We start from the raw sequence: 72,089 nt of genomic DNA on the forward strand, positions 1-72,089 counted from the left end.
CAGATAGTAGACCAATAACATATTATTCTCATGTAAACCACGATGAACTACTAGGTGGAAAGCTAAAGCAACAACTAAGTGTCGTGTGCAGAAGTTGCAAAAAAGGAAAAATGGCGTTTAAACCGGTAATGAGCCCATGCTAACTTAACACGGTGTAAAGATATCCAGGACCTAGATGACACCTCCTCATGATCCGGAAACGAACTGAATAAGATAATAGAAGTGCCATCTCATGAGAGCAGATTGCAGGTTTATATGTGGACGGTCCGCAAGGTAAAGCATTAAAAACTAGGAAAATTCAATGCTAAAGAAAAATAAAACAGCCAAGTACTTTATCGAGTCTTAAGCCAATAGGCAAGGTAAATAATAAAAGCTTGACAAATAAGTCAATGAATTGTCAATGAAATGCTAGCACTCAGCATATCAAACATGAAAAAGGTCTATGACATAACTGTGTATGCAAAATAAGCTGCAACAGCCTCCAATAGGAAGTCACCGTCTTCATCCGAAAACAGTTCAGCCATCCAATTTAAAAGCGGAAAAGAACATACGTGCTCTCCCAGCACCGGATCCTCTATCACCATCAGAGGACAGCTCGGTGGGTTTTCAAGAAAGCTGTGTTCCAAGAAAGACTGTGCTGCCGCCAGTAAATTCCAGGGATCAAGTAGTCCATGCATCAATGCCACAGCCATAATCCTTTCGCCAGGACAAATCAACTCGTGAGTAATGATAGGAGTCATCAGCTGATTAAAGTCGACGTCAGGAGAAACCGGTCCGCAGAGACACAAATCAATGGCCCAATCGAAATCACAGGTCAGGCAGTGAAATACAGGCTGGACACAGGTGAAGTAGGAGAACCGAAAAGATAATCCATATGCCGTGCTTAATATCGCCAACGGCATTGTGCCATAATATTCTAGCATGCGATTGCGGAACAGTGTCAGCAGCTGCAGGGTCGGAGGTTGCATAGGAGGGACATCCATATTTAAAAATGTAAAAAAGCACAAGAGCGTCCGCTGGTAATGCAAGTAAAAATGCAATCCACGAACCAGAGTGGAGAAAATGGAATGAAAGGGAGCAGGGATGACTCCAAAGATTTTCTCAAATGAAGTCACGAGACCACTGGTAACAACTTTAAAAAAGTGTGCCAGGGATTTTGTGGAGGATGCGTTAAAGATAGTCGGAAACATGTTGCTGAAATTGAAAGGCAAACCTGTGTACGGGTGTTCGCTATGTGAAGTACGAAAGTTTCACGGGCCGAACTCAAGGCCACCTCTCTCTGAGACAAAAGAGCTCTTATTCTTGTCATGCCGTTGAAACGTGTCCCAAGGTTGGTATTTGTGGCCAGATTGAAAACTCCCTATGTTCATGTGTGGGAGGAAATAGAACATTTCTGCAGCAAATAACCCGTTCACTTACTGTTACGATAAAAGGAATACTTTTTAATTAACTCAGAACAATCTTCATTATTGAGCATCAAATAACTACCATTTTCCAACAACTTGAACGTGGGGATGATAGCAGGAACTGGCGTGCCTTGCAACACGCAAGCCATATTTGGTCGGTGTTTGTTGCATGAATCGTGTAACTGTATGTGCCTACACATTAGTGAATGATCTGGCGTCTCAGTGCATTCCTCTCCATTCAGATAAACTTCTTGATCATCTTTGAAACATCTGTATGTGTATGGAAGCGACCAGACCTCATGATCAAAAGCACTACCTAAAGGTTCATAAAGACCTATTGGTATATATTTCATACAATTTGAAAACTTATATAAAGCAAAAGGCAGCGTTATTAAACCGTGGATAAGGCATGTTGCCAAAAAACCCGCAATCCTCTGCTGATGATGTCACTGAGCATGTCATGAATGATGTAATATGTGACATCATCAGTAGTGGATTATGGGTAATAGTATCTCTAGTTTACTCCCCTATAGCTGTCTTTCTTTTAACATAAGTGTGTGTTTCCTTCCCTTATACTTACTGTTTTTGGTTCGCTTCCAGTTCGCGTACCAGCGAGCGAACTAGGAAGCGAACTAAGAGAAATAGAGGTTGGCACAGTTCCAAATATTGTACCAATTTTTTAATAACGGGGAGGTAGTTCTGAAAAGAACTTTTTTTTTTATTTTTCTGAACATTTTTTTACTGTTTTTGAATTTTTCGGAACAGTTTTATATTTTTTTGGGTTTTTCTTGGAGGGGGCAATGAAAACGATTCATTGTAAAGGGCTCAACAGGAGCAACAAAACAAAAAAAAGAAGTATTTATTATTTTGGGCGTTTCGGACAAACTTGCATATGATAGTCAATAGCTCTGTTGATCAGAGTGATGCTTCTTTCTCCGTAGGAAATGAATCCATCGCAAAATACGCAGGTGTGTTTTACTTCACCAAATCTCATTTGTATATTTGGCACCATCTCCCTGCCCTCTGGTCCCGTTACTTCCGGTACAACAGATCTTCTGGCCATAATAGGGAGATTATCTAGGTCGTTCCGAAACTGTGCAGCACTGTAGTTGTTAGGATGCCACCTAGTCATATGGCGATGCATTGTGTAGTTTCCGAAACTGTATTTTTTGTCGGTCCCTCTGGACAGTCTATCTTGACATATAAGGCAAGTTACGTATCTTGCATTTACTTTTTTCTGACCTTTGGGAATTTTAAAAAATTGCCAAATGAAGTTTTCTTTCCGGTGAGACGTCTTGGGCTGCTCAGGCAAAAACTGCCTCTCTTCGTGCTCGTCCTCCTGTTCCTCTTCTTCTTCTTCTTGTTGAATTACAACTTGAGCAGGTGGTCCACTCTTCCTTGGATGTGGTGGAGGTGGTGGGGAAGCACCAGCTGAAGCTACTAAAGAAGCCATTGCTCAGTGATCACAAAGGGTCTTTCTCTCACAATGATGAAAGTCAGAGTGAGGAAAGAAGGAGGGATTTTCATCATTTGGGAAAAACAAGAGTTCTCAACCAATCAAAAGTGTTCATTTTAGATTATATGACCTAGTCTTACATCATTAGGAAACCAAAAGTGAAATGAACCAATGAAAAGTGTTATTACCAAGTCACATGACTTGCTGTGTTTACGTTAAGCGCTTTGCAGGGCCTCCCGGTTTGCTTCCAGAAACCTGCGCTTTGGCACTCGCTTCGCGTACCAGTTTGCTAACGTAGCACGTCATATGACGTATCAAGCGACAACGTGGAACGTCATGCGGACGGGAGGCGTCACGATGTTGTTTTCTAACGCGGCACTTGCGGTAAAGAAACGTTTACCGGCTCGCGGTCTATTTCGCGGCATCAAGGTCAGCTAACGGGAAGCTTCCCGATTCGCGAAGCGGGAACGAAGAAAAAAAAATATTTTAAAAAAAAATTATTCATAAACATATAAAATATATTTTTGGATTTAAAGAAGAATACATTTTACAGCTACAGATATTAGCTGTTAAAAAACCAATGAAATTCACAGAAAAAACCATAGGTTATAGACCATATATAGTTAGGAATTAGCATTTACAAAACCTTGAAAATTCACTGAAAAAACCATAGGTTATAGACCATATATAGTTAGGAAATAGCATTTAGAAAACCTTATTTTACTCACACAAAACCATTGAAATTCCATATATAGTTAGTTGCACTAACTATATATCGCGCACCTGCAATCCACTGCTGATGATGTCACATATTACATCATTCATGACATGGTCAGTGACATCACTGATGACATCACTGATGACATCTCAAATGACATCACTGATGACATCACTGATGACAACATCCAGTGACTGTATGCTTCTGTAAAGTTAAAATATGTCTTACATATTGAAGAATGAGTGGATGTATAAGTGTCTGGATGAAGGATTTAGTAGGTGCATGACTGACTGTATAAGTGAGTGATTAAATGTGTCTCACTGAGTGCATGGGTTAGTGACTAAACTGTTTTAAATTGTGCATCATTGTGTCTGTTGTTTTGTAATCTGATGCATGTGTTGATCATTAGCTATATGACTAACTATATGGGTTATTGATTAGTTGCCCAAGTATTTGTATGGGAGACTGAGTGTGTGTGTGGGTGTCTGGGAGGTGTATGACTCTGTGCATAGATGTGTGAGCAGTTGATTCACTAGATGTATGGGTTCAAAAGTGCATGTGGAAACATCTGTATGGGCGGTTGACTGTGTGCATGAGTGTATTGGTGAGTGAATGGATATCTCAGTGCTACATGTCAAAGTAAGTACATATGTAAAACACAGTACATGTGATAGTTGACATATATAAATAACTGTGCATAAGAGCCAGTGAATGTGTGAGTGGCTGTATGGATTATTGTGAACTTGTATCAGGGATTGTATAACAGAGTAAATATGTGTTATTATATGTTCCAATAAGTAAGGTGTGTATAACTATATAGTTGAGGAAATCGAGGTGTGATTGATTCTTTGCAAGACTGACTAGGTGTGTGAGTAACTCCATGGATGAGTGACAGTCTGTGAGTGTCTGTTTACACTGAGTGTATCTAAGGTTATATTAGAGTCTGAAGAGGTTCATTGTATCATCACATGAATGATGTCATCAGTGATGTGATCAGTAATGTCAAATGAGATGTCATCAGTGATGTCATCAGTGATGTCATTTGAGATGTCATCAGTGATGTCATCAGTGATGTCACTGACCATGTCATGAATGATGTAATATGTGACATCATCAGCAGTGGATTGCAGGTGCGCGATATATAGTTAGTGCAACTAACTATATATGGAATTTCAATGGTTTTGTGTGAGTAAAATAAGGTTTTCTAAATGCTATTTCCTAACTATATATGGTCTATAACCTATGGTTTTTTCAGTGAATATATATATACATATACACCCTTTGCTTTCTACACACTTTTATAATTGTATGGCATTTAAATTGGTGGTTCTTTAGTTGGGGATTCCTTACCCCATTGTAAATAATTTTGAAATAATCATGAAAGAGAAGGTGAATGGCACACAGTCACACGGTCAACACATATAACCCACTTGGGTATCATTAATTAAGTTGTACATTGGCATCGGTGTGGGCAATGCTGGTAGGAACGTTACGGGGAATTATCATAGATTTTGTAATTTTATACAATAATGGGTGATTCTTCCTGTTCGTTTCCCCAAAAACTATATGCATTTTTTAGGGTGTGTAAATTTGAGTTTATGAAATGTTGTGAAATCTCTGTTCCCCCGAGGATAATGCCTTGCCTTGTGTGTACAACTATACTAGATCGTGTAATCCACTTGAAGGCTGTTTACTATGTCTATCACCTTGTATTTTGAACCTTCCAATCATGCTTCAGTATATTCAGCACTTGCACTTTAAAAAACCTGTGTCCCTCCCCCAACGTCATGTGATCAAGGCCTCTGAGAAGGCCGAAACGTTATGCTGGTGGCGATTCTGAAAATATAATAAAAATATCTTTTCACCCTAGCCTGGGTCAACTTTCGTTTTTCACCCGACGACGCCTGAGGATTGCGGGTACGCTGGCTATTTGGAGACGAGTGTGTTTCATATATATATATATATATATATATATATATGTGTGTTTTACAAAGGCTCTGCATGGATAAGTGAATGAAATGAAATGAAAATTATATTTATATAGCGCACAATCTACCCTGAGGCCTCGCAGCGCTGTAAGCACTCAACAGCAGGTAAATTAATTCTTCATTTATAAGCATTTGAAGGTGACTTTACCCCGTGATTTTCCCTGCTGGCCAACGGGTTTCAAAGCTGTCTGCTCCTTCTTCTTGGGCGCAAAGGGAATTGCGGTGTCCTTAGGCTACTAGTTGCCCCATGATTCAGCTAACTTAAGTAGTTGCTGCTTCAGGTGTGCTTACTTAGTAGTTTTCAGTCACTTGCAATGTATGCTGGGCCACGTAGTTTAATGCTGCCAATTTTACACCCATGGTGGGTTCCGCAATGTCCTTACGTGTAAACAGGATCACAGTGATTAAGTGCACATCCTGTGATATTGAAAAGCACTCCAGTGTGCTCCGGAATAATGTTCACCTTCTACAAGTGTTGCTTTCTGCTGCGCCGTCTTCCCACGGAAAGTCCCTGCTGACGGCCCCTCACTCCCGCGGCTCCTTCCTCTTTACCAGTGGTGCTCCTCCTACGACGAAGCTGTCGTGAAATGTTTGTTTTACAAAGGCTCTGCATGGATAAGCACTCAACAGAAGGTAAGAATTAATTCTTCATTTATTAGCATTTGAAGCTGTGCAAGACAATGACATAATTAGGTTAACTAATGTTGTTTGTATTTACAAGGTATAGTCAAATATTCCATTGGCTGTTTTACCAAAGTATAGTTCTGGGGATGACTCCATCTATTTTGTTAGGAAATTTTAATGAGTAGCACAAAATACATCCTTTTGACTGCCCACAAAATGGGATTAATATATTGGTCCTCTTATTCGGAGATCTCTAGTCCACCTACGAGGCAGCAGTTTCTTGGAAACACTCCTTCATTAGAAATTAAGAGGGCAGTTCAAGAGAGACTGGCACTAGATGCAGAAAGCTACCTTATTAAATTCAGAAAAGAGAAATGGACCTTTGGGGAGACCTCCAGGTGCCTTGTTTTAGTAAATCAAAAATTTCTGTGACATAGGCTGATTGCCAGAGACTATCACTAATGAAGAAATTGGTAATATTTATTTTAACCAGTTTTTAGACTTATTTCCTACTCATGCAAAGAGGAGACCAACAACCTTTCGAGATAGACTTACAAGAAGCTATTTATTTGGAATGTGCCTTTCACAGGGCACAAGTCTGGAAAACAAAATCAAATGAAAGATTAGGAATAAAGAAAGGGAATAAAAGAGAAGTTGTTGGAAAAGGAGGAACGGCAATGATTAACTATCTAACAGGATCTCAGACCTTTGAGCTGAAAAACAAGATAATTCCACTTTGAGAAAACTTCTGCAGAGACAAGACAAAACAGAAGTCTTATCAGGTGGGACCTTATTTTAGTTTTTCTTTCAAAAAAGTTGTTATATAGACAGGCACCCAAAACTGGACGGACCTAATTGTTAATCCTTGAACGCTTTTAACGCTTTTAAACACCGGTGTTGTATTTAGCGCACACCTGGAGGAGGAGGTCTGCTCTGGAAGGGAAACAACTGAGAAGGCGATCTTCGATTTCTTTTTTGCCAGGAATATTTGCACATATCAAACAATATAGTGAAATAAATATTCTATTTGTTAACAAGTCAATCATGGTTATATCTCAAACTATTGAAATTCCATTTCAGCGAGTAGTCCTGTATATAGTAGGTCCTTTAATCCTCATCTTCTTGTTACTGTTTATTATGCAGCGTGCTTCCCTGAGGCGATACATTGGGAAAGATTGCTGCTATTTAGATTGCCAATGCTGTGATATGTTTTTCCAGAACAGGATTCCCTTTGGAAATACTGATCAGGGTGACTCATTCTGTGTCTAGCCTTCTGTATCAAATTGTAATTCGAAAACTAAGAACCTCAAAATACCATCAACAAAGGGACGAACTTGTAGAGGGATATGATGCCAAATTCATAAATACTGTAAAGAAAATTTCAGATGAAGGAGAAAATAATTAGGAGCATATTTTGCCTTTAACTTTATCTGTGCTGAGATGTAACGGACAATCTTCCATCGATTATTTCCCTTTTGAGTGGTTGTTCTGAAGGAATCACAGAACTCTTTTAAATATGAATTGAAGGAGTGAAAGGAACAACTTAAAAAAAGTTATTTTTCTTCTTGAACCCAGAACTACCAGGGTTACCCCAAGGGCTAGTTGGCTTGTCTAGTATTTTGAGCTAAAGGGACACAGCAAGCTCCAGGGATCTGTCCTGCATATGCACAGCTGCCCAGGCTCAACTTTACCTGCCTGTGCCCTGTTGCTTGCTCCTGCGGGAATGAGTCCTGATTCCCAAGAGGTGCCCCCAGGTTCTGGACCCTTGGCTGGCATCAGAGTACTCCTCCTGGCCCAACTGTGGGTTCCCTCATAACCGAGGCATCACAACGCAGCTTGACACAGCGTAATGAAGGACCTCGCATCTCAGTTCAGGTACAAACGGGTACACTCTTCAATAGCCTGAATTCTGTCCTGCATCGATACCTGACTATTTTTGTGAATTATTGTGGCATCTTTCTTGTGTTTTCACTGTATTACTGTTTAAGTGCTGCATAAATACTTTACACATTGCCTCTAAGTTAAGCCTGACTGCTTCTGTGGCAAGCTACCCAAGTGTTAAGCACAGGTTAATTTAGTAATTTTCTTTTTTTTATTGTGGTTCACTTTGACATGTATTGTGGCTGTTTCGGGGCGTGGCCTGAATGGCCAAAATGGTGGATGTACTTTGAAGAAGCCCAGATATAGACCCGTTATCCGTCACCATCCTGCTGTCTATCATCTTGCTGAACCGCCGGTCCCCTCTTGGTGCTTTGTGAGAAACAGGGGTATCAGTGCTGGGCCTGACTGGCAGCCCTGCCTGTCCGGTGGTGTACCCTGCAGCCACCCCACGCTGCCGTAGACCTGCAATAGTGCAGAGGCGGGACTGTACCAAGCGAGCAACACTCCTGAGTGTGGTTCCCAACCGCTGGAGAGAGCCTGTGCGGGACCCGGTGGAGTACTGGGCCCACTGAACTTGTAAGACCTGGCCTGTTGGTCACGCTCTGGGGGCCGGCTGAGCCTGATGGTAGCTGGCTGTGGGAGGCCTGGTGCGTCTGTGGAGCTGGTGATGTACAGAGCAATTGGACCTGAGCGATTGCCGAACAACAGTGCTCCAATGACTTCAGGCGTAGTTGAGCTGGCACCTCACCCCCCTCCATATGTCTGTGGAGTAGGGCCTAATTCAGTGACATCGGTGATTTGGGCCGGGGACGTGGCCTGCTGCCCCTTCAAAGACTCCGTAACCAAGAGGCTGATGAGAGAGGTAGGGTGTGTGGTTGGGGGTTGTCACCGTCAACTCCGCGGCGAGTCTGATGCAAGTCGGCCGCTGCTGTGCTGAGTCTGTGGCCCGCGTGAGGGCTGATCATTTCATCTTGCCAAAAAATATATAAAATAGTCATCCCTGGAGGCTGAGTCCGGTGCCCCAGTTCCCCCCCTGCGGCTGGGACATTGTTAAGCCCTCAGTATACGGACTAAGAAACTGCCTGACAATGTGATGGGGAGTGCGCTACCTGTCTGAAACTGCTTGTTGTAAGATGGTGGTGACAGATCACATGGAGACCCCAGTGTCCCCCATGCATAGGAGCCTTCGATCTTGAAGCACGATACGAGGCAGAAAGAGGAACCTCCTGGATACGTCTTATGTATACCGGGGAGTACGCTGAGTCCGCCTGCTGTTGCACTGAATAGTATCAGTGTTTCCGTATTTGTAGGGGACTGGGAGTTGATTCAGCCCCAATTGTTACTGTCATCTATGTGCCTGTAAGCAGCTTCCTTCCAGCGAGGTGTGTGGAGTCATCGCTATACACATGGCTGCTGTTAGAGGCATTATGGGGAAAGATAATATGGCCAAGTCCACCCAGTCTAACAAAATTGACAATTACACTTGGATCGTCACACCAGCGGAGACCATGGGAGAAACATGTACTGCAGCAACTGAGCCACTACCAGCATCAGTACAGCCAAAAGATCCCACCCTGTCTGATCTCATGGCAGCCATCTAGGGCACTCGCACAAAACTGGTCACTAACATAGACTCTGTGGCCATTGATGTTAACCTGTTGCATGCAGATCACCGCGGAGTGGCAGACCTTGTGACATCAACGGAGTGCATTGTGTCACACCTGCAGACAGAGGTCGCGTCCCTATGCGAAAGTGTATCCTCTCTTCAAAAATTGACTATCCACCTGTAGGACCGTATCGAAGATGCGGAGGATCGCTCTAGGAGGAATAACCTCAGTTTTGTTTGTTGCAGGGATTCTGCACATTTACAGAACTATGCGCAGCAAACCAGGACCTCGTGGATAGTGGTGTACCAACCTCAGTGCCCAAAATCCCCCAAACCGACTAGCTATAGTGTCTCATTCGTCCTCCGACCAATAGCGAAGCTACCAATGATTAGACAGCCCAGAACACAATACTCCTGACTCACTCTGGAATCGCGGGAGCAAGATGTACTCTTTTGTTCACTCGCTCACACTTGTCCACAATAAGAGTAATCGGAGTCACGTTATAGTTTAAAATGTTTATTTTAACTAATGTGCTCTATGGTACAGTACGCATGCCAGTACTAGCAGCAAAATGCATGAACACAATATCGTCGCCATTGTCACAATTCCTTAGAATACAAACGGGGATATCATTTTATAAAGACAGTGGAAAAGGGCTACAGTACCTAACCACCCTGCCAGTGTTAAGATATAGTTTATTATAAAAAAAGAAGACCTCTGGGCTTCGTCAGCAGACCCCATACCTCAAGGCCTAGATGAAAGGTTTACATCTCAGGACAAGAACAGCTCTTCTCTCTGGAAAGGTCTCTCCCCAAGTGTGTGAACAACATGCTTCGCTGCAATATTAAAGCACACGACTTTCAGTAGTGCAGCTGTGTGTCATGTTATGTTCAGGTGCGTGGGACTGACCAGAACAGAATAACAAGGGGCATTGTTTATCGACCTTGTACATAGTGTGCAACTAAACCCCAGAAAACAGCAGAGAACGCGAAAAGAAGACAGTTCTCATGTGAAAGTCACAAGCAGAGTTTTTCAAAAACAAAGTCATGTACTAACGTGTGCAAAAGTAGCCTCATGGCAGCAATGCTCATGCTAATGTAGCAATGTCGACAATGAACCCACCATCCATACTACACCCTCCCCCTAGTAAGTCCATAGTATGTAAACATAGGACGAAAACAGAGTTTGAAAGGCAAGCAGAGTTCACAAGTGCCTCTAACTGTAAAAACAAATGAAGAGAATAAAAGGGGGAAAAAACATTCACGGGAAAAAAATTGAAGCCCTATTACTGAAACATCATAACCTGCAAGATGCCTTTAGTGCATTAGCAAAATTAATCCGTCGGAGTGTATGAGCAAAAAAATGCAACACCCTCCAAAAGGACATCATTGTCGTTGGTAGAAAAAAGGGATGCCATCCAATTCAGCAAGCTGAATGATCAAGCGTGTTCCTCACAGTCTGGTGCCTCTATGAGCATCGCTGGATAACTTGAGTAATATTCTTTGTAACTTTTAAGTAGGAGATTCTTTGCAGCTTCACAGATATCCCATTGAGCCAAGACTCCCAAGTACAGCCTCACGCACCATAACAGCAATCTCAGAACAGTCCTGCTCATGGGCCATCAAGGGACCCATCAATTGGTTGAAATCCGGGTCTGAACATGATGTATTGGAGAGGCATAAATGCTACGCCGATGTAAACGGACATCGTAAGCATGAAAAGACTTGTTGCACGCAAGTGAAGTATGCAAAGTGGAAGGACAACCCATAGGTCATGCTGAGTGTTGCCAGTGGTAATGTACCGAAGCATCCAAGCCTTCAGTACATTACCACAATTGAGCAATTGCAGCTGTCCCCTGTGCAGTACTACAAGAGGAGCAGCCATTGTGCAGCAGGCACAGTAGAAGCAGGATTCCAGCAGCTAATGCCAGTAATAAAGGGAATCCTCCAAAGACTCTGGAAAAGATAGAATGAATGAATGCAGGTATTACTCCAAATATTGTCTGAAAAGAAGTCACAAGGCCAGAGCCAACAGGTTAAAAAAAATGTGCAAGGCCGTGTGTATCAGACGCATTAAAAATGCTGTGTATAACTCCCCAAAATGTTTTGGGAGGTTAGTGTTCAAAAGGGTCTGAATCTCGCTAGCTGTTCTAGCCACTTGCAAATTGAAGGTCTCTCGCGCTGAAGTGAGGGGGTCTTCTTGTTGGAATAAAAGCGCTTTTAGTCTGCTCAACTTATTGAAATCTGTTTTCAAAGTTTGTATGGAAGACTAAATTGAGCTATCAAGCTTCCCACGTGGGGGAGGAAAAAGCACATTTTTACAACAAATCACACGCTGTGAAACCGTTACAATGCACGGTATTCCAGCTAGCAAACCACAGCATTCTTGGTGATTTAAAATAAGATAACTACAGTTAGTAAGCAGAGTGAATGTGGGAGTTATTGCAGGAACTGGATTACCTTTTAAAACACAAGCAAGGTTCGGAGCCGACATGTTACAAGCCCAGTGCAACTTTGTTGTACAAACAAGGGAATGACCTACTGTAGAATCACAGCCCTCCCCATAAGGTATACCTCCTTCTCTTCTCGTAAACATCTGTAGGTGAAAGGCAAAGTCCGCATTTCATGAGAAGAGCTACCCAGGTGTTCAAAGTGACCTAGCGGGTAATGTTTCATACAAGAGCTGAACTGAAACAATGAGAAAGGTAAAGATATAACTCCATGAATTAGCCTAATAGCAGAGTCAGTCTCTGCCACAGAGAAAGGCAAAGGGTCTAATTTTTCTATATGTGGAAGAGTATAGGTTGCATCTTTCATGGACATAAACTGCTGTTTGTCGGTCAAATTAAATGGCAAAAACAAAGCAGACGCATTTAAATAATCCCATGGTACTTTTCCCTTTTTTAGAGTTTGTAAAGTCCATGTGAATTCCATCGCAGAACGCAATTAATTTTGACCATGATATAACAAATACATATCTTCTTGTACAATATCAATAATAGAAGAAACAATATTATCCAATGTGTAAATATGGGAAGACAGTGTGTTAATACTATTGTCAACAACAGCAAGAACCTTTTCTAAGTTTGCTTGGTCAATTTCCCGCAGATGTAACGCTGCTTCAATCTGTGAAAGTTTCCATATTTCATTGTAAGCTGCGTAAATGAATCTTTGTTCTAGGACCCCTGGGTCCCAATACAAAGTCTGCTAAATTGATGTCACTGGACAAAAGCGATAAGTGTTGTTTAACGGACGATAGTGTAGAGTGCTGCAACCTCTGTTGACATAATTTCCCAACCAAATAAGTTGTTACCGAAAGTGTATCTGAAAATCTTGGGTCTGGTCTATCTTGTGTATAACCCGAAGGAGTGCTAACAGAGTTGGCAGGCATTCGAATACGTCTGCCAAACTAACCAACCTGGAGGATCCGCTTCAGAGACATTAAACGTGTTATTTTGAGATAAAGGTTGTAAGACATCACTGGTATAATTCTTGTATGAGTGCCCATTATTATATTCAGCTAAAGAGGGAATGGCAGGGGCGTGCAACTTCTTTGCAGTTGCCAAACCAAAGCAAGTTGTTTAATACACTGTATCATTTAAAAACAAAGTTTGCGCTGGGATGAGGCAGGCACGATGCAAGGCTTCAGTGCCTCGCACCTGCCAGTTCTTGGAACCCCAGATTGATTTCAAATCGATGGTGGCCTTCCAATGATCATAACCCCTTACTGACCGATCATGTCTGAAAGAATTTGAATAGATTAATTTCGTATGGGTTAACATGACTGCTAGACCTGGCATCATTGGCGTGAGTCTCCCTTCCATTTTGACGGATTGCCTCCTCTGTTTTGATATGTTTTTGCTGGATTTATGCTTTGGGCACTGTGCCACTGCTAATCAGTGCCACAGTGCAAGTGCTCCCTATGTTAAATTAATGTACTAATTGGTTATTCCATGATTGGGTTATTTGATTTATCTGTCAGCCCCTAGTACAGTGCACCATGTGTGCCCAGGGCTTGTAAATCCAATGCTGCTGCTGGGCTTGCAGCACTGGTTGTGCCACCCACAGAAGCAGCTTATAAAGTGTGTCTCAGGCCTGCCATTGCAAGGCCTGTGTGAAGTCTAGCACTGCCATATCGACTTGGCCAAGTGCACCCACTTGCCAGTCCCTAAACCTTTCCTTTCCTTCATATTAGACACCCCTATGGTAGGCCCAAGGGCAGGGTGCATTGTAAGTATTAGGTAGGACATGCCTGATGTGTGTAGCATGTTCTAATAGTGAATTACAGCCATTTTCGTTTTTCACTATTGAAGGCTTATAGGCCAGAATGGGCAGTTCGATTATTACATGCTTATAATCCTAACTGACTCAGGGAACATGGTAGAAATTTGAATTTAGTATGCCTGAACTCAGAATAATAAAGTACATCTTTTAGTAAAGTTTATTTTAATATTCTGTTTGTAAATACCACTTTTAGAAAGTAGGTTTTTGCTTGCCCAACCATTTGAGCCTGCCTATGCTGGGTTGTGTATTCCTTGCCTGGGTTCGTGAGTGACAGGGCTGGGGAATCCCAGGAGACAAGCTGGGGCAGCCCAGTGGTGAATAGAGAGATCTGCATCTAGATGGGTGGGAGGAGTTGCACCTGGGACCTGAATAGGGCTGGGCCTTCCCTCTACAATGCTGGCTCCACCTCCTGTGGCTTGTCTGATGTCTCTGACGTGCACTGTTAAAGGAGAGGAGGAATCATGTCAACAAAGTGCTCCAGAACTGTATCTTCCCTCCCCTGTGCTGGCTCCACCTCCTGTGGGGCGGCTGATGTCTCTGCCCTGCACAGTGAAAGGATGAAGAGAGTCATGTAAACAAAGTGCTCAGGAAATGGTTTGGACTAGGCAGAGGCCTCTCTGCCTTCAGAGAACAAAGGATTTTGGGGTATAAATATTGGGACCCTGATCCCAAGAAATTAGATCACTTCTGGACAAGAAACCTTTCTGCCAAGGAGAAGAACCAAGGAAGCTGCAGGAGTTGTACTGCCCCTCTGCCAGTGTGCTGTTTGCTGGGTTGGCCTGCAGTTGTTGCCAAGGGAAAGGAGAAGGAACTTTGTAAGGACTTTCATCTACAGAATATTCTCCAAGGGCTTGAACTGTGCTTGCCTCCTGCTGAAGTCTCAGGGACAAAAGACTTCACCTCTAGCTCCCTCCTGAATTTCCTTGCTGGGAATTCAGACTCCAGTTACTTGCGTGCCGCTGGGAGCTGGAAGCGCGGCGCATCGAGAAGAAGCGTGTCGCCGCCACAGCTGAAATCATCGCAACGCCAGAGGAGCGTGCCTTCGTCGCATCTCCCTGGAAGCGTGTGTTCATCGAAGCTGCCTGCTGTCACATCACCGGAGAAGCGTGACAACATCGAGAGAGTCGCCATCACATCACCGGAGAAGCGTGTCGCAGGACCTGTCGCGGCTCCAAAGTACAGTCATCGCAAGGCTGCCAGGACATCATCGCAACGTCATCGCATCACCGCATCAAGGGCGTCATCTTCTCGCATCGCTACCGGATCATCGCATCAAGGCGCCATCTTGCGCACTGCAACGGGCATGCAGGCTGGAAATCTACACATCACCTTCACTCCGGTAAGGCTCACGACGAGTCCCCTACTCTGCGCAAGCATTGATTAAGGATGCAACCGTTCCCATGGATCACGGAACCGACTCATCTCCCCTTTTGCGAGCCTTTTGTTTACTTTGCGTAACGCATCCAGGTACTTTGTTGAGAACTTTACCGCATTTACCAACAACTTGAACTAAGAGACTTTAATCATCTTTTAAGTAATCTTAAGTGTAGTATTGTGGATTTTTGTCGTTTGTGGTCTTGTGTTTAAGTCTATATAAAGAATACTTATTTTTATAAAATCTGTGTTGTGTCCATCTGTAGTATTTTCACTCTATTATTGTGTATATTCACAAATGCTTAACACACTGCCTCTGAGATAAGCCTGTCTGCTTGTGCCAAGCTACTAAGGGGGTGAGCAGGGATTATTAAGGAGTGTAATCCCCTTATCCTGACTTAGAAGTAAGGGTCCCTATTTGGACAAAGGTGAATACCATTGCTAACTAGAGACCCCCAGATCTAACAATGTCTTTGGCACGTGAAGGAATAATTAATTTAAAATTATAGTACTCAGGTGTTGACCTATCAAAATCTGTGAAGTATGTAAATTTATTTCTGAGTGTTTTCGAACTCCCCTTTAACAGTGTAGGACAGGAGGAGTAGCTACGCTAGCAACCAAGATGGCCGCTTAGGCTCCCGGCTCCGCCGACCTCCGTCCCCCGCCGGATGATCCTGCTACTAATCTTGAATTTACACCCTGCCTCCGGGCGTGTGAACTGCTGTGCTGTACTTTGGAGCGATCCCGGGACATTTACCAGCTTGGTGGACGGAGTTATGTCGAGTTTCAGTTTGGGACCTACACCAGGTTGTGAGCCGGTGACTCGAGTACTGGCCCAGCCGGGTTCCAGTTGAACAACATCGGCCGTGGGTGATCGACAGGGTCCGGTCTTTGGATGTGGAGAACTTTCTAAGCCCGATTTTGACGGCAGCTGTTGATCTGGACTAAAATCGACGGAGGGTTGACGAGGCACGATTGTGGCTGTGGGCGGAGGTCCCTGACCCGGAGACCCGGTTTGCCGCCGCCGGTGTTCGCTGAGTCGGGGTCTTCGCTTACGGTAGCGGAGCGTGGATTGTGGCCTTGGTACGCCCTGAGTCTCCCCCCGTGACAGTCCATCCCAATTTTGCCGGTTCCCCCGGGTCGACTCGGAATGAAATGTGGTGAGACGGACTGAGTCTGAACCGTCTATGCGGACTGTACTGGCAGCTATCGGGGCACTACATTCCCATGTGGAGTCCATTGTCCACAAAATGATAGCGGTCCCATACGGATATGGGCATGAGGGACCGGACCCTGATCCATTGCAATATCCTGATCGGCCTATACCACCCACGGAGGTCCTTGTAACGGAAGTGGGCCCTGTGCCACGAGGGTTGTCGGAGCTTCATGTCAGTGTGATGGCCGACCACCGTGAACTCGGTGCTCTCTACGGATTGCCAAGCCCGCCATCATTGCTCACTGTGTGTGGATTAATTGGTGCTTCCTTTCCGGATACTCTTGGTGGGAACTGTCTACGGGACGAAACAGCGTTTTTCCCCTCTCCGACACCTTTACTACGATCGCAGAGACAACGACGTCGGGAGCTCATCGCGGTGAGGGGAATCGTCGATGTCGATGGAGTTCCCAGTGACTTTAAAACTTTGCCTCGCCTCGGAAGGAACCTTACTGAACTGTTTCTGCATTTTGACTATCCTGCGGTGGCGACAGTCCGTCCGGAAGGTGCTTGCACGACTGATCGGAAGGGTCAAGGATGAGACTGATTGTTGGGGCTTGGCACTGTGGGCTTGCTGAAGTGGGATTCGCTACCATTGTATTTACAGGTCGGGTGGTATTTACTGTTTCCCCGGTTTCGTTTTATATCGCTTCTTAATAGAGTTGTGTGTTTTATCCTTAGGGATTCTTGGTTCTGGCGAGGGGGAGAGGGGACCGGGGGCCCGTACTGAGGTGTCCTCCATTTTTTCTACTTTTAGTACCTAGTTAGATGGGGCGACAGGCACACTGCTAATTGGGGACAGGCGCAAGCCATATGCAGGGGTGCAGGGTGGGGGGAGGGGTGTTCGTCCTGTTAGTGTTTGTGGTTTTTATGTTTGAAATCCTTTAGAATCCTGATATAGGTGGTCTTATTGAGGTGCGAATTTGTGTTTTGGGTGGGTGGGTTCTGGTGGGGGTACTATTAGTATAAATTAGCCAACTGTTGTGTTATCCGTTATTGTATTCGGGATGCGGCTGTAGTCTTGTACCTTTTTACTGCTGCACCCCCCCCTCCCTTCTTCTCTGGACTGCTGTTCAATGTTTATCCTGTTTCCTGGGGAGGTGGGGTTGGTGGTTGGCATTTGTTTGATTATCCTGAATATTATACGGCCACATACCCGATGTAGCTTGTGAGCAGGCTTTATTGATAGTTCTCCATCCATTATGCCCTGTATGTATATTTCTCATCCTTTCATTCCGCGATGTAAGACACCTGTTATTGGTTTTTCTTTGTTTTTCTCAATAAAAATATGTTTTAAAAAAAAAAACAGTGTAGGACAATGTTCCCGCATCGTGTATTTAAAAACAGGCGGTAATGTATTTGTCTAATGCAGGAAAAACGTTGATAACAGAACAAATCGTCATAATTTGCAGAATTCAAATATAAATCTTCAGCATTAAAAGCAGCATAATACTTCAAATCTGAAAACAACGATTGTATTGCATGCACATCCCAGTCATCTGCACATATGTCCTGTATTACCACATCACCCATGGAGACACGAAATACGTATAGCATGTTGATAATTTTCGTCAGGCCATGGACCTGAAAATCAACTTTATCACAAACAATGCCATCTACAATAGGGAATGCTGAAATGTTAACAAGAGTCTGATCACGTTTCATGATGTGGGAAGATGAATGGGGGGCCAAAATACCATCAACCAAGTACATAGCAGAGCGTTCGGGTAAGTAGTGACCATTGACGAGTAATAAAAACACTGTCACAAATGCACTTGTCATGAAGAGGAAAATCAGGATGAGTATGAACCAGATGTATGTAAGTAAGTCTGTTTGAAACAACAGACAAAAATATCTCAATTTGGTAGGGTCAATCGAAAAGGTGGAGGACGAGACATAAAAAAAACTGCCATGGTGTATTGGACTTTCGGGCAATCCATGCAAAGACTCCCTTGCGGGATCAGTATATTCAACTTCCTCATGGGGGGATAGGCAAATGGTCAACAATAGGGTCCATCTGGACGACAGTGTTGTGAGTTGAAAGATGCGCCAACCCCAGGATTCCTAGAAATTGCGGTGAGTCACCCTATTCAGAATCAGCCAGACGTTGTAACTTGACATTGTCTACTGAGATCTATCTGTTTTCTTTGCAACCAGGAAGCGGTGGTAAAATGACGGTACGAGTACCCTTCAAGCCAAGGATTGGAACCAGTGCATGATAAGAGGGACCAAATTCTTTTTTGTTCTCCAACTTCTCTCAGACCAGATCACCAACCTTCAAAAGCCAGCCTGCCACCGGAATCAGCAGTGCAGGGTCGTGGGAGAGGGCAAATGTTCAGTTTCAAGACTGTCACAAGTCTCTTGTAGGCCCTGTAACATAGTAGAATGATTATCTACTTCAAAGGTTGCAGCAGCCGCCGCAACGCCTAGACCATCAAGGTCTGGCACACACATTTTGATGCCAAGAGCATTTCATATGGGGTCCGCTTACCCAGAGGTCTTCTAGGGAGATTATTAAGTGCACGTTGAACTCCATACAAGTGTGCCTGCCAGTTCCTGCCATTACCTAAGACTCTAGCTGTCAAAGATTGCTTTAAGCGACGGTTCATCAGCCCCACAATTGAATTGCCCTTCAGGCCTTTATGCAGACGAAAACCGCACCAGAACCCCCAAAGACTTCATTGCGTCCTTGTATGCCTTAGAGGCGAACTCTGGACCTTGGTCTGAATGAAAGGTGCCACAGGCAAAGATCCCTACAAAGACACACAAATCCCTGATGACAGTTTGAGCTTCAGCACTGCGTTGTGGCCAAACCCAAAGGAATCTAGTGCACGAATCAACTGCAACCAAAATGTATTTATATGCAGTATCTGAAGAAAATGGACCGCAGTGATCAAGATATATACAACCAAAGGGCTGATTTAGAAATGCATAGCTGTGTTTGTGGTAGTTGTGTTACCGTAGAAGGCTTGCTTTGCTGACAGATGTCACAAGAAAGTACATAATTACAGCCTGTTTATATAAAACAAACCACCAGTAACGTTGCTGCAAGATTTAAACTGTTGCAGACACTCCAGCATGGGCTGAAGCCATCCCTTAGTGTGCAGATTTGATCAAAGAAAATCAGCCGATCACCAACGTCTGGTATTCTTGCAAAAAGAACCTGTTCGGGAGTTAACTGATCAGAATACTTTGAAGGGAAACCCTGTGGGTAATTGGTGCCTTCCACAGTAGCTGCTATGGCTTCCAAAATCTCATTATCAATCTTAGTCATGGGCCTTGTAACAGCTGCTATAGAACACTTGGCTACTGCAGATTCGGCTCCTTCATTAGCCAAAGAATTACCAAGAGCATGTGCTACCACACGGTGATGGCCAAGTGTATGTATAACATGCGTGAGGGGCAGACGTCGTTTAAGATTTGTCACTCGAACCCAAAGCATTTTATGCTTAATTGTCCTACCTTTAGAGTCTCGATAATCATTTTGAGACCAAAAGAATAAGTGGTCATTAAAAGACTGGACACGGTAATAAGAATCACACACAATGAGAGTATGCACAATCGGATCAGCAAACTTGAGAGCAAGAACCAGAGTGTGCAGCTCAGCCAACTGGGCGGAACAGTCTCCTAACGACTGTGTATGCACTGTATTAGACTTGAATTATCCATTCACTATTGTACCCACCACAAGAGCACAAGCCGCTGGATAATCATGTTTATAACCTGTGGCCGGTTGCGCCGAACCATCAGTGTAAATAATACATTTGTTCTCCTCTAAGGAAGCAAAGACAGAGGAGGGGGATGAACGTGTTCATACTGCAAGAACTCCTGTGTCTGAAGGGAGGGGTCAAATATAAAATTGATATCAGGAGATGTCAAAGAAGTAGCCCTTTGTATCCAACGGGGATGTAATGCTTTAGATTTTGGCACACTTGCCTTAGTTACTGCTTCTAAAGCAGTGAAAGGCGTATCCACCAAAATGTGTTTCCCCTGCGATAGTGTGCGTTCCTTCAGGACCGCCATCTGCACAGCCGTTAAAACGTTTTCAAAAGTGGAAATCCGCGTTTCGGCTGAAGTGTACAAATGCGATTTGTATGCAATAGGCACTGTGTAACCTTCATTGTGCTTCAAGTAAGTGAAACACACTGCGTCTGGGACGATTCGTATCACCAGGTTTGTGTGGTTATCACGTGTCAACAAGTTCTTAGATTCAAGAAGATCAGACTGCAAAGATTGCAGTATAGCTGAATGTTCCGGAAGCCAGCTGGCTTTTGAAAATGTAGGTTGTATCAAAGCATACAGGAGCTTGATACCCTGGGCATAATCGGGAATGTTAGACTGCCCGAAATGTAAAAATCCCAGCAAAGACTGAAGTTTCTTCAGAGTAGACAGAGACTGCAAACGTGCGCATTTCTCCAGAAAGTGGGGTGCCAAGCCCCTACCTTCATTATTGAGATCATAGCCCCAGAAGAGCACTGCATAGCAAGCGTGGTGTGATTTAGCAAAATTGAATTTGTAACCGTACTCCGCAAACATAAGTATGATGCGGTCGACACAGCATAGATGTGGCCATTGTTTGTCGTAAGTCAGATAAATATTGTGAACGTACGAGTATGCATCTGGGTTAATGCTGTCTAACAATGAGACAACTCATGCGGCGGAAACCCCAGGGCTATTCTTATACCCCATAGGTAAACTGTGACTTTTTTTCTGTTTTTCACCGGCCTTAAATGCTGTCCATTGACTGCATTCAGGGGACAGGTTATGACTGTAGAAGCCATTGGAAATTCCAAGTGTCATTTTATATTTCCTATGAACAAGACTGTCTACAAGTGTAGAACTATGGGTATTTGTACCGCAAAATTCCGACAATGAGAGTGCATATGACGGTATTCTAACACTAAGCAATAAGACCCATTGGGTTTAGATACAGTAAAAAGTGGATTATTCATCAGTGGCACACACATCTCAATCACACCGTGATACTCCAACTCAGTTGGAACATCAGAAACTGGACCTTTAGCTTCCCGCTGGATGGGATATTGGGGTTGAGGCTGTGGCATAGACCGCAATGGAATTTTATGTGGCAGAGAGTCTTTATCCCAGCCCACTTGATTGCGGTACACTGCAGGTGCAAGGGCCAAAGCCTACTCAGATGCAAAAGCCTCTGAATGCTCCATGGGGACATAACGCGAAAAACTCAGAAGTATCACGCCCAGAACAAAAGTTGGGGGCCAATCCGCCTCCGCCAACAAAATGTCAAATGTGTAAAAAAAATCCCTGTGATCTCACACTCAATGTCACCTTCAATTTGAAAAACTATGTTATACAGTCTATCAGGGGTGCAACTCGGGTGTCTGCTGTCTCTACAGTAATAAAAGTTTCAGTTGCTGTCGCCTCTAGACAAGGAAGCAGTGCCTCCGGCACTATGGTAACTTCCGCTGCGCTGTTGAGCAGAGTCACCGCCCAAGTCCAATCCAGCAGTTGGATTCTTACAGTCTGAGGCATATCTCGTTGTCAAAGTGGCAACCTTCTTCTTTGAAAATGGTGGACGAAACCGAGGCAGCTCCTCTGATTTGACCTTGACGTCAAACTGCCGAGGCTGATCCCGTCCCTGTGCGGTGATGGTTCTTTGCCACAACCTTGCCGGTCTCCAGCACCAAGTTGTGAACCCGATGTGTCCTGTAAAGAACGAGGAGAGCGTTGTTCTGGGACTTGAAATATATCAGATGACTTAAGTTTTGCACGGACGCGCATATCATAAGTACGTTGAGAATTATCAGGGGCCCGAGAACCAGCACGCAACCCCTGTTTCTGTTGTTGCTGCCCCGGTTTCTTATTTTTTCAGTTCTTGTTAGGAAAGACTGGGCGCCCGTCTTTATCAGACAGAGCTTTTTGTTGCGTTTGAGATTGAGTTTGTGTTTGAGTAAAATGCTTAACTCCCAAACTATTGCGGCCAATGGTCTTATAAGCTTTTGCTATAATCTTTGGTAATTTGCGTGGCTTGTCCACATCAGGGACAGCCTCCAAGTGGTTTGCCACTTTTAAAGCTCACTACATCGCCCTTGACATTGGCAATGACCATAGCAGCAACCACATCGAACACCCCCACCAATCTCATCCTCAGCTCTACAGCTTCTTTGGCTCCGTGTTCATCCTGACCACATTTAATCACGGAGGGTAGTACGGTCATGGAGAGAGTGGTGAAGCACTTCGAATACACTGCTGCAAACACCTTGCCCCAGGTCTTACAATCAGATAACTCAGGAAGTCTGTAGACAAACTAATAGTCAATATCCTGTGTTTCTCCACAGGAGAGGTATTTGGAAAAACAGCCTCTAGTTGTCCAAATTTTTCAGCAAGCCAATAAGGTAATTCATCCTAATTCTGGGGTTGCTTGCCCATTACTGAATTAACCATGACAGGACTGATAGTCACAACACCAGATCTGGCAGGATGCGCAGCAGCACCAGGTGGTGCCACCTGGACGCTGCGCATCACGTAAGGTATAACCACTCTATGCACGCGTATTAAAGATATATGAAGGACACAAAGGTCCCCAATTACGTGGGTGTGGGGTGAGCCCAGCCAAGACGGGCCAAGTGGCCCCATCGATAAAGGACGTAAATGGACCGGTGATACTGGGTGAGGAAGGGCGCCATTAAACCAAATCTGGTGTTGCCAAGTTCTAAGCGGACGTTCAAGAGCGTGAGGAAGAGCTGTGGCAGTGTTTTCATGAAACAAACCATCTGTTCCATCCACTGCCGGAAAGGTGACCCAAGAATACAACACCTCAAAGTGGAAAGCTGGATTCGCTTCCACCACGAATATAAGCTCCACACCCTCATCAGGCACTCCACGTGGACTCAGATAAGCCTTGAGCGCGGCGCGGCTATGAGGCGGAACATCAACTGCCATCACAGATAAACAAAGATTAATAACTCAGAGCGCGGCAGCGCAATAACGGGTTAAGAATACAGAGAAAAACTGTTTAAAACTTCAAGCTTGAAAGAACCCATAAAGACATCCGTATAGGAGGTTACACCGTCACAGCTGTCTCTGGAAACAGAAGTGAGGGTATTGTGGTCCAGCACAAGCACTACTCAAGCGTCTCGCAGATAAGAACCAGACCAAACGTTGGTGATGCTATGTTGCAGGGATTCTGCCCATATACAGAACTATGCGCAGGAAACCAGGACCTCGGTGGATAGTGGTGTACCAACCTATCACCTCTGTGCCCAAAATCCCCAAAACGGACTAACTATAGTGTCCCATTCAATCTCCGACTAACAGCAAAGCTACCAATGATTAAACAACTCCGAACACAACGCTCCCGACTCTCTCAGGAATCGCGGGAGCAAGACATGCTCTTTCGTCACTCACTCACTCTTGTCCACAATAAGAGTAATCAGAGTCATGTTATGGTTTAAAATGTTTATTTTAGCTAACATGCTCTATGGTACAGTATACGTGACAGTACTAGCAGCAAAATGCATAAACACAGTATCGTCAGCATTGTTACAACTCCACAGATTACAAACGGGATATCATTTTATAAAGACAGTGGAAAAGGGCTACAGTGCCTAACCACCCTCCCTGTGTTAAGATATAGTTTATTATAAAAAAAAGAAGACCGCTTGGCTTTATCAGCAGACCCCACAAATCAAGGCCTAGATAAAAGGTTTGCATCCCAGGACAAGCACAGATCTTCTCTCTGGAAAGGTCTCTCTCCAAGTGTGTGAACAACATGCTTCGCTGCAATATTAAAACACACGCATTTCAGTAGTGCAGCTGTGTGTCATGTTATGTCTTGCTGCGAGGGACTGAACAGAACAGAATAACAAGGGGCATTGTTTATCAACCTTGTACATCGTGTGCAGACTAAACCCCAGAGAACAGCGGAGAACGCGAAAAGCAGACAGTTCTCACGTGGAAGTCACAAGCAGAGTTTTGCTAAAACAAAGCCATGTAGTCACATGTGCAAAAGCAGCCGTATGGCAGCGAAGCTCATGCTAACTAAGTAATGTCGATAATGAACCCACCATCCATACTACACGTGGGGTTTCTGGAAAAGCCGAGTTTTAGTCAGTGGAGCTGTTCCTCGAAGAATGGATCAATGAGTTCATGTACCCACAGTTTCTAAGTTCTTCATGGTGGAATGAGCACACCGCGCACTGGCAACGTTTCTTCCTGGAGCCCTGCTGAGAGCCATCATTGCCCAGATGTTCAGTTATAGAAAAAGGGACGCGATACTGCAACGCATCCAAGCGAAGGGCTCACCAAACTACAAGGGTTATCCGATCTCTGTATTCCTAGACTATATCATGAAGGTGCAGGAAGAACGACAAACTTTTTGAGAGGTCAAATGGGGGCTCTGAGACCATAACCTGCGCTATATCCTGATATTTCCAGCAAAACTCGGAGTATTAAACCAGGAAAAGATGCATTTCTTCACCTCAGCTTCTGAGGCATCGGACTAGGTTGGCACGCTTCCAGGACCTGTCTCCCAATCCTCTGGGTCCCAGCCTCATGCACCCCCGCAACAAAGTGCAGATCCTCAAGACAGAGATGCCGGGCTGCAAAACCAGCATGACTCGGCTCACAAATGGACCTGGGACGCAATGAGGTCTGCCCGGACGGAACATTGCGTGACACAAATGCCTGGCCAATAACGTCAAACAACCATCGGTACAGACGATGCAGCCGGGAGTACCACTCCGTTAGCACTGATGATGGCTGTTCCTGAATCCCCTTCCCTACACTATATCAGTGTACATGGTCCGAAGACTCTGCTGGATGGTGCTATAGACAGGACCACCTACAGACTTCTTTATGATTGTGTTTGTTCTTACTGTCACTTGATTTAGTGGACATTGTGGATTTATTTTTGTTTCTATGGTATGGGGGAATGGAGGGGGTGCAGCGTTTGGCCCTCGGGTCCTTTAAGTCATACTCCAGGTATACTAGCTAATAAGTTTCAGGGCCTTAATATGCTTCTTTTCTTCCTTTTCAGGATAAAGTTGTATAGCAATGCACAGCCTATACAGGTAGAGTCCAGGGGTCATATGACTGCGGCGTGGTGGCGGAAGGGGGAGGTATCCCCTTTGGGCCCTCTGGTACCAGTCGCGGAGCACAGACTCCTAGTGTTGCATTCTTTTTTATTTGAATTTTTCACATTCATAACCTGTGGTTAGGGTGGGCCTTAGCGCGCCCACACCACCAAGGTTTACACTTCCCTTATGGTCCTGACGAAAGCCAGTTTAATTACAGCACATAGGCAGAAACATGTTGACCACATCCTAATGAACTCTGCTGAACAATTTATTTAGCTTTGATGTTCTACACTCTGTTTTCTATCCATGTCTGATTTGCTCCTAATAAAATTCATTTTTTGACACAATCAAGGCATTTTTAATTCCCTTTCACTACTCACTGAACACAAACTACCAGCTCCGCAGTAATTTTGGCATTGAAGCACACCAGGGCGGCATTCGGCCTCTCCTGGTGGGGCTTGATGATGTAGCATGTCACCAACTAGGTTGTTGAGGGCTTTATTAAGAACATAGTTGGATTCTACTGTTGTGCTCTACTTTCAAGAAAAAGGCACACTCTTTTGTTGGTATGATGATGTTTATCCTGGGCGACAGTGATATTCAATGTCGTATTCGGGGTCCCCACGGGGTGCTTTAATAGGGTGTCCCCAGGGATACCGTTTCAACACAAAAGGCATGTAGTGGATGCGAAGGGTTGGTTTATGATCCTATTCGGGGTATTGGACGGCCGTGAACTCTGCTGTATCTCGGTTTACGCCACTAACTAGGATAACCCAATGTTTTTTACTGAAGTGGTGAAAGCGGCAGCTTCTTACCTAGTTAGGGACGTACTGCTTGCGGGTGATTGTAACTGTGTACTGAACCCATCGTTAGACCGTGAACCCCCAAGAGTCCGCATCAAGCCCCATATGACATCACAACTACAAATAATAATGAAATACTTGGGGTTAAAGGACATACAGAGGGAGAGACTTCCAAACACTTGTGCTTTCTCCTGCTATACGCCGGCAGCGGGTACATTTAGTAGGCTGGATTACTTTTTTCTGACCCCAAACATTGCCAATCTGTCATGTGAAGTGACCTACCTGGTCAGGTACCTCTCAGATAACTCCCCACTCCTGCTATCTTTGTCAGGAGAACAACCACGCCCTGCAGTCCCATAGTGGCGCCTACAAACTGAAGTACTCGAAGATCCACCCTTTCTTAATACGATACAGACGTCACTGGGGCCTTACTTCCATGAAAACTGGAGATGCTCCATGACTAGAGCCCGTGACTGGGAATCAACGAAGGTGGTACTTCAGGTAGTGTCTATAAACACAACACAAGGGGTGCGGAAAAAACTGACTAGCTAGATCATGGCAAGGCTAAATTGTTGGAGATTGAAAAGCCGCTTCCAACATAGCCTTCCAGATTAAAGGAATAGCGTTGCTTGCTTGGTACCGTGCTAGGTGACTGGCACAGATTAGAGAAATACAAGTATACCGCCCACAAGCATAGATTACATGCGCGGGGAACAAGACTGGCCCCTGGTGGCAGGACTAGTTAGGCAGAAGGCTCCCCATGACCCCATTTTGTTAATGCGGGACCCAGGGGGTATACTACATACATCTCAGGGAGCCATAAATGAGCTAGCACAACAGCATCTCACCAACCTATTTGCAATGACAAGGGCAGCGCCAGATCCCAAATGGACGGACTTTTTAGCTGACCTGGAACTTCCCTGCTTGAGTCTTGAGGATAGGAACATGCTAGAGGCTGATTTGACTAGAGATTAAATCCTTGCAACCTTTAAACACCAAAAGCCATAAAAAACTTCAGGTTGAGACAGTCTGCCAGCAGAATTTTATGACAAATTTGCAGATCTAATTGTGGATGAACTGCTGAAGGTATAGAACTGGGCCATGCAAGTGGGGACCCTCCCGGACACTACGTGGGAGACAATGGTGGTGTTAGTACACAAGCCGGGTAAACTAGTCAATGAGGTAAAATCTTACGAACCTCTATCCATGCTCAATGCAATAATAACATGTTGAGCGGCCTACTAGCCTCCCAAATGCTCCCCACTTATCTGTGCTCATATAAGAGGACCAGTGTGAGTTTATACCTAAGAGTAACACAATGTTAAATGTCTGTAGATTATTTCATGTTCACCAGGCTCCTGAATTACTAGAGGGCCCATGTGCGCTTGCGTTTCTAGACATAGAACAAGCCTTTGATTCAGTAGTGTCGATGTACATATGGCAGGTTTCGGAAAAAATGGGGTTTGGATCTAAATCCATCACATGGGTAAAACTGCTGTACACCACACCGATCCCCAGAGTTAAGACTGGCAACTGTGTCTCCGAGGCTTTTCCATTATGCCAGGGCGCACGGCAGGATGCACTTATCGCCGCTGCTATCTGCGGTGGCAATGGAACCACTTGCAGTGTTATTGTGATGCAAGCTGATGGACTGAGGCATTAAGGTGGGGGGACCGTGCATGTTGTACCGCTGTATGCTGACAATGCATTTGTGTATCTACAAGAACTGGCTGTGGCACTATCCATACTGCAGAAAAACCAAAGGAAATGATGGACGGAGCGTTGACAATACAAGCACTCACCCCCAGTCAACTGATCTGGGTTTAATCCATCACCGTTCTTTAGCCCACTCTGCCACCCCAGTTCAGACATGGCCATATGCAAATCAGTCTGACCCTGTGCCTCATGGGAACAGTCCAGCTCGAACTGCCAAGCCATGCCTTCCCTGGACCGGAAACAAGCTACTGAAGACCGGTTTCTGGCATTTCAGCCGTCTTCAGCCTGGCTTGCTTGAATCCAGTGGGAAAGTGAGCAAGGGACTCACATCTGAGCATACCCTGCCAACTTATGGCGAACAAAGAAAAACCAAAGGAAAGGATGAACGGAGCGTTGACAATACAAGCACTCACCCCCAGTCAACTGATCTGGGTTTAATCCATCACCGTTCTTTAGCCCACTCTGCCACCCCAGTTCAGACATGGCCATATGCAAATCAGACTGACCCTGTGCCTCATGGGAACAGTCCAGCCCGAACTGCCAAGTTTGCAGTATGCCAATCCATACTGCAAACAGCACTGTATGAATTTACAGTGGTTTCTTGCCTGGCAGTGAACCCACAGAAATCGCAACGTATGCCACTTGGGACACTGGCGAAAGTAGACCTGCTATTGCTCCCCCAGCTACCACTTCTGTGGTGCCGGTGTTGTGTAGTATGTGCTATCCCCTCGGGATCGTGTATCCCCTTGCTTCGGCAGACTCCGGACGTCCTGCCTATTGGACACCTCGGATGAGCCCACAAGCAGTCCCGCCCACCTCAGGAGAGGCAGCCTCCTCTTTAGCAAGGCAGAAGCAGCAGCGCACCGAGCTGTCAGTAATGCATGCATCTATCTGATTTCTTTACTCTGCCGTGAACTCTGACTATTTAAACAGACACCCTCGAGATATTAACTACTTTTAAAATAAAGGACAAAAATAACAGGATATCTTGATTGCAAAACGAAACGAAAACATTACTTTAAGGAAAGGGTATGAAATCAATATGAGTTAAACATAATTAAAAGGGAGATGACAGTTTCACAGTAATGGAAAAAGCACGGAAATAATGCAAACATTATTAGGGAACAAGGAATAATTTCAGGATTGGAAAAGAACAGAGAAAATGCATAACAGGAAAATGGAGAAAAAAACATTTTGGCTTTTTAATAAAAAAACATACTCAAAGCCTTAAAGATAATACATGGAAAGAAGAGCCAGTGCATGAGCTGGACCTTGAAAATATTTGAATTGACATTTGTACGCTTTGACATTAATAGGTCACATGACAGCGCTGCACTGAGGGGTACTTCTTAAAAGTGATAGTTCCTTCAACATAGATTTAGAACCATTTCTCTCCACCCTTAAACTGGTGACCGTACCATTAGTAAAATAAAAGACAGGGTAGTTTTTATTTGAACCCTGTCTGTGTCCTAAATCACTATCAAGCAGCATTATGGTCTATTAAATCAATCACAGTAGGCTTTCGTGCAGCTGGTATTCTGAAAGTATTCTGAAAGTGTTATGCCTAAGATCACAAAATATAAACAGGGAAGCCGTGATTTATCCAGGCTTTCTGGTTTCACTTTGTGAAAATCAGTCACTAAATGGGTATATTTTGTCCCCTTATTACGTTAAGGCTTTGTTTTGATCACTTTGTACATTTTTCTGCAATTTTTATATAGCGCAAACTCAACCCCTAAGATACTGGAGCACTTTATATCAGCAATATTTACATTAAACATGCTCAAGTTTCTTTTGGCATGGGTAGGTGAAGTGATTTGCCTAGAATCCCATAACGATGAGTAGGTTACTCAGTTCCAATGCCGACAGCTCTGGCCGTAAATGTCAGGGTAGAGCAGAGACGAGTAGAAGGGTAGAGCATTTGGTGCCTGCTGCCTGTGTCCTGGGTCAAGCATAGCCGCCGAGGTTTCAGATTGCGTATGTGTGACACTTTCATAATAATTATGAGTGACATTCAACGATCATGAGTGACACTTTTTCATGAGCAAAATCAAGCAATGAAATTGAGGGAAACATATATAAATATCAGAAATGACACAGATGGGGGCGTGGCTTGGCCGGCTGGAAGATGGCCGCACTCTAAGTGGGTTTTGCCGGCTAAGCTCAAGATCCATTAAAATCCGGCAGACTACAGCCTTCTCAATAGTTGCAACTGGTGCACCCTGTTAGATCCTCACCTGCGGCATCGCTTGGAGCTGTTTTCCCCTCCTGAGATCGTTCACGGACTGGGAGCTGCTGCCCATCTGAGGCACTGAGCTTACGCCTCGCGGGCCTGCGGGGGCCCGACCACTTCGCTTCTGCCACCAGCAGGGCTGCCTGGGGCTCCGTGCAGCCAGAGGGTCGTTGGTGGTTTTTTGCTGCCATCTGGTGAGTGTTGCCGCCGCTGGGGGCTCTCTACGGCGGGGCTGGGGGTGCACGCGCCATATTCCACCCTCGTTCCTGCCTGGCACCACCCCTGCTCGTTCTCAGTGCCCGGGCCTGGTAATGCGAGCGTTGTGTACCCGCGCCTCCCCCTCGCGGGGCCCCGGGTTCTGTGTGCTCCTCGCTTCACTGCTGCGGTGCTGTGCGGTGATCTCTGATCCCGCTCTCACCTCTGCGGCCTCTCCCAACGGATTGTGATGCCGCCGCCTCACCACACACGACATCAGGGGCCTAGCCTCACAGAGGCCTTATTCTGTCTTCCTGTGCCCAACGTCTGTCCTGACGCTGCACGCTGGATCTGTGCGGGCCGGGTGCATCCTGTGGCTGGGCTCCGCCACGTCTGCTGCTGCTGATATTGAAGGCAGGGTGTGCCCGCTCCCTTAGGCCTCGGGTGATTGGTGCTGCTCCCGCCGTTGGCCCCGTGCCTAAGCAGCTGCTGGGGGCCTGCTATTTAGCTGGGTCTTGTATCGCCACAGTACCGCTGCAGAGTTGCTTTCTGCTGCCTCTTGAGACTTGTCCATCACACCCCTGCTGAGGTGCCACACTTGAACTCCTGGCATTGCGGTGGCCTCTTCCCTCTTGGGCCCATCTCGGCAGAGGCTTCATCTGTAGGGCCTGGGTGCAGTGTGGCGCACGTCTTGATCTCTGGACCCCCGCCGAGCTGGGTGACTGTGCTTCCTTCTTGGGGACCTGTGGATCCTTCAAATCTTCCATCTGCTCTCTGCCTGCCCATTTGTCTTTCTCCCAGGCTTTTGTTCGCTGGAGAGTCACGACGGTGGAGCCCTTCCCGGCCGGGCAGTCACCCTGAGGTCCACCCTGCAGGCCATTCTACTCTGTCCAGGTGCCCTCTGTTCCAGTCACTGTGGGTGCTCGGAGGTGGGTTAGCGGTTCCTCCTGGCACCAACTCTGCTCATCTTGGGTGCTCTGTTGTTCCCTCATCTCTTGGTGGCGCCTGCTGTGAGACTCCTCCACCATGGGGAAGGCCGACCCAAACAGCCCAAAATTGCGTTTGAAAATCGAAGGTCAACCCACCAGGATGGCGCTGGCTTGGACGGTGGTGACCCAGCAGCAACTATGGACTCCCCCCCTCCCGCGATGATGACCTAAAAGCTATCATGTTGGATGGCAAATCGATGGTCACAGGAATAGCGACTCAACGGGACCAGCTTTCTGCCCGGCTGGACTCTGTGAAGGCCCGTGTTGACTCCCACGACAATCGTCTCCTCCACGTCGAATCCAGGGTCTCGGACGCTGATGATGCTGCCACGCAGCATCATCAGAAGCTGCTACAGATGGACAAAATTCTTGCTCTTATCCGGGAGAAAAACGAGGACTTTGAGGGCGTGCTCCCGTCTGAGTAACCTCCGCATAACTGTCTTTCCAGAGTCCACCAGCATAGCCCGTATGGAGGACTTCGTGGTGCAACTGGTCAAGGAACTCTTCAGTGATGTGCTGTCCTCAGTTTTTATTGTTGAATGTGCACACCACTCCCTTGGTCCACGCCCCGGCCTGGACTACCTCCTTGCCCTATCATCGCTAAAATACGAAATTTCCGAGACCGTGATGCCATTCTCCGTGCGGCGCGGGACATGGGCAAAATAAATCATCAAGGCAATACACTCTCTTTCTTTCCAGACTATACTCTCACTGTTCAGGCTGCCAGATGTGAATTCCTTCCTACAAAGCAGATTTTGCAAAGACACGAGGTCTCCTACTCATTGGCATACCCAGCAAAGTTGAGAGTTGGGCAGGGCGCAAAAACGCTTATTTTCCTGGATGCCAGAGATGCCCTTGCCTTTGCAAGGAAACTCGACAAATCAACAAGCTCCTCTCCATCCAGCTCCCAGCCCGCTGGGGATGGTCGCCTTGGTGACAATGCCTGACTGGTTGTACTTTCTAGGTTTACTAATCACTGATTGTTGTCTTATGCTCTGGTAGCTTGGCCACCCTGCTAACTGCAGGGGTGTACGCCGTGCTCTGCCATGCCCTCGCGGGATAATTCCCTTTCTCCTTATGGTTTTCCCTCTTCCAAGTTGTGGGGTGGAAAGGGGTGGTATCTCAGCCTTATTGGGGGTTGGAGTGGGTGTGGGGGTGGTGGGTCTTCTGGGGTCTGATTTGGGGGCAGGAGTGGGTGTGGCGCTTGGGGTCCTCTTGATGCTGCTGTTTGGTCTGTTGGGGTGGGATTGCTAGGTGGCGGTTGAGACATTTGAAAAGCATCTGGGATTGTTTTTGGAGTTGCTATCATGAGAGGGATAGCTGGGTGGGGGGGTTTTGGTACGTTACCTTTCATTTAATTTTTATTGGTTGTGTGTGGTCGGATTGCTTCACTGTACTGTGTTTATTGTTCCCTTCTGCAGCAAGGTCATGCACGATATTCCCCCTTGTTGCAATGGTACTGCTCTTCCCTTTCCCCTCTCTTTTTATTTTTCTCTCTGGGTCTTGGTACATTGGGGGCTTCCTCCAACTCCTGGCCTGTCCAAACGACCTGCTTCCGATTTGCCTTGCCTCTTGCTGTGGGCGCCTGCCTTGCTCCCTTGCCGGTGGGTGGTCCTGCACGGCTGCACACTATTTAGTTCTGTACAACGTCTGTCCTATTTGCACTGCGCAACTTTTCATTCAGATATAGTATGACATGGCTGACACCATTTTTTGGACCTGGAACGTCCGCGGTCTGAACGATTACCGAAAATTCAGGCTCATTCACTCTCACTTGCAGCGACCCAGGGTAGACATATGTTTCCTACTGGAACGCACCTCTTACCTGTGTCTGTCTCCAGACTCCAGTCGCGTCACTAGGGAGAATCACATTCCTTGTTTTATTCCTATTACACAAGGGGGGTCTCCATTTTGGTACACAGGGGACTCCCCTGGCAAACTACTCAGGCAATTACGGACCCTGATGGTAGATACGTAATTCTACATGGCTCCTTGTTGACTCAACCCATGACGATCGCTGCTGTGTACAGCCCTAACTCAGACGATCCTGATTTCTTTACTCACATTTGGCATCTTATCTCTTCCTTTGGCCCAGCGGCTATACTCTGGTGGGGATTTTAATGTTATTCCTTCAGTGGAAATGGACCGTTCTGGTCCCCATTCATCCCATCCGAGTGCTACCACTTTACTTCAGTCCATACTTACTGACAACTCGCTTTATGATGCCTGGCGTCATATGTGGCCAGACGCCCACGAGGGAAGTTGTGTCTCGGGGGTTCGGGGCTGCTGGTCACGCATTGATTTTTGGCTCCCCTCCCCGGATGTCCTTACCTGGCTTAACTCTGCCACTCATATGGCGCGTACCTTCTCGGATCATGCACCAGTTCAAATCTGTCTTCGTCTCCCTCACTCTCCACAGCGAGCATTCACATGGCGACTCCCTCCGAATGAGCTCCGCGACACAGTCTTCTGCTAAGAGATTCAAACACCATCACAAATTATTTCAATCTAAATGTGAGTTCGGTAGACTGTCCTTCCATACTTTGGGAAGGCTTCAGAACAGTAATACGGGGCGAGTATATTTCTAAACAGGCCGGTGTCCTCCGTTCTATCCGTACCACTCTGGAAAAGTTTGAAACTGAAATTAGGATTCTGGATGCCGCTCAGGCTGCACACCCCAGGCCTGAGGCCCTCACACTTCTAAGACAAAAACACACTGAATTTACGGTTGTAGCAATCTGTTTATATGAAAGATATCTCTTCTTTATACTCACCCCTCGTCTCGTCTCCAAATTAATGGGCAGATATCGGATCCCATCTGCATTGAACGCTGCATCCGGCAGAAGTGTCTTCTATCACCTAATCTCTTCGCCATCGCGATGGAGCCTCTGGCGGCCAGACTCCGGCAGCATCACACTCAGAGGGACATAGGTTTCTCGCCCCGCTCCCCCCTTGTCTCTATGTATGCGGATGACATCAATCTGTATGTTCGTCACTCCCAAGACAATCTTAGCCCTCTTGTACGTGAGATAATACGCTTTGGTAGATTGTCTGGCATACAGGTGAATTGGAGCAAGGCCGTGCTGTTACACCCAATGCGTCGCACAGTAATTTCTTGAGCCGCGGCAGCCACTGCAATAGTTTCTTCGGCAATGCATCAGAAAACAAGTGCGTATTTGATACGCTTCATCGGTGTTGCATCGATATTCCAGCTCCCAGCAACAAACAGTCTCCAGAGGCCCTAAACAGCAGCATGCACCTCTTCACAGGTTGGAGTTCCCAGCAAGGAAATTCAGGGGAGCTGGGGGTGAAGTCTCTGTGTCCCTGAGAATTCAGAATAGGAGGCAAGCTCAGTTTCAAGTCCTTGGAGATCTTCCTCAGGATGACAAAACAAACAGCAACGTCCTTTTCTCCAGCAAACAGCACAGGGGCAGTATTCCTCCTCAGCTTATCCGGCTCTTCTCCTTGGCAAAGGTTCCTCTTGATATCCCAGAAGTGATCTAAAAGTCCGGGGTTTGGGCCCCTCTTTTTATACCCAAAAATCCTTTGTTATCTGAAGGCAGAGAGTGTCTGTATCGAGCCAAAACCAGTTCTCTGGGGCACTTTGCAAGTGCACAACAACCTCCATTGTCAGTGTGAGCCCTGGCTCCAGACACACCACAGGGTGGTGGAGCTGTCATTGTGGAAGGCAGGCACAGCCCTATTCAGGTGAAGGTGCTACTCCCCCCACCACTCCAAATGCAGACAGGCCTATTCAGCCCAGCCCTGACTCCTCAGACTTCTGGAGCAGCTGCCCCTCTCCAGCCCCTGTCATCCAAAATCCAGACATGCAATACACAAACCTAGTCGAGGCACTCTGGATGGTTAGGTAAGAAAATACCTACTTTCTAAAAGTGGTATTTTCAAACACAGAATGTAAAAATCACCCTCACTAAAAGATGCACTTTAATATTCTGAGTTCAGGCATACAAAGCTTTATTTTTCTATCTATTTATGTTTATAAGATGTTATAAACAAACTCCCAATTCTGTCCTATGGGAACGGATAGCCTTGCAATAGTGAAAAATGAAATTGGCAGTATTTCACTATCAGGACATGCCACACACTTCAGGGCAAGTCCTCCTACCTTTCAAATACAATGCACCCTGCCTACAGGGGTACCTTGGGCCTACCTTAGGGGTGACTAATATGTAGAAAAGGGAAGGGTTAGGGACTGGCAAGTGTTTGCACTTGCCAAGTCGACATGATAGTCCCTGACTGCACAAAGGCTCTGCAATGGCAAGCCAGAGTTACACTTTACAGGCTGCTTCTGTGGGAGGCACAATCACTGCTGCAGCCTAGTAGCAGCATTTGATTTACGAGCCCGGGGCACACAGAGTGCACTGTACTAGAGTCTGACTAGTAAATCAAATATGCCAATCATGGAATCACTAATTCATTAGAACAATTTACAGGGAGAGCATATGCACTTAAGCACTGATCAGCAGTGGCAAAGTGTCCAGAGTCATAACACCAACTAAAACAGGTCAGAAACAATACAGGAGGAAGGCAAAAAGTTCTGGGATTACCCTGCAAAAAGGGCCAAATCCAACACACACATTGCAAATAATCTATACAGAGGCTAAAACATGCAAAGAACATTAAAAACATACCACAGTGTTATACTTTACTTAAATTCAGCTCCATCAGAAATTATAGTATTTTGTTTGGAGCAAAGGTGGGGAATAATAAAAATCTGAGCATGTAGTGCAAATAATAAGCAACATTACATCTGTTAGAATGACATACTCTTTCTCTGTACTAAAATGAATTTCATAAAGGTACTGACCCGATAACATGTGTCATAATCATTCAGTTGCTGGAGGAAAAGCAGGGCAGCTTTGCTTTTAGAGAACTTATACATACGTAACAGGGGCAATACAAATGTTCTATTATAGGATAGGTAACAACCACAAAAAATACAAAATGCAGTAAAAACCAAGACGATTTCTCATCGCATGGGCAAACACATATATCAGAAGGAGAGTATTGCCCTTGCAGAAAACATAACAACCAAAGAATCATGCCAAGTCTAAATCTAGTCAACATTCATAAACATTCTGTACAAAAAGTAAATATGGCGCTGTTCTTCTTTTATCTGAATTACACAGTCATTTCTCACAGTTGGTTTTACCACTTCAACTGCCTCCCGGCAGAAGTTTCTGTGCTTTAGAAAACAATTCTGAATCCAAATGTCTTTTCTTTTTGCAACTGCATCTGGCTTTTCAAACATATGTGCACAGCCCAGGACCAAAAAAGTATTCCCGATGTACTTGAGCCACAGGATTTTCATTCCTTGTTCACTGGAAATGCAGTCTTGTATGATTGCCCGGTTAAGCACAGCTGCTCTGATCGACCATATTGAGCACAAAAGATTTGGGAGCGGCTTAGATTAATAAGATCTTGTACATAGTCTAACTCTAATTCCTGGTGGAAGCAGAAGTGTGGATTTGAAGGGGCCCCAACAGGCGACGGCAGAACCTGTTCTCCTCAACCTGGATCGCCCCAACTTCTTTGTAGCCTAGATTTCCATTCCATATGTCACAGTTGGGATACACTTCCTTTTGTATTCTTCCAGAATTGGAGCAACTGATTTTCTACCAATACATGTGGCAAGGGAAAAAGATAATGCAAAGAGCACAGGAAATAAAAAACTATCCTGCTTCTAAGGCAGGGGGACCATAAACAGTCCTCATCGAAATCCTGGCCAAGGTGTGGAAAGGAACTCAGCCTGCCCCATTTCATTCCTTCAATACTTAAGGCGCGGGTTTTAGTGTCTCTGGGACCGCACTTCATTGTGGCCGCTGCAAATTAAAAGGAAATCAATGTACCATGACCACCAGGACTTCAAATGCCTGGCGTCCTTCACCTACATTACACATTGGCAAATTTGTCATGACAAAATGTCAGACTGGAATTTTCGTTTTTCCCTAAAATGACTCTCAGACCAAAAATGGACAGCAGTTGGAAAACATTTGATCTATAGCTTTAAGGATAAGTCTTACAATGCTGAAATTTTAAAACACAGAAACGGGAGAACAGACAAATGTACAATGTTTTCAACTAGTCAAAGCACTGTAACTATTTTTTTTACTGAATTAATCTAACAGTGAATATATGCGCCATTAGTCAGGACCGATGCTTCTTACTTTATTTTCCTTTCAGACAACTACAAGAAAACGCACAGAAATTGGACTCGGTCACCTTGAATTTACCCACAAGATGAGATTTACCTCTATATGAGACTGTCAGATGTAATCCATAAGAAGGCACACTAGGGAAGTCTGCATCCCACATGTGGTTTCTTGGAGGCATTTGCACTGACATCTGAAAGCAATCCTCAGAAATGTTTTCCCCTTTTCTTCTTGAATGGAACTTGTTTACCTCTTTTACACACTCTGCGATGTAGTTATACTGTTCTTCCCTGTAAAGGATCTGTTACAGCTGTAACTGTTCTCTGTAGTTATCAACCAAAAGTATATGCAGGTCTAATCATCCTTGCTAAACAGTATGTCTTTTTCTCAAGATAACTGTAAAAAGCCAGCCGTAAAATGGGCCAACTGGAAAAACTTGTCCCATTTTAATTTATTTTCTCATGCATATTTTTAAAATTATCTTAATTCTCTTGTTGCTGTGTCATTGCTCACCTGTCTTGAGAAACTACGGGGAATATTCTCAAGACCGTGTGATAACCATCGCAAAAGTAACAAAGCAACACTCAACATCGCAGTCTGCGGAAAAATGAAGCTGTGTTAACTATGTATTACACAAAACGGCAATACCTTGCGATAGTCTCCAGATAACGCGTCAAATGACCATGTTAAAATGAACGCCATGCCACAAAAATGCGATGCATGAACGCAAAAAAAGTTGAGATGAGGCCAATGGCGATACAAAAAGCAACGAAAACCAGCGGCAGGCCTGCAAATCCCACGTGTCTGGTGGGAAAATGCACTATAAAAGCTATAAAAACAACACACCAGAATTAATCTAAAGTGCGTAGCAACATGGATGCACCCGGACCCAGTGCAGAGGCCAACCCCACAAGCCTCACAGACCACCAGCAAGGAACCCCGGGGTAGGCGAAGGCCAAGGAGCAGAGGAAGAGGAAGATGGGGTGCAGTCCGTAGCAAAATCAGGTCAGCGTCACGGAGGTGACAGTACCCTACCATCAACCAACCCACAATCGAACTAACATGAATGCAGTAGGAGTGTCGAAGAGGGCAAGAGGCGCTGGCATGATGTGAAAAGCCACACCAAGCAAAAACCCGCTGCCAACACGAATGCAGCAACGGCGACAGGAGGCGGGAGTCTTGCGCCACAGGAAGAGTTTGAGGAAATGGAGGCCACGGTCAGCAGTGTGGAGACGGTGCAAGGAGGTGGGATTCCGGACACAGCTCGAGAGGAACCGGCACAACATCAACATGGTGAGCAATGACCAGGGACTGGGGGGACAGGGTGAGATGGGCACAATGACACATATGCCCAATGATGTGTAGCACACTACACACCCACAATGACTCAGGATCATGTCCCTGATCCCCTTGGCACACTGCAGCACACAAACATAGCAATAGCAGCACATCTCATGACAATGCTGTACAAAGTGCAACACCAACACTGCAGAACAGGGGACACAACTGGGTCCGCTCATGCGCAGAAACAGGCCAAACACATCGAACAGAGCAGGAAACCATTAGATTCATATGTATGCATACAACCTCATATCCGTCGCGTAGTACAAAAGTCCACTGTCCCGCATCAAATTGGCAACACCGCCCAAACAGTCACAATGTACATTGTCATACAGTCTGCGTGTCAACAAGAACAATGCGCAAACATACATGTCAACTCAATGTCAACATGCATCTACCCTTCACATTGCAGAGGGACAAACAACACCTCCAGCAGACCAGACCAGACAACCCATCAGTGATGCTGGAGAGGACCAGCACACCTTCGACACCGACGCCCTACAACAGCTCATGGACGTCCCAGGCAACCCACCACCAGAGCAGACAAGCTACTTAAAGGAGAACCCAGCCCCTGCACAGACCACTCAGCAGGAAGCATCCGCAAGCACGGCTTGCACCCAACATACCACCGTGGCACACATCACAGTCAAATGCCAGGTGTCAAAATGCCGAAAGGAGTTGGACGCACAGGTGCTGTGGGGCACGGCTCATGAAAGCCGAATAACATTACATACGAGGTGTCCAAGCCCCATCAGGGCAAACCTGCATACCACAAAGGAGACCCACACTGCGACAGAGACACATGCATTTGCACATTTCCTGCACTGAACCACGCCCAGAGCCCCGGAATTACCATTCACACACCCACATTGGACCTCTGTATGACAGCCCAGTACACTCCCCTTACATAATGAGTGGCTGATGACAAAGCTACATGTCCAAGCACTAACAAGCTGCCTGCGAGGACATGTCTGCATCCGCTGTACACAGCACAATGTAATGTTGTAGGGCTCTGGGCCCTCATGCACACATCATAACCACACGGACACACTCAGATAGTTTGTGGAACTGGCAATGGGCATGTGCGCCCGGCCCCTTTATTGGCAGGGTCACATGTACAGTGATGCCTGTGCTGGATGTGTGTGGGGTGAGTGTAAGCCAGCCCTCACAGAGTGGATGGTGCTGGCAACAAATACAACAGTGAACACTATTGAGACGGAAACAGTAAACACCAGCATTACAGAGACAACAGTGGTGCATTATGGTGGTAGCCGGAGCAAGTACAGAGGCCACCCAATGAGCAAACAGAAGTGTCCATGAGTTGCAGTGCACTGAGGTTGGGGCATTAGAGCTGAGGGCGCTCATGTGAACAAAATGTCTAGGATTGGGTCCCTTCAGGATATACCTGATGCAGCTGCAGTGGGGAGAGTCACACCTGCATCGTCTTACCCATCATTGTCCTAGGTCTACCACACTGCCTGAGGAGACATTGCTGTGTGAACTCACCACAGCACATAACCAAAACAGTAATGGACGATGACTCATGGTGCACTGAGTTAGTGGCACCTGGTGTGCTGAGCCGGGTATCAGGCAGATGATGGCATCAACGGCAGGTGTGAGAAACTCTGTTAGTTTGCCAGTATGACCGTTTCGACACTGGCATTTGGTGGTTGGAGGTGGACCGGGCGGTGGTGGCGTGTGCCTCCTGCGGTGATGTTACGTCTGTGCCCCCGTCTGGATTCGATTTGATGTGTGAGCCTGGTGGGCCGCAGTTGAGGCTGGAGGCAGCGGACAGCAAAAGGCCACATACACATGGCATCGATGACCCCAAGGCCATCTTCTCAGAGGCCATCCAATATCTTAGAAGACAAGGTCCCTGACTTAAGCAGCACAGAGTTAGTGGCCCTGGATGCCCAGCGGCCGGCACAGGCACCCCACTATGGGACGGTGCCTTGCGGTGCAGAGGCAGGGCCACATGGACTGAGCGGGTCCTCATCGAAGTCCGAGGTGAATGTGGCGGAGGGTTGCGGGGGACAGTGGAAGGTGTCCCCCAGGGCTTGATGCAGAAAGCATAAGCTGTCTGGCAGCAGATGATGGAGAAGTGGAGTGCTACAGCCTTCCACCAACATTTCGGTATCAGCTACATGAGGATGAAGACAACCCCCCGGTCCATTGATTCAGACGCCACCAAAGTTCAACCAGAGAGTGTCCATGAATGTCGGGGAACAGACTTAGTGGCACCGGGGCTGAGAGTGGATGTAGTCTGCGATGATGCCGGTACAATGATATGAACTCCGCCATTACTAAATCAAGACTCTGTGACCTACTGGACCGCAGTGTAGGCCAGAGGCAGTGGTCAGCAGTGTCATTGGTTCGAGATGCACAGAGTTAGTGACACCAGGGCAGTTGTCGGTAGTGGTCGATTACCTCAATAACGATGATCCTTTTTTCCTCCTTACTGCAACGAGTCTTCCTCTTACACCTCTCCTTGCGTGCAATGATATGTACTCTGCCATTGAAAAATTGATGCTCAGTTCCAATTGTGCGACCTACCCGAAAGCTTTGTGGCCCGAGGGCAGTAGTCCGCTTGGGCCCACAGACACTTGTGGTCGTAATGCTATGCACAGACTTGGTGGCACCACATTGAAGGGAGTATAGTGACATAAACTCTGCCATAAATAATGTTCACTGCCATGGTGTAATCAAGACTCAGTTCCAAATGTGTGACCTACTAGTCCGCTGAGTCAGCCGGTAGAGTACGTCAATGAGAAAGGAGTACTGCGGGCCTTGCTCACGGAGGCCGTGACGGTCGTAGCAGGTTGCCAGGGTCGGGGGCCTCGGCCGTGGAACTTACACTGGCACGAGGTGGGCCCTCTTTGACACACGCCGCTGTTGGCAGGTGGGCATTGAGGCCTGTGTGCGCAGTGGCGGACAAGGCTGGTTCAGGGTCCAATGTCCCGGGGTGCAGCAGGCACACAGGATCGCAGGCCACATCACTCACGGCATCGGCGCTGGCCTCGTGGCGGGGTGAGAGGCACCTCCCCGACACACACGTTGGGCATTCCGGAAGAGGACCACACCCAGAGTTACGTGCCTTTTATTCACACCCCTACGCTAGCCTGGAGTATGTAGGGCCAGCCCACTCCCCTCATGCTTACGGGGGAGACGTAACAAGCTACATTTCCGCGATCTTCCCCACTGGCTGGAGTGACATGGTTGCGTCCACTGTGCACTACACTCTGAACACCAGCGGTATATGCCGACATGGACATGTCCATGATGTGCATACTGCAGTCTGACCAGCAAATCCATGCCACACTTGGCATTGTGTACATTCTTATCCATGGGTCACTTGCCTCCTTCGCACATGCCTGGGCCCCACCTCTTCCCACAATCTGCTATTGTGTGGCTGAGGTGCCATGTCATTGATAGCTTCTGTGCATGGCTGGTCCAGGTTCCCCCAGTAAGTTGTGCTGTCGTGTCTGGTGTGTGTGCATGTTGTTTGGCATGTTGTATGTGAGCTTGTGACATGTGCATCCCCAGAGTTGTGAGTTGCATGATTGTGGAGTTGAGGTGTGTGGTGTGTACATTTGGTGTGTGCCAACGAGCATTGCATTTCCGTGGGTGCCATCCTGGTATCGCTGGTTGGTGATGGACTGTCAGAAGATGTAGGGATCATGCACACTGCTTGGGTGGTTTGCATCAAAGTTGGTGGAGATTCCCCGGTGGTCCGCTATTGCCTGCACATTGATGGTATACCTGCGCTTTCTGTTGCGGTTATTGTGTGCCGTGTTGCCAGGGGGCACAAGTAGGACATGTGTGTAGGCAATTGGCCCATAACACGTGCGGGTTGCTAGCTGTGGAGTAGACGCCTTTCTTGGTCTCCAGATGTTCCTGCGCAGTGTGGGGGATGTATAGATAGTGTGGTACCAAGCTGATGGTGTCATCCATGACCGTTGTGAGGGACTTGGATTGGGCTGGCTGTGAGACTCCTCCAACTCAGGCGGTTGTTGGTTGTAGGGTACCAGGGGCCAACCGTTGCAGCACAGCCTGCAGCTTTTTCTGAGGTGGGATGTTGGTTGTCAGCTGTATTGGTACCGTCAGCCTGTGGACAATGGTGGTTAGGATGCGGAGGATGGTTATTCCTTTGAGCCTGTGGTGGGCAATGACATTCTCAGGTTTTGGGTCTGTGAGGTTGGTGCGTTTTCTGAGGGTCGCTGTCTTTGTCTATGCTGCCTCGGTGTTGGTCCATAGGGAGGATCCTTGGGGGGTGGTGGTGGTGGGTGTTGTGGCCCTGTTGGGGCTCCCATCTGCATGGTCAGTGGCTCCATGGCATCTGTTGTGCTTCATGTGTGGCTCTGGCCTTGACTCCCTTTTCTGGGGCAGGCTGTCGTCCGACTTTACGCCAGGTCAGAGCAGGTGTTAATTTTCTGTTGCTAACGTGCCTTATTGCCTGTTTTGGTTTCTCATCGCTGACCTGGCCGGTTGTTGAGAATGTTGCTGAGTGGTGTTGTCGCGGCTTTTTGCACGGGAACGCCTACTCTGCATCTCATTAGCGAAAGTTGCGTGGGGTCATCTGTGGCAATGTTTTTTGCGGCTACTATCACGGGTAAACTGGTGCTATGGGCTGTTAGCAGCAACTTGTGAATGGGGTGATAGATTTATCACGTCTTTGGCTGCGATAAAGTGCCGATAACTCGGTGATAACTCCTTAAGGACATGCCCCTATATTTCTCCAGAAACCGTAGCCGTGAAACTTGGAGTTGGATGCCAATTTTGGAGAAAATGTCAGTCACTTTAGAGTTAGTGAATCCAGTTCCGCATGCTTTCGCTTCTAGAATTCATTGCAGATTAGCTAAAGAATTAACTTGCTTGAAAGGCAATTTCAGATGTTGACAGCAGAAGCATAAAGGTTAATTTTGAATTGATTGTTCGAGCTCGAGGGGCTTTTAGCACACATTGATCAAAAATAAAATTATAGGGAGTAGTAAAGAAAGGGCTGTAGTTTTGATAACCCCTTGTCTCTACATTCTTTGATGTGGTTTAATTTAGGCTTGATTAAATACACATCAAGAAATCCAGCAATATCTAACTGGCTGATGCCCTGTTTCACCCTTTTTTGTAGGAAATAGCCATCTTCTTTATTGGGATATATTGTAGACGTTTGTCTACTTGGTTTTGCCTAACCCTATTTAGCCCTCTCAGGCAAGGGTTTAATAGAATGGCCTTCATCCGGGGACTGGTAGTCTTTTATGAGGCTTTTAAAAAGTTTGACATTTTCTCCCCTTTCAAATTTATGAGCTATTTTGAGTTGTCACGACCAAAAAATCCAATTCTCAGGTCAGGTCCGCATTTCATTTACATTTTTCCGTAAGGATTCATAGAGGCGTGTTGTAATAACTATGGCAATAATGTTATCATTTTACATTTTCTCAATCAATATAAACTTTATTTTGTTTATCAAACACACTTTGGCCACGTGGTCCGTGGTGCATCAGAATACATATCACAGAACTATTTGGGTAGTTAAAAAGAAATTAACTAATGCCTAAAGCTAGATATTCAAATTCATGAAACAAATTATATATGAACACGGGCTACCCTGTGGGTGAGGGCATAAGGAGTTACCGGCAATAGGCAGAAGTCTGCTTTAAGATTCATGCAAGTATCATTTCACCCAAACCACACATTTGTTTACAAGAAAATCCCCCGGTTCTTGCTCAATGATTCAGTTCACCTTTTTTTATTAAGTAGGTTTCTTGTGTCACTAATTAGTGCTTCGATATCCGATTTATCCTCCGGAACACATTTTTGGCTTCAAGATGCAGCTTTCTGCAGCATTTAACAATGGACGCATCTCCGTCTTTAAATTAACTGGAGATTAACCCCGTGCCTCTTGGCCCTTCAATGAACGAAATCCCATGGAGTTTCAAAGGGTTTATAAAGTTTGATGTTGTGTTTTATGGTAGCCGAATCAAGTCCCATAACGTGCTGCAGGTCTCCATACGCGGTAGTTATAACACCAATTTTATCAGCCCTTCTAGACCCTTGACTTAAGCCTGTCCTCTAAGAACTTGGAATTGAACAGGGAATCTCTGGTTGTGGGTTTGTCTGAGTGGAACGTTAATTGGTGAATGGATTCTGAGATTATTCTCTTCTGGCATCCAAAGGCCGAAAAATCTCATTGACTGCTTGCAAGACCTTGTCAGTCAGTCTGCATTGGGGCCTTTTAATAAAAAGCAGCTCACCTAGTGTCCCAGTAATTTTTCCAGTTGATTTCTCATGATTTTTCAGTATTATTTTTTGCCCTATTTTTATGATCATTTATACCACAAAATGATAGAGCCATTTCCAGTCGTTTATTACATAAAAAGTTATACAGTTAACATCAGAGCAAGTTTTCCATCCTATTCATTGTACCAGCCTCATACTGTTTTACCCCCTACTCACCTTTTCATTGCCTTCATGCATCTTTTTTACCCTGCCATAATGAATAGTTAGCTCAGAATTCGGATCACTAGGTAGGCTCTTCCACATTTTTGGACTCGAGGTGGTCTTTCAATGTAGCTCCGCTGTGGCGCCCAAATATCTTTGGTCGAGGCAGCAATGTGCTCTAAAGATAAGTGGTCAAGTTGCAATGTGCAGGTCACCCAAACATGCGGCATTCTAGCAGCCGCAACCCTGCCCCATGGCATGACCATTCGACTTTGGCCCAACAGTAGAGATATACTCCCAAATTTCACACATCTCACGAAAGCCAGCATTGTTTCCTGACTATTTATCAAATTGAATGACCTCTGTAATTATAGGCTCTTTTCTGAAGATTCTTGTTGCACTTTTTCACTTAATTCTGATTATTTCCCTCCCATATAGTCTGGTTTTAAACACTTTGGGGAGAGTCTGGTGGTTGGTCCCTTACATCTCCTAAGAAATATGTAGTGGGATAAACTATCTTTTTTGGTAAGGGTTTAATGGTTCAAGGCAGGTTGGGTTCTACAGAGTACAGAGCAGCTAAGGCGGGGAGGGTACTTAAGACTGTACTTATTGCCGTAGCTTGTGAATCTTCATATACTGTTTCGGAGTTAAGCAACTGAAGACCGTTGACATCCGACCATCTAATGGGATAAGAGGCTTCCAATTTCTTAACCTCATTATCTGACAAGTGCTCTGTTTTTACCTCCCCCTTTCTTTACTGTCCACAATTGCTTGGACTGAATTTGGATGTGATGGAGTGTGTCTTTGTAAGCCCCACATTCTATGCTTGATCAGTGGAAGGTCTGAAGAAGGGTCTGAGCAATTTTTGGCTTATGGAATACGAGTGGCAAATGCTGAGATCTGTGTTAATATTTCAGTGCTTTGTTTTACTGTTCTTTACCCTGTTATTTTGGAACATCTCTGGTATGCAATTTTGAATTTGCCCTCTAGGTACAAGATGTTTTCCTATCTGAGATGACCATCTATTGCGGAGCCGGTTGCTGGAGGCACACCTTGAAGATGGTAGATGGAGTTCTCCTCCAGACCCAAAAGACTTTGAAAATGTTGACGTGGTATGAGGGAATTAGACCTGATTATTGCGTACCGGCTCTGCAGGTTGTCAATAACATGAGGGATGTGAGAAAAGCCTAACACAGGATTCAACCTCGCTTTTCCATATTGAGAGCAGCAAATGATTTCCTCCCCGCTATCTCAAACTCTTCATAGCACACATTGGTAAAGGTTGATGAAGGAGAAGAAAAACAAGGAGAACGGCCCTCTACCCTTCATATTATAGCATGCTTAAGGACTTTAAAGCAAGAAAAAGCAAACAAAAAATGCCCCGATATAAGACAAAGCTATAGTAGTTCATAACAAACACTCCATGACCACCTTGAATGCATGGATCAAATAATACTTTTCTTGGTGATGTTCGTAGATGCTCATCTGCTTGTCCCTCTTTGGCTTCCATACCACAAAAGATGGTCTGAAGCATTGTAAATACAGTCCCTGTAAAAGGCCCACAGGCTAGTCTCAATGCTGACTTCCTCCAATGCAGCAGGGTGGGTGAGTGTGCCGGTTAGGGCCCGGCAGCGAGCGAAACCAGGGGGCTGAGAGTGCACTTGCCCACATCACCATGCACATTTTGTTTTTTATTTTTCCATAACGATCCCTATGAACATTTTGGTCCAGGAAGGACAACAATGTAATTATTTTAAAGGTTGTTAATCACTTTCACACCCTTCTTTTCTACATTTATCTATTCTGAACTCTTAACTGGACAACATGTCAAACACATCCAAAAAAAGGTCTCTAAAGGCATTGTGGTACTTGTGGGAAGATGAGACAGCAATCTAAGGATCCCTACAAGAAATATGTATAGTGTGTTTCATATCAGTCCCATAAGGTAAAGAATTTTAAGATCTAGCTAATATTTTTAATCCAAGACTTTGAAGGACACAGAGGGTGGGTTACTAATTTGATTTAGGAAAATCAAAGCCAAAGAAACTCTTACTTTAGACCAAGATCAGGGCCTCATTAATAAAAGTACCTGTAGCACTTACTAATTCGTCAACAGCACTGTCAACTGCACCTTGAACAAACTTTGATGAAGGTCCTGTCGACTATATCAGTTTTATCTCCATTGATGGCACTAATGGCAACATCAACCTCATCGACGGTAACAACCACAGATGCAACTTGAATCGCACCATCAACAGCCACTCTGTTGATGATACCATCCGTTTTACTGTCGATGGAGGTACCTATCACAAACTGACCGTCCACAGGCCCCACACAATCACATACGAGGTGGCTGAATGCTTCTATTCATGTTAAAATAAGCCTTATTCAATCATTTAAAGAATATGATTCTTATGAACAAGACATACAATACCAAGTAGAGATGATTTCATTTCCACATGTTTTAGTTAAAGATTTGAGACTCATGTTGGCTGATTACTGTAGAAAGTCCCCAGAACTTTGAAAAACAAATGAGAAAAATCAATCATCTTTACCATCACATTCGCCAAGTCTTCAGGCATGTCCAACTTCTCCTAGTGCTCCAAATACCTTACCTCACTTCCAAATCAAAGATTACAGAAACCATCTCAAACCCCTCGGCAAAGGCCTTTATTATCTGCAGTGGGTGATGACATTTATTCTGATGAGGATTGTGAGGAAGCAGAAGCACTAGATGATCAAATAGTTGAAAGAGGAATGGGGGCTTGGGGGTGGCATTGGAAGAATGTCCACTCCCAGGCGGCTTCGGGCATGGTATTGCCCAGACTGAGCGTGATCAGGTGAGGTGCCTGCTTTAGAACCCGGCGGTTTCAAACGCCGCATTCTAATTAGGGGTCAGTTGGGGGTCCTAGACCAAGGTAGGCGGCAGCGCTGCAGTTTTTGTGCCATGTAGGTGCAAAAAGCTTGCCTTTATTGCTTTTAAGCCGATGTATTTAGCTTTTCTGTTTGGTTTGTTTGAACTTGAGTTAGTTCACATGAAAGAATAAGGGTTTAATTTGCTAGGAAGAGTGTATGTGCCACCTAGTGGTTATAAAGCCTTTGTGCAGAAGTTAGTGGGAGTATTTTGAACATTAGGGGCCGAAATTACAGAATTTCGGCCGTTACGAACTGGTATTAGGCTTTTCAGATGTAGGAAGCCACATTTCAGGATTCGGTAATTTACCGAATCGGTAATTTAAGAAATCGGTAAATTACTGAATTCTTAAAATACCGATTCGTTAAATTACCGAATCTGTAATGTAGGGAGCACTCAAATGAGTACTTCTTACATTTAAGGATTCGTTATTTACCACCAACTATCAGTTGGTGGTAAATGACGAGTTCCTTTTAAAAAGCAACTTTTTGCTTTTTATTCAGTGCCATGTGGCAGAGATACATGCCCTAAGGGCATGTATGTATGTGTGCCACATGTGCACCCATGCACTATTCAGGGGTGCAACAGGGTGTCAATGTGACACCCTGCCACCCTTGAAAGGGTTCCCCCTATTACCGATTCGGTATTTACCGATTTGGTATTTACCAAATCGGTAATTTCCATGGGCCTCCAGGCCCATAGGAATGAATAGGAATTACTGAATCGGTATTTACCGATTGGGTAAATCCCGATTCTTAATTACCGAATCTTACCGATTCGGTAATTTTTAGCAAAAAATTATCTACATCCCATTTACCTATTCTTAAATACCGAATCGGTAAAATTCGGTATTTAAGAATAGGTAAATTGAGATTACCTACATCTGGCCCTAGGTCAGAATGCTTTTCAGGTGTCTGTGGATGAACCATTGTTGGTGTTCCTTATTCTTGTTTATTGTTAGCCTTTGAAGTATTTTAGTGTGGGTCATATGGATCCAATATGTTTTGTGTTTATTTTAGTTTTCTAGAGGCTTGTGGGCAGGTGACTGACACAGTGATAGTGTGCCTGGCTCTATAACATGTAATTAAATACTTTTTGATTTTCATATGGGATTTTTTGGGATGGGAGTTGGGGCTATTGTGCAGGGGTCATGTTAACAGTTTGAATTATGTACCGTTGTGGAGCGTCTTGTTTTTGGTGCTGGTTTTGTTGGTTTTGTGGCTTTTTAGTTGTTTGTTTAAATTGTGGCTTAGTTATTTGTGGACATTGAGGAGGTTTTTTGGGCTACTTTGTTGCGCAAGGAACAAGGATTTGTTGGTCCCTGGGGTGCTGGGTCAGGCTTTGAGGATGTACTTTTCGCAGAAAGTGAGGTGATGGCGCCACTTGTGGGGATTTATTATTTGGCTAATTTGATGTTGTTCAGGGAACTGCTTTCTTAAGTTCAACTACTAAAATATGATATTCCTAATATTTCCCCCTTTTTTGCTGCCTTGAGTTTGGCAGCGTCAGTTAATTTTTTCAGTCAGGATTAATGGTGAGCATAAAGGGCAGGGAAAATGGAGCTGGCTTAGCGGTGAGGGTAAAGAAAATTGCTATTTCATCCGCGTTCTGCAAGTCCTAGCATCTTGCAGGCCAACCATAATACGAGCCTGCATAAGGGCATCAGGTGCAGAAATACTCCTTGAATAAGGTAAGAAGCGTCCTGGTCGTTTCAGGTATCAAGCATCCTGTTCGTCTCAGGTATTAGGCATCCTGTTTGTTTTCCTTCCACATGTCTGTGAGTACTAGTGTCTTGCAGGCCAACCACAAGACAAGTCTGCAAAAGGGCATCAGGTGCAGTAATACTCCTTTGAACAGGTACCAAGCGTCCTTTTCATTCCTCATCAGCAAAAGGAAAATCAGGGAGCGGGTTTTCCTAATGCCTTCGTCCAACCACAAAAAATACAGTTCCAAAAAGCGATGAACTGCAGTGCAGACACTTTCATGGTGGTGTGGGCGATGGAGCTCAACCAGCCTGCAGTGGGGCTCGTCAAGGGGTTTTCATGCTAATGGTGACGATGAATTATCTGATTTCGAAGAGGGTGAGATTGCTAGCGATGACGATTTGTCTAAAAGTCTTTTTCTTTCAAAACAGGGTGGATTGAGGGAGGGGGATTTACTGACAAGATTTCCTGAGTAATATTTTGCAGATACAAGAACTTGAAAGGAGTTAGAAGGATTTGGAGCGCTATTCCAAGGCACCTGGGGGTGCCAACAAGAATTGCTCTCAACATCAGTCAAGCCCTGTCAAGCAGATGAGCCGCTGATTGATATTCATTAGGGAAAAAGTTTCTAAGAAACGTAAAGCAAATGGGGTTGTCGGTAAGGCCGCAGAGGCTAAAGTTTGTTGCCAGTATGAGTCACCGTCACTGTTACAGAATGTAGTTTAGTAAATTTACTAAGGAGAAGGATGGTAAGAAAAAAAGTCATAGATCTTAAAAGGCTTCCCTATACGGGGCTGTCGATGCCCTTGGGGTCATGTCTTGACAAGCATACAAAAGACAAGATTTGGGATGGAGAGTTTGTGGTTGCATTTCAAGTTACTGCACAGGGAGATTCAATCCAAGGAAGGCTCTAGGGAGGAGGCTTGGGAGCTACCTAAAAGACCACGGTTTCCCACTAATAGTGACTCTTGGATCACAAACTTTCTGATTTTTGCAAATGTTTACTCTATAAGTTTCCAGAACCTTGGATTTCAATTTCAAATACTTGGACACAATTAGAAAGGCTCAGTCAAGATTTGGGGGTTTTGCCTGGCTACATTATGACAAGAGTTTGAGCACGTCTAGCCCTAGTTACAGAGAAGCCTTGGGGTGACGTGGATAACAAATAAGGGTACAATCAATGTATCTCCCAGAGACCTATCTCTACGATGCATACTGCTAGTGGGCTTGCTATTGCTCCCCACCCTAGGGGGTGCGGGAACTTGGGCAAATTCTCAAACCTTCACTACAGGAGCCTGCTGGAATTCTAACAGGTTTCTGACAGAAGGATCCATGTAAATATAGCCATGAATGTTCCAAATGTGGCCAACAATCCATTTCTGTAATGTTTTAGCGAACAAAGATCCGGTTTCCCTACTAGTCTAGGTAGAGGGAGGGACGCCCCATTACAGCCTTACGTCAAAAAACCAGTTACGTTTGTAATGTTTACTTACTGTAGGTCAATCAGCAGCAGTGGCTTTGGTGAGTCAGTGGCATCAACAATCGATATTTCCATGCTCTGTTATTAGCTTCGAGTCTTCATCTTCACTGGGAAAAAGATTTGAAGTTGGAGTGGGGGTTTTTAAAGAAGTTTCTCAGCTCAAATTATTAAGGTCCTAGACACAGCAGGTTTGCTCAAAAACGTAAAATCTGCAAAACAATTCCCACAGGTCATAACTCATAATTACACTTGAAATTGCGGAGGGTAGGTTGGCTGGCCCCTTTCTTTTCTTGGCCTTTTCCCAATCTTATTAATTTTCCTTTGGGAATGGTTCCTAGAAAGACTAAGGGAGATTTTCACATGATACATTTTCCCTGACCCCAAGTTTTTGTCTGAGAATGATTTTATCACCAAGGAAGACACTGTGGTGCAGATGGTTTTAGTAGAGGTAGCTTTTGGTCTGGTAAGAAGGCCGGCTCAGGAGCGGAGTTAGCCAAAATGTGACATTAGTTCTGCTTTTACGTTACGTTACTTAATATCACAAAAAGTTACTCTTTTTGGAATGCAGGGGTTACTAGGTTACCTCAATTTTGCTCGCAGGGTGTTAATGCTGGGAGATTTTTCTGTCAGAGGTTGGGCTTTGCTATGGCTGCCGTTTCTTTTCCTCATCACAGGGTTAGAACGCCTCTGTCCATGAGATCCGATTTCAAGTTTGGGATAATGTTTCTTAAAGTTTTCAATAGCGTTCCTATCAGGTCTCTGGACAAATGTGTTGTATGGTCAGTACTAAATTTTCTGACGCATCAGGAGCTATCGGCTTTGGGTTTTTGGAACGGAAATGGTGCGTGGATCAATGAGAATAGCAGTATTTCATTCTTTGACTCCTTTCATCTGATCATAGTGTTTTTTTTGGGTTTTTTGTGTCCTCATACATGCCACCAGAAGATGATTGCTCTAGATGGGATCTCTCTGTGCCTTACACACAAACAGAATTGATTTCCACGCCCGGTATATGTGTGTGGCTTACAGAATTCACCCTGAGGTAGGCTGTCTCCTTGTCCAACTCCCATTTACCTCGATAGACCCACATATGTACCAGGGAGGACCGGAACACAAACCTCTGGCATAATCATTGGACCAAAGTTATTCCCTCGACCAGGCCTCTAGTGCCGACCAGATTTTATTAGCACTTGCTCCGCCACAGGCCATATCTGACTGGCTGATCATCATGATGTTTTTTAGACAATCAGCGAATCTGGGTGGGGCTACCGACTTCCATTCTCTACAGATTTCCCTTCTAGCGATAACTATCACGTAGAACAGAAATTGTGAGGCCGCATCGTTCATCAGGTAGCCCGGTGGCAGACGAAAGAAGACAAGTCTAGGTGTTAATAAGACCTCCTCTAAAAAGCCACAAACTGCCACCCAGTATCTGTCAATCTCCGGGCAGTCTAAAAACATATGTTGGTCGTTCGCTGCTGGCTTTTACATCTAGGACAGTAGTAGTTATCCGCTGTTACCCTAGACAATTTAGCTGGTGTCCAATATACCCTATAGACTGCAAACAGGTGATTTCTTCTAAGATTTGCCGGTTTAATTATTCTCTGAGAGATAGAGAATGCGTCAGTCCAAATTCTCTGTACCTCCTCTGCACTCTCGGTTAGGACACTGCCCCAGAGACTCTCGAGTTCAGAGTTCAGACTGTCTTTTACTCCAGCAAGTGTCCTATACCAGAAAGAGACCTCCCGTTTCCAGACTCCCCCCCTACAGATGGAACCAAGGAAAAAGGTATCCTCTCCGGTCCCCCATACCTGTCTTACCCACCACGCCGACAACTGGTAGAACTTAAATCTAGTGAGGGAACCGTTGGTCAAATTCACAAAGGACTCCCAGTCCATAAGCCTAGTATTGACACAAAGGTCTCCCCATATTTTAAAACCAGCTACTTTAAGTGGCTGCGACAGTTGATCTAAAAGGCATTCCGGAGTGCCAGGAGAGTCCCAAATAGGTGCCTGTAGGTTGTAATAAGGTATCCCCAGCACTCTCCGGACATATCCCCAGTTCTTAAGTGCAGCCGTTAAGATCTTTAGGCGGACTTTTTTATAGAACTTTTGGTCCCCGAATTTAAATAGAAAATATTCTACACCCTGTGGCTGATCATGTAACATTGCCTGAAAGAGACGGCCATGTGAAGAGGAATCTAATTTATTAGCCAATATCCTAAAGTTCTTAAAGTGAAAGGCGTGGCAGTATAGAAACAAGTCAGGTAGGGCCAGACCAGCCATCCTCAACCCTCTCCTCAATTTCTTCCAGGCAATCCTGTGTGATTTTGCAGCCCATATAAACGATCCAATCTTCCCTTGGAGGCAAGCAATGTCCTTAGAATTAAATAGAAGCGGAATGGCATTAAAAAGAAAAGTTATTTTGGGGAGGATAGGCATTTTGACCAGATTAACTCTCCCATATATGTTCAGAGGCAGACTTCCCCACCTTAACAGTAGCTTATACACCTCCTTCGCTACTATCTGCCAACTGGTTTTAGCAATATCCTTCAGTTTTTGGGTAAGATATATTCCCAGGTATCTGATTTTTTGTTTAGCCCCCTGTATAGGAGTTAGGTTGTTCCAGCCCATTATGTCTGTTTTCTCTTTATTGATTTTATAGCCAGATACCTTCCCAAATTCCTCAGCCAGTTCGAAAAACCGGGGAATTGCCTCAACATGATTTGAAGTGTATAAAAGGAGGTTGTCTGCATACAGCGCAGTTTTAAGGTCCAACTCTCCAATTTTAAAAGGGGAAATAAGACTATCAGTTCTAAGGGAACAAACAAAGGGCTCAATATGAATATCAAACAATAAGGGGGATAGGGGACATCCCTGCCTAGTACCTCTGGAGATGTTAAGCCATTCTGATAAACCGCCAATCACTAGAACTTTTGCTCGAGGACTCATATATAATGATTTAACTCCTTCAATAAAAATCGTAGGGAACCCGGACCTAGTCATGGTAGCCTAAAGGTATGCCCAATTAACCTGGTCGAACGCTTTAGCTGTGTCGATTGCTATGATGCTAAGTGGCAACCCTCTCTCCTCCGCAAAATCTATTGCCCCTATCACCTGGAACGTAAGCTCATTGAGTTGCCTCCCAGGTATGAACCCTCTCTGGTCTGGGTGTATAATTGTTTTAATAATTCTGACTAATCTAGTAGCCAATATCCCAGAAAAAAATCTTCAGGTCAGAGTTTAGTAATGAAATTGGTCTATAAGACTCAACTTTTTGTGGGTCCTTATTTTGCTTAGCTATCAGCGTTATAATAGCTTCATACCAGGAAGGAGGGATACTGTCCCCTAGTAAGAAAATTCTGTTAAAAAGTGTCTTCAGCACCGGGATAACTATCTCAAAATTATCAGAATATGCCTCAACCGGCAGACCATCTGGGCCTGCGGCTTTGCCTCGGCTCATTTTCTTAAATTGCTGCCGTATCTCGCCTTCCGTAATCTCGCTGGCTAAATAGATCTTGTCTAATTCCGAAAGTTGGGGCAGCTCTCTCAGGGCTAACCAGGCATTAGTCTCCTCTACTCCAAGGCTAGCGTCCTCTTGATATAAATCTAACATAAACCCCCTAGCTCCTCCCTAATCAGGTCATCCTCTGATGTCAATAGACCAGATTCTCTCTGCATCAAGGTCTTAATATTGTTAATATTGTTTCTGACCCTCTCTGTCCTTGACTTCCAAGCCAGGAGAGCACCACATTTTTCGCCATACTCAAAATTCTTTAATTTGCTGACCTCCCATCTATCCTTGGTGATCTTATCACTTCTGGCTTTAAATACTGATTGTAATTTCAGCAGCTCTCTCTCCAACTTTGGGATACTCTCCCTAACTGTCAGAACAGCCCGCTGCAGTTCTTTTTCTTTCTCCTTTATGACCTTGAGATCGTCAGCATCTTTTTTTTTTACGATTTCCCTCCTATATATTGTTTGAGAGCTCAATAACCCCCGTAAATAGTCCTTAAAAGACTCCCAAACTACTTGCTCAGGGGAGGAACCTTTGTTGAAGCTAAAAAAGTCAGATATTCTCTCTTTTAACTCCACCTTTACATCTTCATCCAGCAGGAGTGTTCTATCAAGTGTCCACCTACGCTCTATAGACTTAGACCTAAGATTAAGTACCAGTTCGACCACCGAGTGATCCAAAATACCCACTGGAATATGGGAAACCAATACAATGTCCGAAAGCAATGTCTGATCAGCCAAAAAATAATCTATTCTAGAGTACTGCTTATATTTTTTACTATAGAAAGAAAATTCTCTCTTATCCCCATATTTAGCTTGCCACAAATCCAGCAGGTTAAAAATATTTCATAATATTCTTAAGAACTGATGCTGTGCTAGTTGGAACACAGTATTTGACCCTAGAGGTCCGACCAGATTGAAATATCCCCCTAATATCACAGGAGCAGAATACTGTAATAAACTTGCCCCCAAATTCAAAAGCGGACCAGAATTATCCTCATTTGGGCCGTAATACACTGCGCAAGTAAAGAGTGCGCCGCCTATAGAGAGGGCTGCCACTAGCCATCTACCAGACTGATCTGTATCCCATTTCTGGACCTTAATCCCCTTATTTGCCCTCCTGTACCCAACCCAATTTACCAAAAACTTGTTCGCACATTTTAGCCTCTAGGTGGGTTTTCTGCATTAAATGCGCATGGGCCTCTGAGTTTTTTAAATATTCCTCCCCCACCTAAGCCATTAACATTCCAGAAGAGGAATTTTATACTAACTGGTGTGTTCATGACCCTGAGCTAACCCAAGGCTTCCCTGCATCTAGAGTTTTAAAAAAAGAGGACAATTTTGCAACGTATGAGGAAAAATTTGCCATTTTACCCCCCCCCCCACCGTGACCCCACCCTAACCCTCCCTTGAGGGTCTGATCGTAGTGTTGACAGTTTGGAGTAAGTATTTGGAAACCAAATCAGTGCCTTTTTATATCCACAACAAAACTGTAAGTGGATTCGGTGACTGGTCAAAAGGCAAAAGAGAAACATCTGCTTAATTTGTTGCAGAGATTCATGCTGTGTGCTGTGTCATGCTGTGTTGCGTGATTTTTTATTATAACTTTTACAGTTAAGCATTATATGGTCTGGACAATAATATATCAGATGCGTGATCTCTTTCTCAGTAATAGTATTCCTTGTGTTTGGCACCCAAAACAGACCAAGAACAAATTAGTTTCATCAGGAGGTATCGTTGCTAGCAGGCAGAAGATGAAGATGTTTGGTGGGACTCTCTTTGCTGTTATCAGCACATGTTTAGCTTACATAAGGGCTTGGGCGGATTTTTTTTCAGTCGTGTATGGCTTGTTGTAACAAGGATCAAGTAGGCTCTTTACTAAGTAACAATGGCATACTGCGTGTTATTCAGAGCAACATTGACAAGCATATATCTCTTACCACCATTGCGGGGAAGCTTTAAGGCATTTCTCTCTAAAGTAAGTACTTTTGGGGTTATGACCCATCTTTAGGTGATTTGGGAAGGAGAATTGTTCCTAGATTGGTCTTACATAAAGGAACGTGACACTGTGCTGCGCAAACCTATATATTTTTTCCTTACTGGGAGGCATTGTACTAACACTGCCTAGACTTTGTTGTTCCATATGGAAGCTTCATTATTGAAAGTCTGCATGTTATAGTACATTTTTGGAGCTTTTAGGCTATCTCAGTTGTTAAGAAAATCATCGCTTCGATGGCTAAATATTCCAATGTGTCAACCACACCAAATGTGTTAAGTATTCTTTTAGAATCATCTAATACAGACCAAAGAAGAAAAGGGGCTACTCTGGTATTACGGAAGCTTAGCGGTCTGCTATGCTCCTGGTCAGCTTGGTTACAATTTGTAGAATTTGAAAGTTATCTAAATAATAATTTTCTTTTCAGCATCAGGATGGGTCTGCCTTGACAGGTTCACAGCTTTTAGAGGTTTAAAAAAATCTTTACGAATTTAGTACCCATTCTATTAGAATAGGAACAGCTCCAGAAGCTGTCAGAAGGGGGTTTTCTGTGCAGCAACTGCAAGGTGGGGACGTTGGACAGCAAACTACTGCGATATGTTAGAGATTTGAATGAATTTGAGACATAGTTTTTTGGTCTTACTAACATCTTTTTTCTTTTCAGGTTGTCACATTCTCTTATCCGGCATACATGGCAAGCTTCTGGATCATGGGACACTCCGGTCTAACCTTGACAATCATGATGGCTGATCTACGTTGTTATAGATTTAACATAAGTTTTGAGCTTTGAGTTTATTAGGATTAATGTTAAATACCTTGGTACAAATTTCCGGCCTGTGTTACTTGTTGTAGAATTTTTCAAACTTGCTGGGGCTCACCCTTTGGTATACTAAAAAAAAAATTGTATTTGGTGAATATTGAAGAAAGTTACTTGATATATTGGGATGGCAATTTGGGGTTGAGGGCTGTATTGTCGACAGTTTCCTCCACTGCATCTTGACAATAAGATTTTATGATCTGGCGTTTTCATCTACAACGGCTGTTGATACTGAACTGGTTTGGGATTTAAGTTTTTATATTTACTGAAAGGGGGAACTTTTCACAATTCAAATACTTAGGGGTCGAGGGAAAAGGAAAAACGCCTTTGCAGGGTTTTTTCCTGGTGGCAGATTTGGGCGGATTGAGGCAGGCAGGAAGAGTTGGGGCAGGCAGAATAGCTTAGGACAGAGGGAAAACAGAGGACAGAGGAATGAGGAATGAGGCAGGAGGTAGTAAGGGGGACAAACTAAGGGGGTTGGAGTCGAGGTTCAAGGTGAGGGAAAATTCATGGGGGATCAATATGGGGAAAAATTCATGAGGAATCAAAATGGGGAAAAAGTAATAGGGGATCGAGATGGGGAAAAAGTCATGGGGGATCGATACGGGGAAAATTCATGGGGGATCAATATGGAGAAATTTCATTGGGGATATTTCATGGGGATCGCATTATTGTATTGAATTGTCGTTGCTGAAATAAAATCGACCTTTTAACCCCCATCGGTCTGCAATGTGATTCATTGCCCGATGATGTCCACCCTGGGCGGCTTTGGGCATGGTATTGCCCAGACCGAGTGCGTGCAGGTGAGGCGCCTGCTTTAGTACGCAGCGATTTTAAATGCCGCGTTCTAATAAGGGTCATTTGGGGGTCCTAGGCCAAGGTATGCGGCAGCGCGGCAGTTTTTGTGCCCCTCCCTTCCTCCCTTTATTCATTTAGTTGCCCCTGATTTTGGGTTAGCTTCCCGGGTTATCACAGGGTTTCCTTTACCTATTGGCATATTTGGACGGGATTGAGACAGGCAGGAAGGGTTGGGGCAGGCAGAATAGCTTAGGACAGGGGGAAAACAGAGTACAGAGGAATGAGGCAGGAGGTAGGAAGGTGGACAAACTAAGGGGTTGGGGTCGAGGTTCAAGGTGGGGGAAATTCATGGGGGATCAATATGGTGGGAAATTCATGATCAATATAGGGTAAAAATTCATGAGGATCAAGATGAGGAAAAAGTCATGGGGGATCAAGATGGGGAAAAAGTCATGGGGGATCAAGATGGGGAAAAAGTCATGGGGGATATTTCATGGGGGATCAAGAAGGGGTGGCGGGTGGGGTCCATTTAAATTCATTGATCACATTATTGTATTGAATTGTCGTTGCTGAAATAAAAAATTCAACCTCCATTGGTCTGCGATGTGATTCATTGCCCTATGTGCACTGAGCACCTCGATCCAAATTGGCTGCTCCTTGACCAGCAGACTCACTGCCAGATGGCATTGGAGGTTTTCATGCTCTTTTAGAACAAGCGTCTGAAAGACTGGATTTGCCAATCCCAGTTAAGCAATCAAATAGTTTTTTATAAACGATTTCAAGGACCCCACTCAACAATCTGTTAAAGCCATTACAAAAGTGGATTTCATTTAAAATGACAGTTTAAAGGTTATGGGTTATATGACACGTGGCAACAGTCTCAGCAGTTGCCCCACGTCTAGACAAAAAATGTAAGGCTCTGGGTGATTCTCTTGCCTCTCTACTCTTTCATTGGTGTAAGACTGTCTACATCAAGGAATAATCACAACTCTTGTTAGGGTCACTAACTTAACTTGAGCTCAACCCCCTCGTAGCTATGGCACAGTGCAGACAGGCTTAACTTATGGGAATTTGTAAAGTATATATGCAGTACAAAAACAGAAACAGAATTAAAAAAATAGAGTAAAGTGTAATGCATAAAATGACCCCATTGACACCAGAGGTATGAATTTTTAAAGCTATAAGCAAAAATAACCCCAAAACAGAAGGAGTCAATGATCGCCTGTGGAAGTGATAGACTGGACCCAAATGATTTTTGATTTTGACAACAATGGCACTCTGATCATGAACAATAAGCAGATTGGTCCCAGTGAAAGTCTGGAAGTCAAAAAGTTGAAATAAGCTTCTAAGTCCCACGATGACAGAAAGGAGCTTTGTCACTTTTACAAAGAACGTTTTTGACTCTCAGGTATGAGACAGAGGCCAACGGCAAAGTCCAGTCCAAATCAATTTGCCGCTGTTCGTCTGGGCACTTTAGGAAAAAGGCCATGTGAACCTTGTGGTGTCCCTGTAGCCACACAGGTCAGGTATCTGACCCTTGGAATCTAAATCTGTTCTGTGAGTACAAGGGGAGCAGCTCGAATTCATCAGTTCTCCACTCAGGTAAAACACAGCAGGTACAGTCATCTTTGCTGGTCCACAGGTCCAGAGTGTTCTGAGGGCAGTACCTTGAAGTTCTACATTTATGGCTGGCACCAGCTAGTGGATGAAGACGATTCCTGGGGCACTCCCTTATCAATGGGCTACTTTTTTGGTAGTTCCTGTTTCCTTTACTACAAGAAGTCAGGCCTAAAGTACCATGTTCCAGAGCATTTCCAAGATGGCAAAAGTAATTAGCCACTCTAAATTTGGGTTCTGAGGACTGGGGGGGGGGGTATTGGGAGTATCATAGCGAAATCACTAGTGTTCCCCCTTACCTCTCACTATAATACATATTGAAGCAGGCCCTGTACCCACAACAAACCAGGAAATAGAAGTCTGATAGAACATAAGTCAAAGTTACACAAGTGATTCACAACAGGCCTGAGATGCAGGATTTGACACTTTTGTGCAATAGGATTTCCACAGCTTTCAACCTGAATATTCTGCAGAGTTTAGAGGTGTCATCCCTGCCCTTTCAGTGTGACCTGTCAGTTAAACTGACCTATTGTGTAGCTCTGGGGAGGATTTCACACCTCATTCATACCAAATACAGGATGAGATTTGCTGGAGAGTTAATAGCTTCCAGGAGCTTCAGTCAGAGTAAAAGTAACTTTCTAAAAGTTACCTTTCTCCAGGGGGGGCACTGGTATGGATTAGGCCGGGGACCTTACTGGAGGCAGAACAGAGTTACATTATCAAGGAGGACCGATATGCAATCATAATGGGGAGGCTTAATGGAGTCTTAATGGATTCTGTAAATTGGTGGGAAGCACATATGCTAGATACAGTTCAGGCGCAGTACCTTGCAACGCTTTCTCAGGTCCCTTAATGCCATCCAGCTGCCCTGATGCTTCTGGGGTTGACTACAATGGTGTGGTAAATCCAGATCCGGTACTTGACTGGTCTACTCTGCCTCTTCCGGACTCCCCTGTGATGACACTAGAGGGGAGTATCAAAACATGGCAGAATCATTGGGCTCTTCGAGACATGTGGTGAGATCACAACCCAGACAAAAGGACGTACTCCTTTTGTTCCCCTATGCATGACTTGCATGTGCGCCTGGACTTGTTGTTGTGCATGGAAGGACTGGCTGTTCAGACCGGGCAGGCTGAATATCTGGGGTGCACGCTGTCAACCCACAACCCCTTTCAGATTGACCTGTGCTGCGGGTGGCGTATATCACCTATACCCACTTGGAAACTTAACCCCACACATTTGTGCAAACCTGCCTTTAGGGACAACCGAGCTCAGGTGATTGACGATTATTTTGCTACCAATGCACTTACAGCCTCCCATTCTAATATTGAGTGGGATAACTTTAAGGCTGTTGTCAGGGGGCACTGTCTCAGTCAGTTGGTCGGGGTGAGCCAATCACTGCAAGCAGAACTGACTCTATAAGAAGGGGCCATCCATTAACTGGAATAGATTGGGGTGCATCACCCTGGGTCTTTTCAGGCCCTGAGGGAAGCACACAAGAAATACTCGGAAGCACACTGCACATGGGAAAAGGTGAAGAGCCGGGCGACTATTGGCTTGGCTTATCCAGACGTAAGATAGGTGGAGACCCAGCTACACAGCTGAATGCACCAATGGGTGAAAGAGTGCACTGAAAGGTCACATTGTTTTCAGATCATTATAGTGGACTATGTGAGGCTGGTGCTTCGGTTCCTGTGGAGCCGCTTGAGGGTTTTCTGAGCTGAATTACTCTCCCACAGTTGCAACTTGTGTGGTTGTAAAATTTTGGGTGCCCCCATAATGGAACCAGAAATCAGGGATGCCGTATAGGACTTAGCCAGTGGTAAAGTGCCTGGAATGGATGGTCTCTAGGCCGGATTTTACCAGGCTTAGTTCACTCAATTGTCTCCGCAGTTAGTTGACATGTATGTGGCAGCATTAGAGTGTGGATGCCTACTGAAGAAGTCTAGAGACGTTCTCATTGTCTCTATCTCTAGGTCTACAGGTGATGCCTTGGAAGCATTGGCATATTGTACATTATTGATGCTCAATCTGGATTCCAAGATCCTTAGTAAGGTCCTGGCGAATAGACTGAAACCTCATCTGGCCTCCTTAGTGCAGGCAGACTAAAATTGTTTCATACCTAATCGCAACACTTCTCATAGCATCAGCTGTCTGAATCGTGTGCTAGATGAAACACTTGTGGAGCAACACCCATAGTCACTGGTATTTTCCGTAGATATAAGAAAGGCTTTTGACTCACTGTGGTGGGATTATCTTTAAATGGTCATGACCTGGATGACTTTAGGAGAGGGATAGACTCGATGGGTTGCACAATTATATGCAGAAGCAAGTGCCAAAGAGCACACTGGCAGGTGCATCTCGAACCAATTTGGGATCCAGCGCGGCATGTGACAGGGCTGTCCTCTTTTCCCCATATCATTTGTGCTGATGCTCGAGCCCTTCGCAGGTCTAGTGTGAGAGGGAGGTCGTAGGAATTCCACTGCACAACAGGGAACACATGATCTTGTTGTATGCAGATGACATGCTCCTCTTTCTGAGGGATGCCAGAGATGGTATCCTGCGGAGCATGGCTCTCCTGAGTTAGTTTGGGTAGGTCTCTGGCCTATAGCTGAACTGGCAGTCACGCTTTCACCATGTTGCCGGAGCAAGTGGAGCCCCTGGACTCCAGTGGGAACCAAGAACCCTTAAATATTTGGAGGTGAGGTTTTATCGTACCTTGGGAAAGCACTCCACACTCTTCGTGATGCAGTGGCGTTCTGGAGGACACTGAGCCTCCCTATTGTGGTCACATGGGCAGACCAAAATTATCATATTGCTTAGAGTCCTTTGCTACCTTGTGGATCTCCCTATCTGGGTACCAAAGGCATGGTTTAAAGCAATTTATAAATGCTAGCTCTGGGAGCTGATCAGCCCTTCCTTGGTGCTGTGACTGCGTCCCGCCTCCGACCCCACTTAATGGAACTCTGCTCTCCTGATTTTTTGGGTCTTGACCTGAGAAAATCTACTATTTGTATATATAGGTATATAGAGATAACTCTAACCACTAGTATATGTAGTAGACCTTTGTACTCTCCTCCATTCCTATGTGACTCTTAGAGTTAATCCATTTGTATCTCTTCCTTGAGTGACTTTACAACTTGTACATTTGCAAAATGTTTTCTGTTTGTATCTCTTCCTTGTGTGACTCTACAACTTGTACATTTGCAAAATGTTTTCTGTTTGTATCTCTTCCTTGTGTGACTCTACAACTTGTACATTTGCAATTTTTTCTGTTTGTATCTTTTATGTAACTCATGTAATACTAAGTCCTTATGTATCGCAACTGGTTCTTATGTAAAGCGCTCTGACACCTTCGGGTAATGTTCACGCTATATAAAATCGCATTAAATAAAAAATAAAATAAATAAAAAAGCATCCAACAGCTAGGAGGTGTCTTGGGGTCCTAGACTTTGCAGTGAGCCATTCGATGGCTGGCAGGGATCCATATGGGTTGGTAGATCTCGGGACTGTCCATAGAGAAGGGGCGTTGCCGGCCATATTATTGGGAGTCAAGCTAGCCCCGAATACCATTCTCTGGCTGTTATGTATGGCACTAAGGTGCTTGAGAGGAACATCCATTATGTGGGGTTAGCCCTGCTCCATACCCCAGTGCTGCCACTGGTGAGATCTCCCGACGTCGAGGATGAATACTTTCCTACCAGGCACTTGGCTGCATGGGCAGAAGTGGAAACCTTTGGGGACTGCTACCTTGAATGCGCCTTCAGGACGCTGGTAGAAATGGAGACTTATTACTGCTTACCGGATACTCGTTTTTTGACCTATGAAGCATTGACTAGTGCAGTGCGACATATGTATTGGGGTTGGATCCAGAACTGTCGACGCAGGAGCTCTTTCAGACTCTGCTATCATGCGGTAGCGTGCGTCACCTTATATCCTGACTACATAAAATGGGACTTTCCATGAGAGTTGGCGATCATCTTTCTATCATGGAGGAGCGTGAGGATTGGAAAAAGGCCATTGCTGCATTTGAGCGATCTGCATGATATAGCTGTTTTGAAGTACTTGCTAGGCATGCTTTCCGGCATAGCCTGCTAAAGCATAGCAGTACATGACACACAGTTTTTACCGCAATTGTAATACTGGAGGATTATGATGTTGAACTAATCCTGCACTGGAAGTATCAATAAAGAAATAAAAAAGAAAAAAACTGTGTTGGAAGGCGAATCATCAATGAATTACCCCAAGCATTGGGAGTGTGTAACTACAGAGCGTTTATGGACTTTATATTGTACAGTCACACTATAAAATATATCCAAAGACCTCTACCTACACCGCCACCATAAAAGACATCCCATCTGCTCCTTTGTTTGTTGCAATTGGAGATTCTAGCTATGTAAACAAGGGAGAAAGTGCCCTTAACCCAGCGGAATACGGGTGTATACTCCAGTTTATTGTGATAAGAAAAAAATAGGAGAAGGGCTTTTCGAATTTTCCAAATCTCGTGCGACCTTTTCTAGAAAGTTCTATTCTAGTCATAAGCAGGCCCGGCTCCGGGAATTTTGATGTGGATGGGCCATGGGTTTGTTTGGGTTGGCCAATGGGGGTCCAATTTTTGTCAATTATGTAATCCCAAATTTTACATCATATCTTCCTCGAAACCGGCATAACGAGCATGTAGAGAGTTATTTTAGAGTAGTAGCTGATGCCTATGCTCAACCGCTCATCTCTTATAATTTCCAGCAGGCTAGGCTTTAGCACTAGCAGCACCAGGATTCCAAGCAGATTGTAATAGCAGTTCAACCTTAAGAAGGTACCTGTTGCCACACCTGCGCCTTGATATTTCTCACTAGGAATACAGTCACTGAAAGCTTCATCCAGGCTCGAGCCTTAAGCCTGGTTCTGGCTCAGCTTGGGGTCCTGTTGGAAATTCGAGCCCATAATGAGCTGAACTATTATGTACGTTCTGTCTGACACCCTCAATCTCATCAGGATGTGGCGTTACAGCGAGAGCTTCCAACTTTGAAACTGAACAAGCTAGGTTTGAGTCATGGTGTTGACTCATCATCCTGTGATTTTGGGCAAAACTCAAGTGCCTAAAATAAATGAATGTGACTGTGTATATTGTAACTGGTGTTCATGTGAAGCGCTTCAATATCTCCAGGTAGAGTTCACACTATATAAAAATATCAGAAAACCTGGGAGGTAAAAACAAAGCACTAACATAAGAAGGAAGACAATTAACCATTTAGCGACTGATTTGTACAAAGTGAAAACATAAAACCTGGATAAATGGCAGCATTTCCACTTAAATTTTGTGAGCTTGGGCAAATATTTTATTTCACCAAAACTCGATGTTCTTCATATTTGCACATATTTTCACATTCAGATACATGAATTGGAAAACCAACTATACAAAACCTATTGTGCTTCATTCAATAGACTAATGTTGCTCTTAAATAATCAGGGCCACATACAGTGTCCACGTGACAACTGTCTTGCCTGTTGGTTGACTAATAGCACTGTCACCCGTGTAAGGCCGGGCGCAGGAATGACTGTAAGCTCATGTTTAAAAACTATCACTTTTAACAAGTGTGTGTTAGTGCAGCACTGTATTGTGATATATTTATGTCAAAGATTCCTTGTGTTAAAGAAATACAGTGTCATTAACATTTTGAAAAGTGTCTCATATTTTACATGATGTTTGTTATATGTTTTACATAGCAAACATTTTCAGGGCTCGGATTGTGCATGGCTGTAAGAGCCAAGCCACATCCTGAGCTCGGCTCTCCCTGTTAATTTGTTTCCTCGCCCACCTCTACCCCCAAATCCCAATTTCGATTTTAAGGATCATGAAAACAACATTTGACATTCTGACGTTGAGATTGATGGGGCACTTAACAGTTGCCTTCTCTGTGGCCTCTTCTGTCGTGATTGGGTGGGCCAAAGTTCATATTTGGGTGGGCCTGCCCCCCCCCCGGACCCCTGCTAGAACCGGGCCTGGTCACAAGGATGGTTTGTTAGCAATTAGAGACTTGGTGTAACATGCACTGACTTGTATGTCCATTCTTGGTGGGTAGTGCTGCTTTCCGGTTACTTGCAGCTCACTTTTAATGCTTTCCTGGTGGTTTACTCTCTTATTATTTGTACAGACCAGTGGTGTTTGGAGCCATAAACCTTTTTGTCCATGCCATACTTTCGAGTCCTATCATAGTTCCTACGGGAAACGTTTTTCTATGCATGAGACCCTAATGCTTTTTTTACAAGTAAGTTTTGTAAATGTATGCAGCACGTTGTGAAAACCTGTCAGCCCAAAAAGGTCTATGACTTTTCGAAAAGGTTCAAGTCTTCCCTCCAACCATGCAGAAAGATGATACTCCTTGGAGCCATTCTGGATACTACAAAATACAAAAGATTACCCAACGCTGGAAATGAGTACAAAAATAATGAACCTTGCCTACAGCTTGTTAACAAGTGAGTTTTTTTCAGTTCTAACCACTATTGGGTATTTTGTCAACATGCATCCCACTAATTCTGTTTTGCTGTCTGCAAACATCGTAGAGGATTCAAACCCAGGGTTCACTCCAAGAAGGAACGCTGCTCGAACATGGTGGGCTTGAAATTAGGGTGACCAACTGGCATTGGTGGAAATTCAGGACGGTGAGGGTAAAAATTCAGGACAAAGGGTCAAAATTCAGGACACAAATTCAGGACAGGAGGTCAAAATTCAGGACAATACTTCAGGACACGTGGATAAGTTTTACAGACACACCAGAGGTCGTGCAATTGTATATAAGTAAGCCCAGCTATATCTAGACCTATTCAGCAATTTGCAAATCTATCCATCATGTATCCTTCCATCTATCATTTCACTCATCCACCCCTTCATTCATCCTTTCACTCATCCATCCATTTTCCATCCATCCGCCCTTTCACCCTATCCAGCTGTACACTCATCCATCCACTCTTCTAATCATCCATCCATTCACTCATCCATCCAGCCATTTACCCTTTCACCCATCCAGCCAACCTTTCACTTACTCATCCATTCACCCAGTCACTCATCCTTCCACCCATCCACCCTTTCAGTCATCCATCATCCTCCCTTTCTCTCTCCATTGACTCTTTCACTTAGCAATCCTTCCTTCCATCCATCCACCCACCTATCCATCCATCTACTCATCTGCTCATGAATCCATCATTGACCATATCAATCATCCATCCTTTCTCTCATCCATTTATCCTTTCACTCCTTCAATCATCTACCTTCCCTTTCACTCACTCTTACATCCACCATTTCACTCATCCGTCCATCTATTCGCCCTTGCACTTATCAATTCATCAATCCATCCATCATTTTACTCATCCATCCACCCACTCACTCATCATCCACCTTTTCACTCATCCATCCTTTCACTCACCCATCCACCCTTTTACCCATCCAGCTACCCTTCCACCCATACATACAGCTATTTTCCTTTTCTCTCTTACATCCTTCCACTCACTCATCAATCCATCCATCCTCTCCCATTATCCATCTATTCAATCTTTCATTCATCCATTCACCCTTTCACTAATTCATCCAGCCACCCCTTCACTTACTCACTCACCCACCTTTTCATATTAATTTTGAGCTGAGCCTTTTGGACAAGAGGCCCATCAAGAACTTCACCCTCGCTGCAGGAGCCATTCCAGGACTGGGACAGAAGCCACCCAGGGCAGAGACAGGATCCACCACAGGGGGGGGACAGGAGCCACCACAGGTGGGGGGGAGGGGGACAGGAGCGACCACAGGCGGGGGACGGGGCAGGAGCCACCATAGGGGGTGACAGGAGCCATCACAGGTCAGGGGGGGCAGGAGCCATCACAGGAGGGGGAACAGGATCAACCAGGGTGGACACAGGGGTGGGCATGCAGTATTCTAGTATCATCTTGGGCTCCTCGCCCCCTCCTGCACAAGACAACGAGATCACAGGATCTCTGTCCAAAACGCCATCCCCTACGTTGATGTACAGTACTTACAGGAGATACTCTAAGAGAACTGGTTTAACTGATTGTCCTCCATACTTTGTTAATCAGTGTGGGTGCGATTGTGCCATTTCTTTTTTGTATTACATTATAGACTGCATGTTTGAAGAACGGAGATTTGCTTACAATTTAGTGACAGTAATTAAGCTCTGTGACGAGAGAGAACCACTGCTGCCTCGGTGTAAATCTGGCCGAGTCGAGGATGTTTGGGGCCCTGGGTAGAAATGGAATGTGTGAGGCCCCCTCTAAATTGCAGAGACATGAAGCATTCAGGGATGTTTGCATCTGAATAGATGCCCCCTGCTCCTGAAGCTGCAGCCCCCCTCTGTCACCTTCAAGCACCTCTTAACAGCTCATCAAGGGCTGAAGTCAAGGGCTGAAGGTGTGAGGGTTGCCATCCCGCTGTGCCTCTCCAATGCTGCGGGGTATCTGAGCTTTGGAACAGCATTGGTGTCAAGAAGGGAGGTGGGTGGAAGCTGTGCCTGGTTAAAATTACGGACAAATGGCGTCCGTTAAAGAATCCTTCACGGACAACGGACAGACGGCCAAAATTATGGACTGTCCGTGAAATTTACGGACGGTTGGTCACCCTAGCTCTGTTTCCAAAATACTAGTTTTGCTCCCCTCCCCCCACACTGATGTACAGTACTGAAAGGAGATACTCCAAGAGAACCGATTTAACTGATTCATGACGCATTGAGGGCTGTTTGCATCTGAACAGATGCCCCTGCTCCTGAAGCCGCAGCCCCTCCCTCTCAGTCCCCTTCAAGCACCTCTTAACAGCTCATCAAGGGCTGGAGGTGTGAGGGTTGCCACCCCGGTGTGCCTCTCCAATGCTGCTGGGAAGCTGAGCTTTCACACAGCATCAGAGTTACACCCGACCTTAACAGCATTGGAGTCAAGCAGGGAGGTGGGGGGCCAGCTGTGCCGGTTCCTCCTGCAATGCATCGTTTGCTACCTCTTGTATTTTGTTGGCTCACGGTTGTCACTTTTGTAATGCACCGTTTGCTACCTCTTGTATTTTGTTGGCTCACGGTTGTCACTTTTGTAATGCACCGTTTGCTACCTCTTGTATTTTGTTGGCTCACGGTTGTCACTTTTGTAATGCACCGTTTGCTACCTCTTGTATTTTGTTGGCTCACGGTTGTAACTTTGGTTGTCACTTTTGTAATGCACCGTTTGCTACCTCTTGTATTTTGTTGGCTCACGGTTGTCACTTTTGTAATGCACCGTTTGCTACCTCTTGTATTTTGTTGGCTCACGGTTGTCACTTTTGTAATGCACCGTTTGCTACCTCTTGTATTTTGTTGGCTCACGGTTGTCACTTTTGCGTCATTTAATGTAAAGTTTGCTTTTGTGTTTTGTTCACTTGTAATGTTCTCATGTATCAGTTCTGTTCCTATTGTGAAGCGCTCTGACACCTTCGGGTAAAGTCCGCGCGATATAAAAATGCATAAATAAATAAATGTGTGAACAGTTAAAATTACGGACAAATGGCGTCCGTTAAAGAACCCTTCACGGACAACGGACAGAGGGCCGAAATTACGGACTATCCGTGAAATTTACGGACGGTTGGTCACCCTACTTGAAATACAGATATCTCAGTGTTTCTCAAAGTTCTGGCTTAAGTAACAGTTTGTTATGACCACAGTTGCTACCCTGCAACGGCGGGGAGCCCATTTACATAATCTGGAAACCCGTAACAAAAGGGTACTGACATAACTTAGTTTGCATATCAATCTGAAAGCTGTGGTATTAGTTCTATAGGCTTTTCTGCCAAGGAACTAGTACTAGTGCGCACAGACAATATGACAACATTGTATGTTACCAGCAAGCAAGGAGGCACAAAATCCCATCCATTCTCGATGGAAGCATAATACACTTGGGAATGATCAGTTCAGCATCAATCACGCTAACAACGCAGCATGTGCTTGGCGCTGACAATCATTGGACAGACACCCTGAGCAGAATGACAAAGAACTGCCACAAATGTGAGTTATATCGGCAATTACTAAACAAGATCTTCAGTCACTGGGGTAAATTAAAGCTGGATCTATTTGCAACCTCCCAAAAAGGGAAAGGCAATTTAATGCAATTTGGCATCAGCAACCAGGATCTTGGAAAGATGTTTTTTAGCATGGTCAGAAATCTTTGCCTGTGCTTTTTCCCCGATATTCATCGTTGCAAAGGTGCTGAACAAGATTAACATAATCCAGACTGTTGTGCTCCACAGAGATCCATCTCCTAACGGAACAACATCATCTTTAGATTAAACTAATTGGCAATTTGTTCACTCAGCTGAAGTCCTTGTCGGTTTGCCACCTGAGCACAATGAATAATCACATCTAGATATACAAAAGGATTGTAAAAAGATCTCTGCTAAAGCTAGGGCCGAAACAACAGACAGTACTTATAAATTCAAATGGGGACAGTTCTGTTTATGGTGTCTGGACAATGATATCCACTCTTTATCTTCTTTACCAGAACAGGTGCTACCTGATCTATTACTCCTAAAACGAACAGGACTTTTTTCATACATCTCATAAAATATATGTAGCAGCTTTATAATGCTTAAGGATATCTTCCAATAATCCATCCCTTTTTTCACATATAATTGTGAATGAGTTCTTAATAGGACTTTTCAGAGCATCCATAAACACCTTCGCAATTAAATACAGTACTTTTGCAGTTGATGAAGATCCTTTTGAACTCATTCATGATGCTGAACTGAAACATCTTTTTCTAAAAAATGCAGTTGCGGCTGCCACAAACAAAGTGGTGGGGCGGGTGGAGGGGTAGCCAGGAAGTGGGAGCAGGGGAGAGGAGTTTAATAATAATAAAAAAAATGGAAGACTTACCTGAAGTTGCCTCCAGCCTCTCACGTCCCACCTTGATGTTCTTCTTCTTGGTCCCAGCAGACACTGGGACAGCATCAGAGACTCCCTGTGCAATCCCCGCATGGCTCTCATGCTATGAGAGCAGCACAGGATTGACCTAAGCGGGCTGGTTTGACACTCCGCTCCAGCACAGTGAGTCTGTGCTGTTTCTCCAACCTGGCTGTTCAGTAAAGCTGGGTTGAAAAAACCTCAGTGCACCTAAGACGGCCAGCCAAACACACATGTAGGAAAGACTTAAATGCCACTTTGGATACTATACTAAATAAGCTTGCAGATGCACATGACCTGGCTAAATCTACCAAAGAAGAGACTTCGGTGATCAGGAAAGACATTAGAGAAACCAACGCAAGGTTGGCTGAAACCGAGAATAGGATAAGCCACCTTGAAGACGCAGAAGCAAAAGTCTGCAAGTCCCTCAAAAACGTATCAACCACAACAGACTCTGGGGGCGCTAGAGGGCGCACTGCGGAATGGCTGCCTGAAGCGACAGCTCCGCCGGACAGACCTCAACCCTGCGTCGTTTGTTGTATGTAAACAGACACGGAAACGGTGTAAAATAAGAGAAACGATCGGCGGAATGTGCCCGGCGGAAGCAGGGAAGTTTTGAAGAGCGTGGAAGACGGTCTCGCAGGTTAACAAGCGGAGTCCTGCTGCGGCGTGTGGGGACCGTTGCTGCTCAAAATGGCGCCTACGAGAGCCCTTCCAGGGTGAGGAAGGATCGGACTGCACTAACTCGGCTGATAGGTGCTTTAAAATGTGAGTCTAACTTATGCGGCCACCTCAGGAGCAGCTTTTTCTTGTAGCACTAGAGACTAAGAGATGGAAACAGAGTGCGG

The sequence above is a fragment of the Lissotriton helveticus genome, chromosome 3_2 (assembly GCF_964261635.1).
Source record: "Lissotriton helveticus chromosome 3_2, aLisHel1.1, whole genome shotgun sequence".
NCBI classification, from domain to species: Eukaryota; Metazoa; Chordata; class Amphibia; order Caudata; family Salamandridae; genus Lissotriton; species Lissotriton helveticus.